Raw genomic sequence first — 72089 nt, forward strand, 5'->3', positions numbered from 1 at the left:
GGAGCTTCGCTACCCTCTAGAAGCAAACACCTGATTATTCAATGTGGACGCAGGGATGGGCGGTTCGAGTGGAGTAAGAGATACCGCTAACCTCTTAGCCAGTTTCTCATCCATGAGGTTCTGTTCCGCCCCGGAGTCCACCAGCGCGGGGCATGTAAAAGTCTGATTATTAGTCACAATGGTAACGGACAGTAACAATCGGGGTCTAGTAGTGCTTAAAGTGCTGCCCACCCGTATCCCCGGACTTACCGGTGGGCCGGGTCGTTTAGGCGGACCGGGCAAACAGCGATGCGGTCACCGGGCCTCCCACAGTACAGGCAATCCCCAGCCCGGAATCGGCGTTCCCTCTCCTCCGGAGAAAGCCGAGAGCGCCCGATTTGCATGGGTTCGGGCAGAGGAGGCGATGGAGAGCGCGTACACGCAGCCGTGGGTGGGGACGAAGAAACACGGATCCCGGGGCGCAATACGGAGCCCATAGGCTTAAGCCGCCGCTCGGCATCCCTCTCCCGTAGGCGTCTATCGATCCTGCGGGCAAGGGAAGCCAATTCTTCAAAAGATTTCGTTTCCTCGTGAAACGCTAGTTGGTCTTTCATCTGGTCGGTTAGCGACCGTAAAAATACCCCACGGAGGGCCGAATCGGGCCAACCCATGGCGACTGCTCTGGTACGAAACTCGACTAGATACTCCGCAATACTGCGCTGCCCCTGACGGAGCACCAGCAATTTCTGCGCGGCGTTGTCCTCCGAGACTGGAGGGGAGAACGTAGCCTGGAACTCCTCCAGGAAATCGTCGTAATCGCAATCACGAATGGGGTGAGAGGTTAAATAAGCCTCAGCCCATGCTAAAGCTCGTCCCCGTAACAACCCCAGTAGGAAATCTTAGTAGCATCCGTGGGGAAGGCGTGCGGCGTGCGGCTGAAGAACAAGGAGCATTGAAAAAGGAACCCCCCAGACAGGTCTAACTCCCCGTGGAAGGGCTCCAGCGGCGGAGGTGAAACGCTGCGGTGCACGGGTTTGGCGGCTTGGTTCGCAGCTGATCCTGAGTGTCACTGAGCTCTTGGTAACGGTCTTGGAGTGATTGGAGCTGCTGATCGTGGCGGCCGAGAATAGCGCCCTGTTTATTGATGGCGGAGCGGAGTGGGTCTGCTGGGTCCATACTGGCCAGTCCGTACTGTCATGAACCAAAGTTCCGCGCACAAGCTGGACCCAGAAGCAGAGCACACACACACCGGGGTATAAGAAAAAAATAAACTTTATTATAACTGAAGGTGTCCCGGGAGGGTAGAAGGGAAAAAACGCGTGGAACCAGAGAAACCGAAGGACCGGGAGGTGAGTTGCGCAGGAACGCCGAGAGCGGGACTGTGGGAGGGATGATAGCGGGGCCGAGGGAGCCGGAGGGAGGGGTGAGGGTCCGCGGGGTAACTCCAGAAAAGTCGAGGCGGCGAGTGCTGATCGTGACCCAAATTCCGGACGGGCAGGTGGACAGGCAGGTGGCTCAAAACACGCCGAGTTGTGATCGCTGAGAGACGACTACGGACTGGCGTGGAGCAGCAAGCTGGGCAGGATTAAATAGTCCACCTGGTGATCGCCTGGGATGGGATGCAGGTGTGGAGTTAGCAGCCACGCCCACGGGAGTGGGCATCCCATCAGCACCTCGGACGCCGGGCCGCGGACCATGACAGAAACATAGTACCGGAAAATGTGATTACTGTGGGGTAGAGGAAACTGTAGAACATGTCATGTTGCAGTGTCAGAGGTCTCAGGTTGAGAGTAGACATTTGATTCAAAATCTTAAAACTTAAAAATCAAACTGGATCTGGTTGATTTGTTGCGAAAGGACTCGGGAAGTAAAAGTTATCAGGCCTTATTTCAGTTTTTAAAAGAGGGGAACCTGTTTGGAAGGATTTGAGGATTTCTTTTTTTTTCTTTTTTTTGAGCGTCGTTCCAGACCATACTCCATACCAGTTGGTGGCGGTAAACCACCTTTCAGTTGTTTGCCAACTGCCAATACAACTGTAAGAAAGAAGAAGAAGAAGGCAGGGTGCAGTGGGTCATCACACAGCAAAAACCAGTCTTCAGTTCTGTGTTACTGATGACTCCCGTGTGGAGTGTGTCGTGAGAGCAGTGTTGGGAAGGTTACTTTTAAAATGTATTCCACTACAGATTACAGAATACATGCCCCAAAATGTATTTTGTAACGTATTCCATTACGTTACTCAATGAGAGTAACGTATTCTGAATACTTTGGATTACTTAATATATTATCATGCTTTTTACAACTACATGAATGTACTATTGCTGTGTGATTTATTACTATTACTGAAGGTCCGCGGCTCCGAACCGTAGTAAAGGACTTCTGGCTAATACGGTGGGTTCGAGTTGGGCTCGTAGCTGAAAACTAGCTTTACTTTGTTGTCTGGGTCAACTTTGCTAGCGAGAGACAGAGAGAGGCGTTGAAAGGCTGCTCCAACGGAACTTATTGTTTCGGAGGAAAACACGAACACGGCGTACAGTCGAGTCTTAATAGCTTACTTACAACTGGGCTCGTCAGGCACTCTTCTTGGCTGCAGTGGTTATTATTGTATTTACATGCTTCCAGCTCCCGTTTCTGCTCGATGACAGCTTGTACTTTTCCACTCTCCTTCTTCTTCCTCCTCGCACTCACAGACACATAACGTGTCGCAGTCCATTCTCCTTGCAGCACAGACTACACTGCCCACGAGGCTACATTCTTTAGGGCTATGTCTGTAGCATTCTGCCTGTTAGCTTAGCACAACAACAACAACAACAAAAAGGCCTCTCTCACCCAGGAAACACACAGTCGCAGAGAGAGCATCACCCTGTAACCACGGCAACCGTAACGCTGCCGCCCCGCCTGGAACAACGGCACATAGCTGTCAAACAAAATCCAAACAGTCCTGACCCGCAACAATATGAAGCAGGAAAATACCACAGTGTAATCCATTTATTTCAACAAAGTAACTGTATTCTAAATACCACCGTTTTAAACGGTAACTGTAACGGAATACAGTTACTCATATTTTGTATTTTAAATACGTAACGGCGGTACATGTATTCCGTTACTCCCCAACACTGCGTGAGAGCAGTGAGACCCAGCGGATTTGAACACAGGCACGAACACATCTCTAGGCCTGGCTATATTATCTTTCCTTCAACTTCTCCTCACCAAAGATAAGATTAAACTCAGAGTTTCTAAGATGAGTAAAGTTTAATTGAGTTCAATATTTTTTGTGATTTTCATTATTCGGTTTTGGTTTAGCTTTACTAAATTCCTTTAATAAAATTTCCTGCAATTAAAACCTACATTGTGGACTTTTCCACTTTTGTAAAAACAATAACGGTAAAAGTCTGGTGTTATTCTTATTGTTATTTACATCTTTTTATTGGTTTAAAAGATTCAAAAACGGGGGGGGAGTACAAGTTTAAGAGCACTAAACTTTAAGAAAAACACAATAGAATAGGTTAAGAAAAGAATAACATACAAGAATAAAATACTATATACCATCGAATAAGGTACCAACAAAATAAAATAAAATACCATGTTATAGTAACGTATTACCTATAGTAGGTATACGTCTTGATGCATTCTCAATTATCCAAGAAAGTAAATTTCCAAAAGTTGATTCTGTTCATCTTGATGTAGCGTTTTGTGAGAGAAATGTTTCGTCACTCATCCAAGTGACTTCTTCAGTCTCAGCTGACTGCAGGTTTCCCCAATCTTATAAACAGTACAATTGTATAATGACTGAAACCAGCCCACAGAGGAACAATGGGCTGGGAGGTCAGTTCCTTAATCTTAATTGTGCAATTTCTCATGACCGTTGATCAACAACCACTGACCAAAACCCACTGATCAATGGCTATGAGTACCATTCACAGAGAGTTGGGGAATGGCTGCAATCAAAAAATGAAAAAAATTGCACTCGGTATAGCACATAAATATTGCACATAATATTGCATATAAGGGAGACTGAGCGAAGGCTATTGACAGGGGATTTCTAAGAATCAAATCAAATCAAATCACTTTTATTGTCACATCACATGTGCAGGTACATTGGTACAGCACATGTGAGTGAAATTCTTGTGTGCGAGCTTCACAAGCAACAGAGTTGTGCAAAATACAATAATGTAAACAAGCAAAATACAAGAATGGCTACATCTGAAACTAATAAATATATGTACAATATATAATAGTATATGCATTTCTGGATGTGTATACTAAATATTTTTCTACGTGTGTGTGTGTGTGTGTGTGTGTGTGTGTGTGTGTACAGATATTTTACGAATTAAATAGAGTAAACAATAAATAAAATATATAAAATAAAATATACAGAGTGAGACATGTGCAAAACAGTGGCGTTACTGTGTGAAGTAGTCACACTCGAACGTCAAGGAAGGTGGTAGGGAAGCAGACTATGCAGACATTTTGGGTTTCCAAGGTGAGCAATTTATTTGCAGTGAACTTAATTTAATGTATAACTTAACAAAACTTTCCCCAAATCAATTCATTTACCAAAACTCAACATAACATGGCTCTGGTGACACAGCTCACCTCTCCTCTCTCCTGCATCTGGTAGAGACTGGCTTTAAATAGGGCCATCAATTTCCCTCCAATTGCCCAGCCAGTACCACTCACTCAACTGAGGGATCTAAAACTCTACTCAGGTTATCTAAAAACACAAAACCTCTACACACTTCTAATATGCACATTTACACAACTAAATGGCAGTATTAACAAAAGGAAAAACATTCAACAAATCCCTTTAAACATTAACACAAACAAAAGGAAGCATCTCTCTGGAAAAAGAAACCCCTCCACATGGTTTGACCTGATGATGTCATGTGTGACATGATCAGGACTTTAAAATGAGGAAATGCCAAGCGGGCGTTTCCCCACACCTGACACTCATGATGACTGAAAAGACAAACAGAGTAAGTATGAACAAATGACTTAATCTGTAACATAATAAAGTATAAAGAAACATAACTTAGTATTTGTCTTAATTTGCAGAATGTTTGATTTGCCGGCAACAAAACGCTTACACAAACAAACCCGGGATAGTGAGTGAAGCAATGTTACTTGACAAATAGCAAATCATAGCAAATACATAGAAACAGAATAATGTGTACAATGTGCAAAAAAAAGGTAAACACATATGGGACAAATGGAGAGAATTACAACTGCTTCTCCACTTTGTCACACTCCCCCCCCCCCCTTAAGGCACTCACTCCTCCATGGAACGGGACAGAAAATCGGCCACCACATTCTTGTGCCCTGGTCTATACTGGATCCTGAAGCGAAATGGCTGTAGGGACAGATACCATCTAGTGATTCTGGCATTAGAGTCTTTCATTCTGTTCATCCATTGTAATGCATGATGGTCAGTTTCCAAAACAAACTCATCACCCATTAGATAGTACTTCAATGTATCCAGAGCCCATTTTATTGCCAGTGCCTCTTTCTCAATAGTGGAATATTTCATTTCCCTAGGAAAGAGCTTACGGCTTATATACACCACTGGTCGTTTATCCTCACCCTCACCCTGCAGCAACACTGCTCCAAGTCCTTCTCCGGAAGCGTCCGTCTGCAAAGTGAATGGCTGGGTAAAATCCGGGCACTGCAAAACAGGTTCACTACACAAACAGTTTTTAAGATCAACAAAAGCTGCATCACACTCGGCAGTCCATTTAACCTTTGTGGGGCTAGATTTGCGAGTAAGGTCACTAAGGACTGCTGCTCTAGCAGAGAAGTTGGGAATGAAGCGGCGATACCACCCCGCCAGACCCAAAAACGATTTCACTTTCCGTTTGGTCGTAGGAGGTGGGTAGGCACTCAGGGCTTCAATCTTTGACACCTGAGGGCGGATGACCCCACCCCCGATGACGTAACCCAAGTACTCCACCTCAGACTTAGCAATGTGACATTTGTGTGCATTTATGACAAGCCCGGCTCTCTTAATCCGTTGAAAGACATCAGAAAGATGCTGAACATGATCCTCCCAGGTCTCGCTAAACACCACAATGTCATCAATGTATGCCGCAGCATACCCATCTGCACCTCTCAAAACCTCGTCCACCAACCTCTGAAATGTGGCTGGTGCACCGTGCAGACCAAAAGGCATTGTTCTGAAGCGATAAAGTCCACTGGGAACTCTAAAAGTTGTCAAATCTTTCGAAGACTCAGTCAAAGGTACTTGCCAGTAGCCCTTGCAAAGGTCTAATGTCGTAAGATACTTAGCGTTCCCCAAACGCTCAATCAGTTCCTCTACTCTTGGCATCGGATAAGCATCAAAAGCAGAAACAGCATTGAGTTTAGAGAAATCCACACAAAATCTCTGTTTAGGGTCATTCTTCTTCGGCACTAGAACCACTGGACTACACCACTCACCTCTAGATGGCTCAATGACCCCCATGTCAAGCATGTCTTCCACCTCTTGTTTTAATGCTGGCATCAGCTTCGCAGGAACCCGTGAGGTGGTGTCCCTAATAGGTTTTTGATTGGGACAGTGGAGACGTATCTCATGTTGGATGAGATTGGTGCAACCTGGTTTGGTGCTAAAAAGATCAGCAGGCATAATTGCTTTCACCTCTGTCTGTTGTTTGGAAGTAAGATGACTCACATCAGGAACTAGTTGTTGACCTGCTGGAGAAGGAAAGAACAGCTCCCGTGGTTCCTCCTCTTCGACCACGGCACGAGCCCAACACTCTAGTGAAGATGCTGGCCGATCACACCATTCTTTCAACAAATTGACATGAAATATCTGATGCTTCTTGCGACGCTCAGGCATGTACAGTTCATAGGTAACTGGACCCACTTTCCTACTGATCACATACGGTCCCTGCCACTTGGCAAGGAGACTGTTCTCAGATGATGGAAGAAGCAGCAAAACCTTTTGTCCCTCTTGAAAAATCCTCCTACGAGCTGCTTTGTCATAACTCTGCTTCTGACGTTGTTGGACACCAACCAGATGAGTATTGGCCAGCTCTTGGAGCTCCTCAAGCTTATCTCTCATTTTCAGTACATATGAAAGAACATTGCATTGTTTTCTGGGATTTGGAGCCTCCCAAGCTTCTTTCAACACATCAAGGGGACCCCGGACAGCGTGGCCATACAAGAGCTGGAAAGGAGAAAACCCTGTGGAAGCTTGAGGTACCTCTCTGTAGGCAAAGAGCAAGAAAGGAAGCCACTGGTCCCAATCCGCTCCTGTATCTTTCACAAACTTCCTCAACATAGCTTTAAGGGTTTTGTTGAAACGTTCAACAAGGCCATCTGTTTGTGGGTGGTAGGGAGTTGTCTTAATACCTTTGATCCCCAGCAATCTATAGACTTCTCTCATGAAGTTAGATGTAAAGTTGGACCCTTGATCAGTAATGATTTCTTTTGGGATGCCTACCCTCGAGAACATTTGTATTAAGCAGTTGGCAATCTGACGAGCTTTAACCTTTTTTAAGGGGAAAGCCTCGGGATATCTTGTAGCGTAGTCACACACTACCAAAATATACCTGTGCCCTGCACTGCTCCTCTCTAATGGGCCTATGATGTCCATCGCAACACGAGAGAACGGGGTGTCTATGACTGGCATAGGGATCAGGGGAGCCCTGTCACCTTTCCTTTCGGGTGCTGTTAACTGACACTCGGGACAAGACTTGCAAAACTGCACAGTGTCCGTAAACTGCTGTGGCCAGTAAAATCTAGTTGACATACGAGAGAAGGTTTTGGCTTGACCCAGGTGTCCTGCCCAAGGGACTGAGTGAGCTAACTGCAGTACTGTGGATCTTAAACTCTTAGGCACAACCAACTGGTCTCCAACCCTACTACGGCGATATAATAGCTCGCCCTTTAGGAAAAATAGCTCTCTGCCTCTCTCAGTGACCTCTGTTGCGTTTGTGACACTCTTTAAAAACAGGGGAGCTAGAGATGGATCCTCTCTTTGAAGCTGAGCTATTTCATCAGGTACAACTAGTAATTCATCACATTGTGGCACTGGAACTGGTTCAGTGAACTTTGTCCCCCTCAGCTTAGCCTGTCGTCTCTGGGCTCTGCTCTTTCTTATGCGACCCTGACTTAATCCTTCAAAATCAGGAACATCACTGTTAGCGAAAGGAAATTCACCCCAACCTAAACCTTCTTCCGCGTGATGCTTATATTTTGACCTGGTGACTGCTACCATAGACTCAGCTGTAACACTTGGGTTGATTTCCTCTCCCCTGGCTATCAGATCTCGCAAAATGGGAAGATCACGGCCCAACACAACCTGATATGGCAGTTTACTCATAACTCCCACGGAAAGTAAATACAGCTTGCCGTCAATCTGAATATTAATGTTGGCAATTGGGTAATCCACATCATTACCGTGAACACACCAAACTTTTACCTTGCCACAAAATGTAGCATCCCTAGGAAGACATTCCTGCCTAACCAAGGTACGGCTGCTTCCTGAATCCAGAAGAGCCACACATGGCTTTTCCTCAATAAAAACGCATGTGGTGCGCTCATGCTGAGAAGAGGGCGCTGAAGACTCAACTTCATCTTCGACACCCCTTGAAGAAAAGCACATATATGTGTTACTGACAGTCTGACTTGGACAATCTGCCCTAAAGTGACCTGTTTGACCACAGGAGTGACACACTAAAGGCCCACGTTGCTTGATTTCCCTAGCCCGACTACTAGTGGAATTATGGGGGCCCTGCCTGAAATTCCTAGTTTTTTGACTGTTACCACTCTCTGTCCTACCTGCTATTACAGGGGCTAATTGTTTGGGACTTGCATAGTTCTTTAGTGGCCGACGGGCTGCAAGAAAAGCGTCAGCCAGCTCTGCTGCTTGCTTAGACGTGGTTGGGTTATGCTCCTTTATCCACGTGCGCAGTTCGGGATTGAGAACTCTCAGGAACTGCTCTAAAACAATGACGTCACCTATTTCATCTTTGGACTTTTCTCTTGGAACTATCCACTTATCATACAGTTCTTTCAAGCGTGTCCTTAACTCTTTAGGTGTCTCGCCATCGCCCAACGTAGTGGAGCGAAATCGGAGTCTGTAAGTCTCTGCACATATTTCAAACTTTTCAAGAACAGCTTTCTTCACCTTTACATAGTCCATAATCTCATCAATGTCCATGGCTACAAAAGCAGCTCGTGCCTTACCAGTGAGAAGTGGAGCAAGATGTAATGCCCAATCTTCGTGTGGCCACTGGCACCCGCTTGCGATCCTCTCAAAGGTTGTTAGGTAATGCTCAATGTCTTCGTCCTCATTATAAGGCTGCATTTTAGGCCCTTTCCAAACTGGTGGTCTTGTTAAGGAGGCAGACTGAGATGCTGTTGCGGCCTCCATGACGTTAGATTGTAACTGAGGCATTGCTGGATGCTCCGCAGTAGGCCTCAAACGTGGCTCTGAATCTGCTGTTGCACCTTCCACCAACAGCTGATGCTCTCGACGTTCTGATTGCACTTCCTGCTGGAGCTGAGTGAACTGGTGCTGAATTTTCCGCCAGCGATCTTCCTGCCGCTGCTTCTCCAGTTCCCATTGGGCCTCTCTGTCGCTTTGTTGCCTCATAAAACCACGCAGGAGGTTTGAAAGTTCAGCAAGGTTATGCAGTTCAGTACCTTGCTCTTGCTCTGCTTCCTCTAGCTGATTGAGCACTGGAGGCTCCTCACTTGCAGAGTCCATTGGCACTTGGTGCTTTTTTGGTCTGGCCCCTTTCTGCATTGCTGCTACCTACTGGCCTGGAGCCACTGCTGCCACCATTTGTGAAGTAGTCACACTCGAACGTCAAGGAAGGTGGTAGGGAAGCAGACTATGCAGACATTTTGGGTTTCCAAGGTGAGCAATTTATTTGCAGTGAACTTAATTTAATGTATAACTTAACAAAACTTTCCCCAAATCAATTCATTTACCAAAACTCAACATAACATGGCTCTGGTGACACAGCTCACCTCTCCTCTCTCCTGCATCTGGTAGAGACTGGCTTTAAATAGGGCCATCAATTTCCCTCCAATTGCCCAGCCAGTACCACTCACTCAACTGAGGGATCTAAAACTCTACTCAGGTTATCTAAAAACACAAAACCTCTACACACTTCTAATATGCACATTTACACAACTAAATGGCAGTATTAACAAAAGGAAAAACATTCAACAAATCCCTTTAAACATTAACACAAACAAAAGGAAGCATCTCTCTGGAAAAAGAAACCCCTCCACATGGTTTGACCTGATGATGTCATGTGTGACATGATCAGGACTTTAAAATGAGGAAATGCCAAGCGGGCGTTTCCCCACACCTGACACTCATGATGACTGAAAAGACAAACAGAGTAAGTATGAACAAATGACTTAATCTGTAACATAATAAAGTATAAAGAAACATAACTTAGTATTTGTCTTAATTTGCAGAATGTTTGATTTGCCGGCAACAAAACGCTTACACAAACAAACCCGGGATAGTGAGTGAAGCAATGTTACTTGACAAATAGCAAATCATAGCAAATACATAGAAACAGAATAATGTGTACAATGTGCAAAAAAAAGGTAAACACATATGGGACAAATGGAGAGAATTACAACTGCTTCTCCACTTTGTCACATACTGTACAGTATGGAGTGCATAATGTTAAAGTTCCAGTAGTGAAGCTGAGGTGTCTATGACGTGTTCAGCAGTCTGATGGCCTGATGGAAAAAGCTGTCTCTCAGTCTGCTGGTACGGGACCGGATGCTGCAGAACCTCCTTCCTGATGGAAGTAGTCTGAACAGTTTATGGCTGGGGTGACTGGAGTCCTTGATGATCCTCCCCGCTTTCCTCAGGCACCGCTTCCTGTAGATGTCTTGGAGGGAGGGAAGCTCAGCTCCAATTATCCGTTAAGAGCACCGCACTACTCGCTGGAGAGCGAGTAGTGCTGGAGAGCGAGTAGTGCAATTCTTCAGCTAAGACACCTGAGTTAGAAAACACAAACACTGCAGTTGTCTTTACTCACGAGGGCGGCCACAGAGCGCTCGTCCTCGCAGGAGGCACTCATGGACTCGTGCTCTGTCACTGTCTGCGTTCTTTATTTATACAAGCTTGTGTGTGTACAAATATAACAAAGTTATTCTAAGAACTCAGAGTTGAGGTTCCCCTTTTCTAAATCTGTATGTTCTTAGAAAAGAGGAAGCTGTTAGTTGCTAAATAAGTTTATCACACAAGAGTTTATGTGAAAAGTCACGTAGACATGTGGATTGCTTAGTGATCCATAAAAAGACACATTTCATGTAGCTGATCACACTATGTACAATTCTCTTTTGACAGCTATCATGGTGTATTGGATGTTTGTGTGTGTCTGTCTGCACATGTGTGGTCATCTACAGAGACCATGTTTTAGAGTCTGACAGCGGTTGGAACGAAACACCTGTGAAACCTCTAGGTCCCACATCATGAGTGCTGCAGCCTGCCACTGAAGGAGCTACTTACTGCTGTCAGAGTCTCCTGCATGGGGTGGGAGATGTTGTCCAACATGGATGACAGCTTAGCCATCATTCTCACCACCTGCACTGGGTCAAGAGGGCCAGTCTCTGCAGCAGGTACAGCCTGCTCTGCCCTTTTCTGTAGAGGGCATCTGAATTGTGAGTCTAGTCCAGTTTGTTGTTCAGATGAACACCAAAGTACCTGTACCAGGTGCCAGGTTACCTGTAGCCATCCACAGCCTCAATGTCCATATCTTCGATGCTTAGTGGTTGCATTGGAGGATGTTTGTGCCTGTGGAAGTCTACCACCAGCTTCTTGGTTTTACTAGTGTTGATCTGTAGGTAGTTCTGCTGGTACCAGAAATTGATTGGGTCAGTTCACTGTACTCCCTCTCATCCCCATCAGTGATGAGGCCGACTATTGCAGAGTAATCAGAGAACTTCTGCAGGAAGCACTGGGTGGAGTTGTGGGAGAAGTCTGCAATGTAGATGGTGAAGAGGAACGGAGCCAGAAAACTCCAGTGCCAGGTTGGTAGGCAAACTGAAGCGGGTCCACTGATGTGAAGCTGTGCCAGGTCGAAGCTTGCCGGTATCTTCATCAGGTGGGATGTCAGAACCACTGGCCTGTAGCTGTTGAGGTCCTCAGGATGTGGAGTCTTTGGCACTGGTACAACATAAGAAGTTCTCCAGAGCTGTGGAGCTCTCCCCAGCCTCAAGCTCAGGTTGAAGATGTGCTCCATCATCCCACACATACGATCTTGTGCAGGACTTGATAACCATTGAGCCGATGCCATCTGGACCCGCTGCCTTCCTGGCTCTGATCCTCCTCAGTTCCCTCCTAACTTGGATGGTCGAAAGAGACGTGTGCTGGATGCTGTGGTTGGGGGGTGGGGAGTAGTGAGCAGGGTGAGTAGAGGAGGTGTGAAGTGACTGAGGTGTCAGAGGGGGAACAGCTGCAGTGGGTGAGTGTTCAGCCAATGTTGAAGACTGTCTCCTGGTTTAATCAAATCTGTTAAAAAAGTGATTCAGTTCATTTGCCCACCTCATATCCCCCAGTGGCAGAGAGTTTTGATCTGTGTGGCCAATGATGGTTCTAAGGCCTCTCCAGACTTCACTAACATTATTCTGTTGAAACTGGTTTTCCATCTTCTGCCTGTAGCTGTCCTTCCCATTCCTGATCAGACCTCTCAGCTCTCTCTGCACCATTTTCAGCTCCTTCTTGTCTCCAGCTTTGAAGGCCCTCCTCTTCTGCTTGAGGACAGCTTTAATTTCTGGGGTAATGCAAGGTTTGTTGTTGGAGAAACACTGCATGGTCCTGGTGGGTATGATGTTATCCACACAGAAGTTAATGTAGCCCATAAGGCAGGTCACAAGGCTGATGTCTTCCCCGTGGTTATCACAAAGCACCTCCCACACAGTAGACTCAAAACAGTCCTTAAAAGCCTCCTCGCTCTCCTCCGACCATCTCTGCACTGTGCAAGGCCAGTCCAGACAGCATACCAACTTTGGCCAGGGTAGGACCCTGGTATGCTGTGACCTTCGGCTCTGGCTGTGCGGGTCCCTTACGCGCCCGACCATCTCTGCACTGTGCGGGCGATTGGTCGCTCCCTGCGTACTAAAGGCTCATATACAGGAACAAGGTGCACCATGTTGTGATCAGATCTTCCTGGGGGAGGGAGAGTTATAGCTCTTGCATCTTATTAGGGAGTGATCTCACATTTCCCATGATCAACAAAGGGAGAGATGTCTGTAACGTCTCCGATGCGACAACGCTCCCTCCAGGCACGACACCCCCTTCTCTTCCTCCTCACCTCACTGGGGATGTCAGGTCTGTCCGCCAGTAGCACAACTGCAGCTGCAGGGCGCAGTGCTAACAGCTGATCCCTAATATAAACAAAGGAGCCATGTGCCGGGTCTCCAAACACAGGTAAAAATGACCAGAACTCGCACGAAATGGTAGTGCATGATGGTGATGAAGTATGAAGCGTCTTGAAAGTAGCGTGATGAATACTATTGCATTTTCATTGTGTCTGCGGTGGTATGTTTACAGTGAAGATACGACGGCAGACCCGATAACTGTTTCTTGCTAGATGGGAAATCTATATGGACCGGGCCATACCATATTTCAATTACTTGATAGCCTTATTGTGGGGTGAATGAGACACGGCGGGTCCAAAAATCGTTGATCAGAGCGTCACCACACAACCCCATCGCCCGATTGAGGCTGGGGAACGATCTGGCCGAACCTACTGCCCCCAGCTAGCTTCCAACATGGCGACAGGGCCGTGTCCCTTCCGTAGGCTGCCCACGCCTCCAGCAGTGACGGCAATGCTGGTCCGGAGGCCACCTGGCGAGCCGGCACGACCCTGCAGGGATAGTCGTAAGCCCACGCTCAGGTGGCTGGGCCGGCATCTGTCACTCTGGAGCAGCTCGTGCCTAGACCTCGGACCCAGGTCGAGCAGGCTCCCCTGACACTGGGACCTATGTCTTCCCACACAGTTCCTCCACCGCTCCCAGCTGGAGAGGACTCTCGTGTGTCTCCTCCATCTCCAGCTGTGGCAGCTCCCCCACCTCCAGCGGGCACGGACCCAGCTCCGGAAATCGTTAATCAGAGCCATCTTCAGTCATTCTGACTGCAGCTCACAAGCTGCCAGCCGCACATAACGTCACACCACAACTCTCTCAACCCCTGCTTCCCCTTGGTTTTAAACACGGCGGGCGTGATAGCAGATGCTGTGCAGGTGCATTCGCACGACAACGCCAACCATGCCACCACACTCATTTATTTCTGATGGCGTAATGTCATTCTTCAATTTGGATTTATCCAAATAAGAGTGTGCATAGCCAAATTACAAAAAAATCTTCCACTAAGGCTGCATTACAGGCTTCAGAAGTATACAAATTTTCATAAAATGACTGAACTGAATATTAATATAATTTGGGGTGGTAAGTATGTTTCCACATTCATCCTTTATTGCTGTAACAATGAGGATTATTTTTTATTAGTGCAAAAAGCTCACACAGGTTACCCTTCCTTCAAAGCTACTAAAATTATACCAGAAATAACAAGTGCCATGTTAAATAAGCTACTCATGTTACGTCTTGTCAGGGTTATTATGGAAAACACCTGGCTGATTTTAAGGTAGCCAGTACTGGGCGAGTCCCCTCACCCACATCAGCATCAGAATCCTGCATTGTCCACTGGGCAAGACTCATAGGATCAGGGATTAGGACCTTTTTTTTTTTTTTTTAAATCAGCGAGCTGTATAGGGGTTTTGTGGGCCTACCGATTGACAAGTTGAGTAAATTAAAAAACTGAGACTTCCATTTCTGACCTAGAATGAACAGAGAGAGAGAGATTAGGACACAACAAAAAAACAAAACAAAACACAAGTACAACATATCCAAAAGGAATTTAGAAAAGAGAGAGAGGCAGGCCTACAGGAAGAAAATAGTGAAGCTTTTGGCCAAGACAAAGGGAAGGGGGAAATCAATGTCCAATAAAAACTGAAAGAAAGAGGAGGGGAGGAGTTTAGAGAACGTGGTGTTGGGATCAGTTATATTACTAATTCTAGTCATAACTCAGCCAGAGCTGGAGCTCTCTGCAGGTCTGTGGAGATGGATACTCAGGATGGAGCAGAGCTCTGCTTTCCACAACTCTTCAACATCTCCTGCAAGAAACCTACAACTCCTCTGTCTCAAGTTTTGCTCCTTTATATTGTTGTGTCCTCAATGTCTCTGCTGACTGTGACTCTCAACCTGCTCGTCATCATTGCAGTCTCCCACTTCAGGCAGAGTTTCATATTTTTTACCTGCTGCTGTGGCTTTACAAGTGTATACCTGATTTGTTATATCTGTTTGAATACTTTCTTTCTGTTGACTTTTTTTTTAAATTATATTTTCCTATCTTTCTAGGCAGCTCCACACACCCACTAACATCCTGCTCCTTTCTCTGGCTGTCACTGACTTTCTCGTTGGTCTTCTGTTTATGCCTGGAGAAATCCTGCGAAATACAGCGTGTTGGTTTCTTGGTCAGCTCACATGTTCTCTGTATAATTATGTATCCTACATCATTACCTCTGCCTCAGTGGGCAACATGGTGCTGATATCAGTCGACCGCTATGTGGCTATTTGTGACCCTCTGCATTACCCCACCAGAATCACAGAGAGAAGAGTGAAACTTTGTGTTTGTCTGTGTTGGCTCTGCTCTGTTTTCTACTGTTATGTGATTTTAATAGATGATCTAAGTCAACCAGGCAAGCATAAATCTTGCTATGGAAGATGTATAATTATCATTGAATTTATTGCAGGATTTGTTGACCTTGTTTTATCCTTTATTATTCCACTTACTGTCATCATTGTTCTGTATATGAGAGTGTTTGTGGTGGCTGTGTCTCAGGCCCGTGCCATGCGCTCTCAGGTTACAGCTGTCACACTGCAGCTCTCAGTGACTCTAACAGCAAAGAAATCAGAGTTAAAAGCAGCCAGGACTCTGGGTGTTCTTGTTCTTGTGTTTCTATTATGTTTCTGTTCATATTACTTTATTTCACTTTTTGGAAACGAGTTGCTCAATAGCTCATCTGCATCGATTGTGATCTATCTGTACTATTTTAACTCCTGTCTAAACCCTTTGATTTATGCTATGTTCTACCCCTGGTTTAGAAAAGCTGTGAAACTAATTGTGACTCTACAGATACTGCAGCCTGGCTCCTGTGAGGTCAGCATACTGTAGAAAAAAGAAATCTTTCCTTAATCTACCAAATGGTATACCAAATTACTTTCTCTATCAATAATGTACTATATTAATTTTACGACATTTAACAAGTAATATGCCATACATTACATTTCTTGAGTAATAACCCCAACACTGGTTGTCAAATAGTGCTGGTTTCAATTATAAAGGCCTAGAAAAGGGTTAACAACCCACTGGCAACCTCCTGTCACTAGCAACAAAATGTGCATTCTGATACTGTTTGCCGAGTGGTTGCTGGCTATCACTGGGTCAGACTGGTTGAAAACAGTGTCACAAAAAACCTCGACATGATTGTTTTAATCACCAAAATGTTGCTGTGGCTACTCAGAGGGAAGATTCCAGGTTTTCAAGTTTGCCTTGTTACCAGGCAGCTGCAAACCAGTCTTTAGTGTGATGACTCCTGTGTGGAGTGTATCTTGAGACCTGGGGTAGAAAGAGATTGCAATGCCCCCCTGGGTACCCTTACATCACAGCTAACAGATGCTAAAAAAGTCTTAATATCCAGCTTTATGTGACTGAAAATTATCAGAGTGTGTGTGTGGGTGTATGTGTGTGCGGTCAAAGCAACACTCTGATTGCGGGGATTGCGTTACAATAAATGTTCAAGTGAAAATGTGCTACACACAAAGTTAATTCAAGTAGAATTACACAAACTGAATGAAGCTTGATGTGAATACCCAAAACCTTATATTCGAAAACAGGGGAAAACTCCTGAAAAAACCCTTAGTCTTTTTTCTTCAAACCAGCCCTCTATTAGCTCCGTCTCAAATTCAGCAAAGTCTAAGTTCTCCTTTCGCTCTCACTCGAACCGGACCGCAGCCAGCGCATAATTTTTCCTTCTTGTTTGCTCCCCGGCTCAGCTCCCCAATGTTGCTTACCTAGTTTGAAAATTTGTGCCGGAGACCAACTCCGCCCCGCTGCCAATCACATAACAAGTGGGCGGCTCCCCTCGCACCCTGGTTAGCCAATCGGATACAGGTCCGATTTATCTTCACTGGGATAGGTTTATTCTCTCGCTGGCATTCAGGATAAATAATCTAACATTTCAGCTTAAATTCAATTGTTTTTTTTTCTCTCAGAAAAAACAAACAACTTTTCTCTCTTTTTCACAAACAACATGGAAGCCAGACCTGCCAATCTCACTGTGGTCTCTCAGACCCCAGTAAAAAGCTACAGAGCCTCCGCCACGCCAGCAGAACTCACACGAATGCATCTTTGCAGGGTTCAGCTAACATCCACTATCCCATTAGATGAGAGATTCCGTCTCAGCACTGGTGGGTTTTGGGGCTATGCTTTCAGCCTCCCCAAGAGCGAAATCTATTTCTACCACCTAAAAGCGGGTGAAAGTTTTGGCCCGCTAACACCGCTGATCGCTTTTACTTGCTCTGACTGGGCTGTTTTGACCCTCATCACTACCCCTGAAATCCAGAAGAGCCTGCGGGAAACGAGCTCGCAGCAACCACAAACCAGGGACCAGCAGACTCATCCGGTTTTCAAAGAGGCCCACGCGTTTCCACCATTCAACCAACAACCCCATTGACACCGGCCTTTAAACATGGTGAGAAAGACCGTCACATACACCCAGTGGGAGACCAAGAGCACGCCATTTTGCAGGTGGATCTGCAGAGCTAGTTGTCAAACAACCGATGATGCTCACACAGATGATTTTGTGTTGGACCTTTCAAACACCCAGTCCGGTGTTTTCAACACCATGCTTCGAATTCCCACTCAGGACTGGGTGAAGATGGTGGGTGAAAAGACTGGGAGAATATTAGAGCTTTTTAAGCTAAGTAAAACCACAATTGAGTTGGTCCTGGTTGGAAATAACCCGCAGCGCTCTACATAGCCCTGCCCCTCATCCAGTCCCCCTTACCCCTGCGTCCTCCTCACTCTGTCCTTCTAAAAACCACAACGGCTGTGTCCTCCACATCACACATCAAAGATCACACATCTGCCATGTGTGATCTTTGAAGTTATGTTTAACTATGGTTTTATTTCATGATCGAGCATTACACTTTGATTCTAGTAAAACAATATAATGAGTTTGATTCTTGCAATGCTTTTCCAAGAAAGCTTTATTTGATGTAAGATTTTTCCAAAACAATTTTATTTGTTGTAATTAAAAACATAACATCTGAACGAGTAAAAACAAATAACGAGTTTGATTCTTGCAATGCTTTTCCAAGAAAGTTTTATTTGCTGTAATGAAAAAACAAACAAACAATACATTTAAAATGGGTAAAAACAACTCCAAAAAACAAAAAGAGAAAAAAAACAACAAAGCTAAAAAAACAAGAAAAACAAAACATTTGAGAAAAATAACAGGGAAGAGAAGAAAAATGATTACTAGGAGAGCCAGAGTGAGTAATTCTCGCCTAGTACTTTATGAATCACTGTCCTGGTCACCCCCGTGATGCTGGCGTCAATTTCTTGCAGCGCGGCCTCTATATCGCAGACATCTCTGAGTTCAAACAGATATGCCTGGGCAACGCCTCTGACTTGAGCCGCTGGTGGTGAAAAACCCTCTAACCGTAAAAATGGTAATAATGTGTTGGTGAAATGTCCATTCCATAGTCTTTTGCAGAGTTCATCATAGTATCTGAAAAAGTACTATTTTTCCAGCGGGAAAAGACAAGAATGTCGTCTCTGCAAGGGGTCGGAGACCTCACATCCTTGACACACATCTTAACGGTGCTTAAGGATTAAACGGTTAATTTTGTGAGTTCCATAACAGCCGTGGGGAGTAGAGTCGCCGCCTCATCGCTGTCCACAGCCGAAGGCTGACTGCGGCTCTCGTGGGGGTGGGGATCAATGTCTTTGGGCTCTCGGAAAAGGGCCCGGCATACAGGGTCGCCCAAAGCCCAAAGCGAGGCACCGGAGACTGAAGTGTTTGCGGGGGTCTGGTCCGGTGATTGCCAACCGAGTTGAGGGTGGCTTGGCGAGTTCCATCCTTGAGGTGATGAGGGCGGGGGCGGAGTATCTGGAAGCATAGCGGCCGGAGACACTGAGGCCTGATGCGGGCTCTGAGGTGGGGTATCCAGGGCCATCGGCGGATGCAAGTAAAAGCGATCCAAAACTTTCACCCGCTTTTAGGTGGTAGAAATAGATTTCGCTCTTGGGGAGGCTGAAAGCATAGCCCCAAAACCCACCAGTGCTGAGACGGAATCTCTCCTCCAATGGGATAGCGGATGTTGGCTGAACCCTACAAAGATGCATTCGTGTGAGTTCTGCTGGCGTGGCTGAGGCTCTGTAGCTAGTTACTGGGGTCTGAGAGACCACAGTGAGGTTGGCAGGTCTGGCTTCCATGTTGAAAAGAGAGAAAAGTTGTTTGTTTTTTCTGAGAGAAAAAAAACCAATTAAATTTAAGCTGAAATGTTAGATTATTTATCCTGAATGCCAGCGAGAGAATAAACCTATCCCGGTGAAGGTAAATCGGACCTGTATCCGATTGGCTAACCGGGGTGCGAGGGGAGCCGCCCACTTGTTATGTGTTTGGCTGCGGGGCGAAGTTAGGCGGAGTTGGTCTCCAGCTCAAATTTTCAAACTAGGTAAGCAGCATTTGGGAGCTGAGCCGGGGAGCAAGCAAGAAGGAAAAATTATGCGCTGGCTGCGGTCCGGTTCGAGTGAGAGCGAAAGGAGAACTTAGACTTTGCTGAATTTGAGACGGAGCTAGTAGAGGGCTGGTTTGAAGAAAAAAGACTAAGGGTTTTTTCAGGAGTTTTCCCCTGTTTACGAATATAAGATTTTGCGTATAGAGGGTTCCCTAAGTTATTCTAGGGGTTTTTTTTTTGCTGCGCGTATTTGGATAAAATACGGAGGGTCTTTCAGGAGGTTTCCTGCTTATTTGCCTAAGGGTTGGGTGGGAACAGAGAAAGTTTGATCAAATTATTCTAGGATTTTTTGTTGTTGTGCGTTTTTGGAGAAAATAGTTTTTTTCAGGAAGTTTTTTATGTTGGGAGCCGCGGTGCGTTTATGCTCGGGGGGATCGCGAGAGTTTTTTGAGACTCTGACTTTGATTCTAAATCTCCTTGTTCGGATTAAACAAATGCAAATAAAATGAAATAAAGTCTTTCCCCAAGACATGCAACCTGCATGTCTCGCCATACTGTATGTTAAAAATGCACAAGTTTAACTAAGCACTTTTACTTTTAGGGCGATCGTGGCTCAAGAGTTGGGCGTTCGCCTTGTAATCGGAAGGTTGCCGGTTCGAGGCCCGGCTCGGACAGTCTCAGTTGTTGTGTCGTTGGGCAAGACACTTCACCTACCGCCTACTGGTGTTGGCCAGAAGGTCCGATGGTGCGATATGGCAGCCTCACTTCTGTCAGTCTGCCCCAGGGCAGCTGTGGCTACAACTGTAGCTTGCCTCCACCAGTGTTTGAATGGGTGGATGACTGGGTGTGTAAAGCGCTTTGGGGTCCCTAGGGGGGACTAGTAAAAGCGCTATACAAATACAGGCCATTTACTCTGGTTGAACACATTTTCACACACACAAGCACAGTCCCAGAGACACAAGCACAGACCCCAAGACACAAACACAGTCCCAGACGCACGAGCGCGCTGACCCACCACCAGATGGCGTTTTTTAAGCATAAAAGGTAAAAACTTTTTTTAATGGCTTAAAAATAAAATAATGCTATTAGATATAGAAACTTTTTAAAAATAATCAATTAGTTCTTTTTTGGGGGGTGGGGGGGAGGGGGAAACAATGAGCTATGAACTAGCATATTTTGGATGAATATCATATTTTTTGATGACTATCATAATTTTACTGATATCATATTTTTTATGAATATCATATTTTTGTTACTTCCTTTATTACTTCCTAGGGTCACAAATTATTTTATTGGGGCCACAAATCACTCTGTTTGACATAAGGGGCCTAATATCGCTCCTACTGTCAACAACTTGAATGCCCAGCTGAGTGTCTCTCTAGGCCTGGCTGTGCTCATCCCTCCTTCAATCTCTCCTCCCCAAAAATAAAAATAAACTTAGAGATTCTTAGTTAGATTAGTAAAGTATAATTGATTTCAATATTTTTTGTGATTTTCATTATTTTATTATGCTATTGTGTTGCTGAATTCCATTAATAAAATTTCCTGCAATTCAAGCCTAAATTGTGGACATTCACTTTTTGACCTTTAGTGAAGCAGTAAAGGTAGAAATCCAGGATTATTTTTATTAGTGCAAATACCTCTCACAGGTTACCCCGTCTTCCAAGCTACTAAAATAATACCAGAAATAACAAGTGCCATGTTAAATAACAGGTTAACAGGTGAGACTGATGGGCTACTCAGGTTACGTCTTATCAGGGTTAGTATGAAAAACACCTGGCTGATTTAGAGGTAGTCAGTACTGGGTGAGTCCCCTCAACCACATCAGTGCCAGAATCCTACATTATCCACTGGGAAAGACTCATAGGATCAGGGATTAGGACTTTTTTTTTAAATTTAGCGAGCTGAAATCAACTTCCAGTATAGGGGTTTTGTGGACCTACCGATTGACAAGTTGAGTCAATTAAATAACTGAGACTTCCATTTCTGACCTAGAATGGTCACTCCTCCACCGCTCCAGAAATCGTTAATCAGAGCCATCGTTAGTCCTTCCGACTGCAGCTCACAAGCTGCCAATCGCACATAACGTCACACCACAACTCTCTCAACCCCTGCTTCCCCGTGGTTTTAAACACGGTGGGCGTGATAGCAGATGCTGTGCAGGTGCGTCCGCACGACAACGCCGACCATGCCTCCCCACACTCATTTATTTCTGATGGCGTAATGTCATTCTTCAATTTGGATTTATCCAAATAAGAGTGTGCATAGCCAAATTACAAAAAAATCTTCCACTAAGGCTGCATTACAAGCTTCAGAAGTATACAAATTTTCATAAAATGACTGAACTGAATATTAATATAATTTGGGGGTGGTAAGTATGTTTCCACATTCATCCTTTATTGCTGTAACAATGAGGATTATTTTTTATTAGTGCAAAAAGCTCACACAGGTTACCCTTCCTTCAAAGCTACTAAAATTATACCAGAAATAACAAGTGCCATGTTAAATAAGCTACTCAGGTTACGTCTTGTCAGGGTTATTATGGAAAACACCTGGCTGATTTTGAGGTAGCCAGTACTGGGTGAGTCCCCTCACCCACATCAGCATCAGAATCCTGCATTGTCCACTGGGCAAGACTCATAGGATCAGGGATTAGGACCTTTTTTTTAAATTTTTTTTATCAGCGAGCTGAAATCGACATCCTGTATAGGGGTTTTGTGGGCGTACCGATTGACAAGTTGAGTAAATTAAAAAACTGAGACTTCCATTTCTGACCTAGAATGAACAGAGAGAGAGAGATTAGGACACAATTAAAAAAAACGCAAGTACAACATATCCAAAAGGAATTTAGAAAAGAGAGAGAGGCAGGCCTACAAGAAGAAAGTAGTGAAGCTTTTGGCCAAGACGAAGGGAAGGGGGAAATCAATGTCCAATAAAAACTGAAAGAAAGAAGAGGGGAGGAGTTGAGAGGATGTGGTGTTGGGATCAGTTATATTACTAATTGTAGTCATAACTCAGCCAGAGCTGGAGCTCTCTGCAGGTCTGTGGAGATGGATACTCAGGATGGAGCAGAGCTCTGCTTTCCACAACTCTTCAACATCTCCTGCAAGAAACCTACAACTCCTCTGTCTCAAGTTTTGCTCCTTTATATTGTTGTGTCCTCAATGTCTCTGCTGACTGTGACTCTCAACCTGCTCGTCATCATTGCAGTCTCCCACTTCAGGCAGAGTTTCATATTTTTTACCTGCTGCTGTGGCTTTACAAGTGTATACCTGATTTGTTATATCTGTTTGAATACTTTCTTTCTGTTGACTTTTTTTTTAAATTATATTTTCCTATCTTTCTAGGCAGCTCCACACACCCACTAACATCCTGCTCCTTTCTCTGGCTGTCACTGACTTTCTCGTTGGTCTTCTGTTTATGCCTGGAGAAATCCTGCGAAATACAGCGTGTTGGTTTCTTGGTCAGCTCACATGTTCTCTGTATAATTATGTATCGTACATCATTGCCTCTGCCTCAGTGGGCAACATGGTGCTGATATCAGTCGACCGCTATGTGGCTATTTGTGACCCTCTGCATTACCCCACCAGAATCACAGAGAGAAGAGTGAAACTTTGTGTTTGTCTGTGTTGGCTCTGCTCTGTTTTCTACAGCTATGTGATTTTAATAGATGATCTAAGTCAACCAGGCAAGCATAATTCTTGCTATGGAAGATGTATAATTTTCATTGAATTCATTGCAGGATTTGTTGACCTTTTTATATCCTTTATTATTCCACTTACTGTCATCATAGTTCTGTACATGAGAGTGTTTGTGGTGGCTGTGTCTCAGGCCCGTGCCATGCGCTCTCAGGTTACAGCTGTCACACTGCAGCTCTCAGTGACTCTAACAGCAAAGAAATCAGAGTTAAAAGCAGCCAGGACTCTGGGTGTTCTTGTTCTTGTGTTTCTATTATGTTTCTGCTCATATTTCATTGTTTCACTTTTTGGAAACGAGTTGCTCAATAGCTCATCTGCATCGATTGCGATCTATATGTACTATTTTAACTCCTGTCTAAACCCTTTGATTTATGCTATGTTCTACCCCTGGTTTAGAAAAGCAGTGAAACTAATTGTGACTCTACAGATACTGCAGCCTGGCTCCTGTGAGATCAGCATACTGTAGAAAAAAGAAATCTTTCCTTAATGTACCAAATGGTATACCAAATTACTTTCTCTATCAATAATGTACTATATTAATTTTACGACATTTAACAAGTAATATGCCATACATTACATTTCTTGAGTAATAACCCCAACACTGGTTGTCAAATAGTGCTGGTTTCAATTATAGAGGCCTAGAAAAGGGTTAACAACCCACTGGCAACCTCCTGTCACTAGCAACAAAATGTGCATTCTGATACTGTTTGCCGAGTGGTTGCTGGCTATCACTGGGTCAGACTGGTTGAAAACAGTGTCACAAAAAACCTCGACATGATTGTTTTAATCACCAAAATGTTGCTGTGGCTACTCAGAGGGAAGATTCCAGGTTTTCAAGTTTGCCTTGTTACCAGGCAGCTGCAAACCAGTCTTTAGTGTGATGACTCCTGTGTGGAGTGTATCTTGTGACCTGGGGTAGAAAGAGATTGCAATGCCCCCCTGGGTACCTTTACATCACAGCTAACAGATGCTAAAAAAGTCTTAATATCCAGCTTTATGTGACTGAAAATTATCAGAGTGTGTGTGTGGGTGTATGTGTGTGCGGTTGAAGCAACACTCTGAAGACACTAATTTGAGAGTCTGAGTTACAAAATGTGTGATTTAATAAAATAAGTTTCATAAAAGAAATAAATGGTGATTGACAGCAGAGTTTTTAAAAAGTAACAGAAACTCTTAATATGAATTTTAATTATTGAGGGATTGCGTTACAATAAATGTTCAAGTGAAAATGTGCTACACACAAAGTTAATTCAAGTAGAATTACACAAACTGAAAAACGGAGGGAGAGGTAAGTGACGGAAGTGATGGACAAGGTAAGTGACTCATGCTGTAACTGACGTCAGACGCCAGAGACTTTGGCGGAAAATTAAAGCGAATGGTAGTTTAGAATTGAACAAAGTTTCTTTAAGCTTCAGTATTACCAGATATACTAATCAATTGTCATATAACTAACAACATTTGTCCTATCATCTCTAATACCCTGGAGAACATCGGGGAGAGTTTAGACGTTCTCCAAGATTACATTGACCGCTGTTTCCAAGATTTAGTCATGAAGAAGGCTCAGAGTGCATCTTCCCCGGCCAAAATTGAGACATCGTCATCAAAGAGATGTCGCCCGGCAGACTCCCCCGGCACAACATCATTTTCAAAGACATTGCAGACATCCTGGAGTCAATCGACAAGCGATTGTCCAGTTTCGATGCTAGGCTGTCTCTGGGGGAGATTTTACACCGGGAATTTAAGGCTATGTCCACACGTACACGGGTATTTTTGAAAACGCAGATTCTCCGTTTTCATTTTAAAAAATAATCCCGTCCACACGTAAAGGCAGAAATGAAGGAAAACGCTGCTAGGAACATGCCAAAGCAGCAGGTGGCGCTATATTCCTAACTGTGTAGAAATGTTAGCCAATCAGAAGTCTAGAAGCCTCGGTGGGAAAAAGTAAACAAAGCTGGGGCATTGAAGCAGAACCGAGTCGTATATGTGGAGGGAGAGTAACTGTGTGTGTATATGTAAGCATTTAAACACTGCAGAGAGTAGAATTAACAGTAACAGTATTGTAGAAATTCATTTCACCGAAACAATAACGTGACGCACACTGTGACGTCAAAAAAGGCGCACATCTTTGACGCTGCGTTTTCTGTGTTTTTCTCGTCCACACATAAATGCAAAAACGGAGTTTTAGAAAATATCAACCCTGGCCGGAGTTTTTAAAAATCTCCATTTTCAGTGACCAAAAACGCCGTTTACGTGTGGACAAAAGGTGCAAACGCATAGAAAAATCTGCGTTTTCAAAAATACCCGGGTACGTGTGGACATAGCCTAAATCTCTGCGAGAATCCCTGGAGTTCAGCCAGCAGCAGGTGGAAACGTTCGCCGCTGCAAATGCCACGCTACGGGAGTCGGTCAAATCTCTCACTGATAACGTGACCCAGCTAAACATAGAAAATAAAAAAATAAAAGAGTCCGTTATCGATCTACAAGCCCGTAGCATGAGAGACAACCCTGTGTTTTCTGGTATTCCAGAATCTGCCGGAGAGGACGCGGAGGCAACGGTGAAAAGCTTCATTAAAATCCACCTGAAGCTGCCAGAGGACACCGTAAAGAACATCGCCTTGATAGAGTGCATGGCTTGTGGGCCATGAGGTCGCCGGCCGGGAGACCACATCCTATTGTGGCCAAATTCAGCCACTTCAAACAAAAGTAACAGTAGCCGCGGCAGGGAATTAAAAGGAACGGATTTCAGCGTGAACGGCCAGTTCCCCAAAGAGATCTTGGAACGACGCAGGGTCCTCTTCCCAATCCGACACGGCCTCATCCAGAAGGGCTCCCGCGCTGTTATCGCTGTGGGCCGGCTGTACGTGGACGGACAGCTTTACCGCGACCCCGGCATCACTCCGTGGCTGTATTAACTTCACACCAGATAAGAATCCGCTACACCCTTTCCCTATCCACTTACACTAACTTGCATTAACTTAACATTAACATCTGTTTAACTTACTAGTATCAAATCACATCTTAAGTGTGATATCATAGCAGAATTAACACCGTCACTCTCCGTCAACGGTTTAATTGGAAAGTTTCCGGGGGTTTTTTGTTTGTTTATTTTTTCCTTCTCGTTTTTTCTCTCTCTTTTCCCTCTCTTGTTTTTATGCTGCTCACCCGTGCCCTTGGTTTCTTTCTTTCTTTATTTCACTGCTTCGATCACCTGCTTCCACACTCATCCACAAACAACATCCTTTATTTCGACACATACGCACAGCACGATCACGCACAATCATGCGCTCAACGGCAGCACATTTACATCAGTCAGACAGCGTACGCAGTCATATAGGATACACACACTTAAGCCAAGCGTACTCATATTAGTAAATATGCACACACATAGTCGGACTCAGGGAGCATCTCGCCACACATTTTTTCTCTCTCTCCTTCTCTTTATTCATGAACAAGTGATGTATTCTCTCCACCTGTCTAGGCGACACACACAGCGTACACCCCTAGTTATACACAGACATCTATGGGGCCACTGAGGTTTGTTACATGGAATATGAATGAAGCTGGCTCCAGAGAAAAGAGGTTAAAAATATTTAACCAACTCAAAAAACTACAGGCAGATGTTGTCCTTTTACAAGAGACCCACAGACCTCTTAGAGGTTCGAATGAACTTAAAACACCTGAGTTTCCTAATGTGTTCTCAGCTTGTTATAATTCTAGACAAAGGGGAGCAGCAATTTTAATACATAAAAATATTAAATTTCACAGTACTCGATACAGTTATAGATCCAGAGGGCAGATTCTTAATCATTAAACTATCTATACTTGATAAAAAAGCTATGTATTGTAAGTGTATATGGTCCAAATGTTGATGATCCCTCATTCTTTCACGGTTTTTTCAGTGCACTCTCTGAACACTTAGATGGCACACTTGTTCTTGGAGGCGACCTCAACCTTGGACTAAATGAAGAAATGGATAGGCTCAATACAGCAGGAACTCAGCGCAATTGGCAGTCCACAAATATAATCAAACAGTATATGAGCGACCTTGGTCTTTGCGATGCATGGCGCTCCCTTCTCCCCACCAGTAAGGAATGTACTTTTTTCTCACATGTCCATCACTCCTACTCTCGTCTGGATTATTTTTTGGTCAGCAGCTCACTGCTGAACGGCATTTCAGACACTGAGATTCACCCTATAGCTGTCAGCAATCATGCTCCTGTATCTTTAACACTAATGAACAAGAATAATACTACGCCAAGTAAAAACTGGAGATTTAATACATCCCTGCTTAAAGATGAAGACTTTATTAAATATTTTAAAAAAGAGTGGACTTCATATTTAGACTATAATGACACTCCCGGAACATCAGCTTCTGTTCTATGGGAAGCAGGGAAAGCTGTGATGAGAGGTAAAATAATTTCTTTCTTGTCACATAAAAAGAAAGAAAACAAAAATATTCAGGAATTAGAAAAAAACATCAAATCCCTAGAAGAAGCCTACGCGTCCCACCAAGATCAGGAAACATTGAACAAAATACACAAAACAAAACTAGAATTAAATGAGATAATTGATTAAAAAAAATAAAAAATTCTTAGTACAAAGACTAGCTTACAAAATTATGAACATGGTAATAAATCCGGTCAATTTCTAGCAAACCAGCTAAAAACAAATAAAGAAAAAACAACTATAGGTGCTGTTCAAGATCCATCTGGGAACACAATATATGACCCGAAACAAATAAACAACATTTTCAGGGATTTCTATAAAAGATTGTATTCACCACAAATAAACCCATCTAAAAAGGAAATTGATCAGTTTTTAGACAACATAACTCTTCCAAAATTATTAGACACTCAAGCAATGGCACTGGATTCACCACTGACGCCAGGTGAACTCCAGGAAGCCTGATAAGCATGGCCCATAATAAGGCTCCAGGTCCAGATGGCTTTCCTGCTGAATTCTACAAAGAATTCTGGACGATTCTAGCGCCAGTTTTTTACAGAACGTTGTTAGGAATCAAAGAAAAGGGCAGACTTCCATCAAATATGAAATCTGCAAACATTAATCTCCTGCTAAAACCAGGCAAAGACCCTGTATATCCCTCAAGCTATCGTCCAATATCCCTTATAAATGTAGACCTTAAAATAATCTGCAAAGCTCTCGCAAAGAGACTAGAGAAAATAACCCCCTCGTAATTCATCCTGACCAAACTGGTTTAATAAAAGGTAGGCACTCATCAACAAATACACGCAGATTACTTAATTTGATAGACTACTCATACAGTAAAAACCTTGAAACTACAATATTTTCTTTAGATGCAGAAAATGCATTTGACAGAGTTAACTGGAAATTTCTATTTGCAACTTTACACAAATTTGGTTTTGGATCCTCTTTCATTAACTGGTTAAAAATACTATATAACTCCCCAACAGCTTGTGTCAAAACAAATGACCAAAAATCCTCCAGCTTCTGTCTCCTGAGGGGCACCATGCAGGGATGCCCACTCTCCCCTTCACTTTTTGCAATTTTTATTGAACCACTAGCAGCAGCAATTAGACAGAATTCAGTAATTAAGGGCATAAAATGCAAGAACATGGAACATAAGATCAGCCTTTATGCAGATGATGTGTTACTCTTTCTTCAAAATTCACAAACCAATATCTCTGGGGTGATGGAATTGATAAACACTTTTGCAAGAATATCAGACTACTCAATTAACTGGTCAAAATCTGCAGTCCTTCCAATAATCGCTCCTTCCATAATTCTTCTTCTACACCACTGCAATCGGGAAATATAAAATATTTAGGTATTAATGTTTCTCCCAAGCTTGCAGATCTAACTAAATTAAAACAATATCCCACTTTTAAAGAAGGTAGAAGGCGATCTGGCTAGGTGGAAATGTCTACCCATATCACTCATGGGAAGAGTTGCCGCTATAAAAATGATGGTCTTACCAAAAATAAATTATTTATTCTCAATGATCTCAACTAAACCGCCACAAGATTGGTTCAGATCTCTAGATTCATACATGTCCAAGTTCCTTTGGAAAAATAAACCCCCACGTATAAGCTTAAAAACACTACAAAAGACCAAGGATAAAGGAGGATTAGAACTACCTAACTTTCAGCACTACTTCTTAGCCACCAGGCTTCAGTTTATCTCAGGATGGCTAAAACATACCCTCTTAGATGAACCTTGGCTAGATGTAGAACAAGCACTTTGCATAATCTAGAGATTTCAGATCTATCCATTTATCAGCTCAAACATCCAACGACATGAATGCTTCAAAAGCGTCACCATCAGCTCTTCTCTGACAGCATGGTGGGAGTTTCTAAAATTGACGGAGTCTTCATTAATCCCATGCAAACGTACACCTATCTGGAACAACCCAGACATATTACTATACAATAATATGATAAACTTTTCAGATTGGAGTGGTAAAGGAATCAAATACTTAGAACATATATTAGAAAGAATAGAATTTATTTCATTTGACAGACTAGTTACACAGTATGGGATCAACAAGAAAAGCTTTTTAGAATATCAACAAATTAAATCCATAGTAAAAAAGAAAATCAAACCGGGTCAAGTTGAAGTACAAACACCACCAAGTGTGGTTCAATTTCTTACTCTTAAAACCCCCAAATTACTTTCCAAAATTTACAGAATGCTTTCTAAAACAGATGAATCAATATCACTTCCTATTGCAAAATGGGAAGCGGATTTATCTGAGACCAAAACTTCTGGTCTCAGATTTGCTTAAAAACCTTTCATCTAATTAGAAATTCCAGTCTTCAATTAATTCAATACAAAATACTACATAGAGTGCACTATACAGGTCATCGGATGTTCAAGATGGGTTATACGTCTACCAACAATTGCTCACACTGCCAAACCAATTCACCGGACAATTATATCCACGCTCTTTGGTTTTGTCCACCAGTTCTGAAGTTTTGGCGCGAGATATGTGAGGACTTATCAAAGTGTCTGAAATGTAACATTCCAACTTCCCCCTTAGTGCTACAGATAAGAATCTAACCCAAGTGGTTTTCACTGCCCTATGCATAGCCAAGAAAACAGTCCTCATGAACTGGAAAAATAAAAATAATCTTAATTCTAACCAATATAGAAATCTATTACATTAGTCTTGATACAGCCTACATCAAATCAATTGCTCTGGGCTCCTTTGATCAGCTTCATCACCTAGTGGGGGTGGGGTGGGGGGTCATAGTTTGGTCCCATCTTCGCAGTTGTGATTGGTGTGGGGGTAGGGACAGGCTTAGGGCATCGGGGGGTTCCCCAGGAGCATCTTCCTTGGAGGGCTCAACCCGGGGTAGCAGTCATGGCCTATTAAGGGCTCTGTTGTCTCTTAGGTGACGGTTTCCTCGTGGCTGCGTGCAGCGGGGCTAGGGGAGGGTCTGTGCTGACGGACGTGGGTTACTGACCTGGTAGCCTGGCTGCCCCGGGGTGGGTCCGCGACGGACATGGGGTTGTGGGGGTGCTCCGTCTCCGGGCTGGGGCCCTGGCTGGGACTCGGGGGCTTGTGTCCTGGTTGGTGTGTTGCCGGGGTTGTGGGCGGGTGGGTGTATGGGGGCCCAGCCCTGGCACAGGGTGCCGCCAGTGCATCGAGCCACCTGGGGGGCTCTTCGACTGGTGGGGGAGGTTGTTACATCTTGCAGGAGCTCTCCTCTCTTCAGGAACTCACTCTGCAGCAGGGGGGGATACAGGAGAGGTGGAGGAAGATCTCAGCCTGGGCGTCTATTGCCTCATGCAGTCTGGAAGATGAGTAGATGACGGGGTGGGTGCAGTTTTCTCTGTGGTGGGGTCGGGTGGGCTGTCCCGGGCTCTGTGGGGCCGGGCAGCGCTGCTGTACTGGGCCCCGGTCCGGATGGGCCTGGGCCCCCTTTCCCTGGCGAGTTGCAGAGTATGGGGGTGCCTACTGGGGTCAGCGGGGGAGCTGGCCTTGAGGTAAAGGTGTGTCACCAGGGTGCAGGGGAGGCACCCCCCCCCCCCCCCCCCCTCTGTCCCCTTCTGGCTGCCTGTGCCTCAATTTTATCTCACAACTTTGACATTCACATTACTCACACTCTCATAACACATACATATAGGGTCTTGGGGGTGGGCACGCTACACGGACTCCAAATTACCATCAGGGTGTACAACCCTGGCGTCGTTGCCCACCTCTCAATTTTAAATACACGTAGACATTGAGGGCTATCAGGAGGGGCTATGCGCTTACCTGCTGCTCTCTGGCAGGTAGCTTCATCTCCTCCTGGGTTTTAAATGTACCTTAGAACACACATGCATCAACACTACATATGAGCGGGCGGAGTGAAGTTTGGAGTCTTCTCACACCCCCGTTCTCTGCGGCCTGCTGGAGCGGGGGGGCTAGGAGGAGGAGTTGGCCATCCGATTGCGGTCTGGAAAGTGGGGCCTCCCTGCTGCTGCGGACTCGTGGCAGTCTGCATCTCCCCACCGCAGGGAAAAGGGTAACACCACCTGGGTCTGGATGCAGTTTCCCCCTCCAGGGGCAAGGGTACCTAGACCCGGGGCTTAGAGTACGCTTGGGGAGTGTGATTGTGTGTACAGTGTCTCTTTATGTCTGTCTCCATGTTGGGTGAGTGTTAAGTAATTGCATATGAGAGCATGAGGGTGGGAACGGATGTTTGTGTCTGTGTGTGCCTGTATGTCTGTGTCTATATGTCAAGTCGGGTAGCAGACGCCACCTCTCTGGGGACATCTCAGGCCCTCTAAGGTATGGAGGCCTATCTCCCCCGACCACTTCCCCTGCCATTGCCAGACGCCCTCAAACATCGGTGCATTGGTGGGTCTTTGTGTCCGGGGATGGGCGTCCAGGTACCCACCGGCTCACTTCTTGGCGGCTGCTTATCGGGGCCTGGAGCCTGGAGCCTGGGGCTCGCTCGGGCCACTCCGGGGGTGGGGTGCCCTTGGCCTCTCGGCCTGGGGCTCGGTGACTCTGGCGCAGCTGGCTGCCGGCGGAGCTCCCGGCGGAGCTCCCGGGTTAGTCACTGCAACCCCCCCTGGCTTATGCTCCGCGGCTGCTGAGTGACCCCTCATCTGGGACTCTCCTCAGCTCTTTCTGGGACAGTGGCGCGGCTGCCCCTCTGTTGGTCTTCCTTGGCCTCTTGTGTTCTGAGGGCCTCTGGATGTCTGGAGCTTTGATCTCCTCCATACCTGCTTCATACCCTGGTGGATGGGGCTGTGACTCCCCCACACCCTCTAGCAGATCATTACATGTAGGAACCTTTTAAAAACAAGCGCGTTCATGCTCACAGATGTACACACGGGTGCTCACACACACAATCTACACCCTTTTTTGGCTCCTACTTTAAAGCACACTGTGTGCTGTCAATCTTGCTGCACAATAATGTTTAACACTTAGTATTTACTGTTACATTCCCATAGATCATCATGATGTTGTTTATCCCTTGTTAAATGCTTGTTTTCTTTTTTCTTTCTCAACAGGTGATGCAGATGATCGATATATGTATTTCTGTCAGTTTATTTTGTTGGTTTTTGTTTGTTGCCGTTTATCCCCGACCCCAGTGGCGGTCCTAGCCCGTTTGGTGCCCTGGGCGAACACTCCCTCTGCCCCCCCCTCCCCCCCCCACACACACACACACAGACAAAACATATTAAGGATTGTACATTAACATAAAGCTGTTGTACACATACACACATATGAAGAGAGAGAGAGTATGCATAGTATGAAACGGCTACCAAACAGCCATCATAATTCGTCATACAATGAGAACAGGACAAATCAACAATTGACAATGACTAATTAATATTAAAATCTGTAACATAATGTATTATTTGGAGTTTAGTCTGTTACTGTTACTATTTTTACCATTTCTTCTTGGAGCAACTGTAATGCACATAATTTCCTTAGGGATTAATAAAGTATTCTGATTCTGATTGTTTCAGGATGACCTGCCATTATCCAATGACGCATCTGCTTACCTGCATCTTTTGCTCGTTTCTCTTCCTCTTCCTTTCTCTTTTTTCTAAACTGAGGACCTGATGGCTTTGAACTTTTCTTGTCCAAGCCGACAGCTCGCTGATTCTGATGTTTCCGCGGGTCCGCGTTTTGTGTTTACGCCCTTTTTGCGTTGATTCTAAAGCTGTTAGTTTTATCTCTCTCCAAACAATATTAACTCAACCAGCAGCAAAAGAAGATCCAAACTACGCTTCACATAAACATCGTCATGAATTCACTCTGACTTTTGCTGTTTTGCTTCCACCACACTTCATGCACAGCTCTCTCTGTCTCTCTGTCTCTCTCTCTCTGTACTTCAGGAACAGTTTCCCCGTCTAAAAATCTGTTTTCTGCATTATTCGCTTGCTTGTTACGCACAACTCTACAGTTATTTACAGCGCTGTCGGCCGCTGTTTTTTTTCCTTTTACTTACTTCCGAAAAGAAAATCTCATTTCTGCTGTTCAACAGGCTTCTGAACAAATGTAAACTTTTTAAAATTATACAAAATGCAAAACGCTTAGCCGTGTCTCTAATAAAACCGCTGTAACTTCAGAGGTAATGTTCATGTGTTGATTAATGGTTTTCTTTCGTTTTTGATGTACTGCAGAATATTTTTATAAAATCCCAGGCCATATAAAAATAGAAGCAACGTTGCCTGTGGTAGAACGTATACAATGCATGGAAAAATCTTTACTGCAAATGCTAATTTGACTAATTTAATAATACTAATTTTGTGTTGTAAGATTTACGAGTTTCATGCTTTCATAGTGGTACTTAGAGCTTGATATTTTTTATCAGGTGGTACACACTAAAAAGTTTGAGAAACACTGATAAGTGTATGTGTGCTTTTGGAAAACATTTAAAGCTGCTGTACAGAATCTTTGAAACAAGCTTAAAACATTTTTAGAATATAAACAGAGCATCTGCTTCTCTTTACAGCTCCTCACGTACGTACTGCGGCAGTCATACAGACAACTGGACGGTCCAAAAGTTGGCCTACCTATCACTGGCTGAGGTTTTAGTAAAGTTGTGGCTGAACTACATGAAAATATATAATTAATTTTAATCTCCCCAATCCATTATAATGTTATGTTGGAATGTTGTTAAAGAGGGTCAAAAATGTTTCAACCCAGTTTGTTTTGCAGATTCTGTATAGCAGCTTTAATATAGGGAGAACACAACTGCCAGATTGTGTGAGTAAAATCAGGTTTTTTCTCTTTGTCAGTTTAATAGTTTCTGTTGTGCCTGTCACTGTTCCCTGTCTGTTTTCTTAACTGGTTCTTCCTGACCTTGTACTTTCTCCTCACGTTTCCCTCTTTCCTTTCTCCCTCTTTGGACAGACAATCATACACAAATAGATGGTATTCAATTAGATGAAAAATTACATTAATATGAAAAAAATACTATTAAGATCACTAACAAAAAGTCCCCTCTCAGTGTACTTTCAACCAAAAGGCAGATAACCAAACCATATGAACATCTAATAAAAGATATAAATATTGAAACACTGATCCAACATTATCCTTTATTGATCATTTGATTTTACACTTTTACCTGAATGTGGCTCCTTTTCTTGAAAAAACTTCCTCATATCCATTATGAACCTGGCTGTCTCTCTGTACACACACACACACACACACACACACACACACACACACACAACAGGAGTTATAAGATTAATGGGCATCCAGTCAGTTAGCTAGTTAGTATCTGTAACGTTTGTCCTGTAAAGCATCTACCGGACACAGGTGTGAGGACAGCAATACTTTTATTAATACTGTGGTTTTCCGTTCACTGGGACACAGTCAATCCCGCTCTCTGCTGTCATGTCCGCTCTTCCGTCTCCGACTGTCACTGTCAACATATAAAGAGTGACAATCACTGTGGAATAGACTAGGCACCAGCACACACACACGCAGGTCTGTATTGCCAAGTTCCACATTTATTGACACTTCACAGCTGATATTTTGTCGCACAGACTGACAGCTGTCGATCCCAGCTGATGTGTGTCTCTTTTTCCTCCCCTCCCGCTCCTCTCCGTCTCACTATAACACAGGGGAGGGAAACCATCATCAGTCCACAATCGCCATCAGCTGTTCTTACCGGCTTCACCCGCACCGCCCCGTTGAGCCCACTGCCCCACTCCTCCCCTGCAACCGCGCCCGGGGCCACGCCTCCGCCACAATCACCTTCACTTCTCAGCACACCTGTTCACCCCGCCCCTGTGCCACCCCGGTAGCTCACTGCGTCACCCCTCCTCTGCAGCCAGCCAGAGACCACACCCACGCCACAGTATCTATTTCAAACAGGACAGCGGTAACAGCACCAGGCTACGGACAATTTTAAGTTTTAGATTTCAAATAGGTTATATAAATTTCAATGGGAGCAGCAGGACGGTCAAATGTCCCTGATTTTACTACAGAGCAGGACGGATTGTAGGGTAGCAAACATCGTCGTTTTCAACACTGCAGGTTACCTGGGTGTAATGTTTTTCAGCTAAAAGAAACATGTTCTGACTCCTACCTAACTATATAAAGAGTAACTGAAGGTTAAATGCAGCTAATATGTCCTGTTTTAAGTCAGGCACTTACACCTCCGCTCTGCTGAGTCTCAGCCACCATTGCTGTAGTGTTACAGGCCCCACTATGATGGGCGCGTAGCCAGATTACGATCCTGTAAAACAGGAGAGAAAGTGAACACAGGAGACACGCTGCTGTTCGCTGGTCAGTCTTGCCAGAATTTATTCATACAACACAAGCATATCTGCTCCACTCTTTTGTTAACTCAATTTCACAATAACTGCTCATTCCCTCACATGGCTTGTTTTCCACCAGTACATTTCAATATTAGTCCACACTACTGGCATAAAACAACAAAGGGTTTAAATGAATGAAACAAATGACAACTACACCTCTTTTCCCATAAATGAGATAAACAAAATAATTCATATCATCATGGTAGTGTCTTATCATAGAAAGGAAACTCTACTTTCAACATTACTGCACTACTTTCCTTGCCAGCATTTTTGTTGGCCGTACTCTTATTAGCGCTCTCGCTTCATATGTCTTTTTCAGACCAGTTAGATTCTAACACTGAAACAGCAAGTTTACACATGACTTCAGGCGGGCTCAGAACACTTTACACACACGTTATACAAAACATTTGTCATGAACACAAAGCTACAAGTTTATCAGGAACTGTAAACCCAACTGGGTTGGTGCTTCTTATTATTATATGGAGTATTATACGCAGTTGCAACAGCTTGCTAGCGTTACCCAGGCATGCAGCCTAGCTATAACATCCTACAGAGCTAAAGTAGCTCACATAGCGACAGTATAATACATCACATATCACAGACCCGTCTTATGTCATGAAAGTTTAAGTATCACAGTGTCCAACTGTGTATTTCTTTATGTTTTTGACCACATTACTGACCTGTAAAACAGGAGAGAAAGTGAACACAGGAGACACGCTGCCGTTCGCCTGGTCAGTCTTGCCAGAATGGAAAACTTATGCACCCGACTCAGTTCCCAAAGCACGCTGCGGCCCCCTACTGTCCAAAGTGTTATACACTCTCCTGGCAACAGGGAACTTACATGACATTGTGGCTTTAAATTACACCAATAAACCAGCAAAATAATACATGCATAATAATCTCTATATATCACTACACTTAACTCACAATTGTGACCACATTTCTGTGTGGATCACATGCTCCCAAACAAAAAAAGATGGCTCCAGACATTTCAAGAAAATACACAGAAAGTTCACACTTCTTAACACTTTAACTCGCTCACCTAGAAACAGTTCTTGAACTTCGTATTTCAGAGCGAATGTATTTTGTCAGTGTGTGTATCAATATGGGTTTGTGTATGGCATGACAGTGCAGGGGAATGGTTGGTATGGGATGTAGTGTGGCACAGCGAGGGGTGGCATTCCCCAGACTGGCAGGGCCTGTACTGTACAAAGTCCAGCGGGGTTAAGTGACCCGTGTGCTCGGTAAGATGGCTGGCCCAGGGACTCGTATGTGAGAACCCGAGGGGGTTTCCTGCCCCTGGCGGATCTCCTCACTGTGGCTTCCTGAGGAGTCAGCGGTCGAGCCTCATCACCCTCAGTCATTGTCTCTGGACACTCCTCCACATCAAGGTGTTCTGGATCAGCAACAGAGCAGTCTGCAGTTTGGTTTTCACCCTGCTCTTGTTCAACTTCTCTTTCAGGAGAAGTGCCTCTGGGTTGCTCTGCCATATCACCTCCTGACCGTGGCATGTATATTTGTTTTCCAGGGACATTCTGGGCTCCTTCAATATTTCTCTGGGACTGACGCATTGGTCTCAGATTCTTTGTTTGGCGTTGAGCCTGTGGTGATACTCTGAGCCAGTACTGCACTCTGGGTGCTTCACTGTCTGAGTTTTCAGAGTTGCTGCTTTCGGGCGTCTCCATCCCGTCATGTCCCACAGCAAGGTCACTCCTTTTCCTTCGAGCCCCTCTGGATGGCAATGGCCCCCTCTGCAGGTCAGGTAAGTCCACAGGTAGATTATTTACAAGGTGTAGGAGGTTCTCATTCATAGAGACCCCAAGGAGTGATGAATGCTGTCATGTGTCTGGATCTCTCTGCCATGTAGCCCTGGTGATAGGCTTTGCCTTGATCCAGGATGGTGAACCAGCTGTGGCCTCCTATTGTGTCTATGAGGTCCTGAATGCGAGGCAGTGGGTGGCGGTCTGGTACAGTCTTTTGATTTAAAAGCCTGTAATCGATACAAAATCTCAATGTTCCATCTTTTTTTCTGACACACACGACAGGTGCTGCGTACGGTGACTTTGACTTAACTATCCACCCTTTGGCAAGCAGATCTTGGATGTATTCTTTAAGAATAGAATAGAATAGCCTTTATTGTCATTGTACAGAGTACAACGAAATTGGAGTGCCACTCCCTTGGTGCAAGTTTCAATAATAAATATAAATGTAAAATATAAAAAGTACAAAAAAAACCAATCGTAAGTACTCAAACAATAGTATGTACAATATATACAGGATAGCAGCATTAATATAATGACAGTATGAATAGCAGCATAATATAATGACAGTGACGGTATGGAATAGGTTCAGTTGTTTTTGTGCTTATTTACTACGGTGATAGCTCTGGGAAAGAAGCTATCCCTGAATCTGTTTGTCCTGGTTTTATGTGACCTGTACCGTCGGCCTGACGGTAATAGTTCAAACAGTTGGTTGCTGGGGTGAGAGTGGTCCTTGATGATATTGCCAGCTCTGCTGAGGTACCGAGAGTTTGCAGTGACCTCCAGGCTGGGCAGAGAGCAGCCAGTGATCTTCTGGGCTGTGTTGATGACCCTCTGCAGTACTTTCCTGTCTGCAGCTGAGCACCCTGCATACCATGTTGTTATGCCGTACGTTAGGATGCTCTCTATGGTGGCTCTGTAAAATGTCACCAGCAGCCTCTCCTCCAGGTTGTTCCTCCTGAGCACTCTCAGAAAGTGGAGACGCTGCTGGGCCTTTTTAACCACCGCTGTAGTATTTGCAGTCCAGGAGAGGTCATCAGATATCTGCACGCCCAGAAACCTCATGGAGTGTGTTGTGATATTTTGATACCATGGTAGCATTTACAGGATATTGTTTTATTGTGATATTATACAGAAAAGAGTTACTCAATAAGGCCCATTTAATAGTTGTTTTTCTCTTTCTCTCTGACCCAAGAATTAATGTGTAAGACTCACAGGCTGGTACCCCAAGGTCGAAAACACCACAGAGACGAGACCACTTCCTTACTCCCATCCTCCCTTCTTTATCTCTTAGAAAAAGGCTCGTTAAAGGCTAGGTGGTTTGTTTCAGAATTCACTAATGAAAGAACTCTGTATTTTATGTCTAGGAGTGTATTTTGCTGGGATGATCATAAATTGTAGCTGAACTGATAAACTACACACAGGATACTTCTTTGCTCACAAGGCAGGAAGACGTTTCCTTATTTGGTCTGTACCGGTTTGAACTGGGAAAGCTGACACACGAACCTTTTTTTCCTCTATATAAGCTGTTATGTACTAAATAAACCTTTGAGTCGATTTGGGAAGACAACCTGAAGCAGTCTGTGTTTCCTTGTTCTCCCAAGCTGCTCCCGACGTCGTAACTAACCCAGCTGAATGGCATACCTGAGTGTTACTTTAAATAATTAGGAATCTTATAAGGAAAGGACAAAACTCTGCTTATCGCTCGTGCCTTGGAGGGAAAACCGGGATGGACATTTTTTCCTTCAATTTGGTGTCAGAAGTGGGATAGACTGACAGAAGGTAAATATGCGTCTTTCATATTTATATAAAGACCGTATTATACCTCTCTCAGTGATCGATCCATAAAAAAACGGGATATGCTGACGAAGTTTCACTTAGTGATCCAGAGAGATACACTGACGACTTCCTCAGTCCCCGAATAAAGTAAATTAACCCTTGTGTGGTGTTGGTGGACACAGGAAGTTGCCTGTTGTCTTGAAACGTACGTTAAAAAGTGAGAAGTTGCTCACTCAGAAAAAGTGACACAGGAAGTTGCCTGTTGTCTTGAATATTTCTCGTTAAGTGAGAAGTTGCTCACCAAAAAGTGACACAGGAAGTTGCCTGTTGTCTTGAAACGCACGTTAAAAAGTGAGAAGTTGCTCACTCAGAGAAAGCTAGTAAATAATTAAATTTAATTTTGTTAAAAAAAAAAAAAAAAAAAAAAAAACGAAAGAAAACTGAAAACGGGTCTCACAGACCCGATTACCATACAAGGGTTAAAAGCAGTAAATTAAAAGCAGAAAGACACAGGGAGTTGCCTGTTGTTTTACGAGAAGTTGCTCGTTAAGCGAGAAGTTGCTCGCTAAGTGAGAGTTGCTCACCCAAACAAAAATTGCTAGCAATAAATTTAAAGTAACCTCAGCTGTGCCGCAGCGAAAATACTAACCTAAATCCTCCTAGCGTGTAAACCCCTCTGGAAATCACTGAACATGGGTCAGAATAATTCAAAGACCACAGACAGGTCCGATAAAAAATCTAAAGTACCTGTAAAACCAAAAATTAATAAAATACAAAATAAAGTCTCAAATAACGGTTCAGTACAACTCCCATTTCCGGTTACGTGTAACCTACGTCCGCGAATCGGTGAAGACGTCCATGATCACGTATCCAGAACATGCGGAAGTGCTTATGTGACTGACTTTGTTTACAACTTACGGACTGTAAGTTCAATGCATTCTAATTTATTTCTGGAGCCTTATCCCGAACGATTATCGCCAGAAAACAGGTCAGTAGAAATGTTGAATATCATTTGTGATAAGAAAAGTAGTCTGCTTAAAAAGTCCTGTAGAAAATATATGACAGAATGCCACGACGTGATACATCAAATGTTACCACTATGGAAAAAGGGACCGGAACCAGGTGTAGATGCTTTAACATCAAATAAAACTAGTGCAGGCTCTAGCAAAGAACATAAACCTACCGCAGGAAAAGCTAGTCTTGCATGTTCAGCCGTTCAGCCTACAGCCCCACACCCTTACGATGAGACCGAATTAATAGTCGCTGTAGCAGCTGCACGTAAACAATGTCAGCATTCTGATCCAACCAGCTCAAAAGAAAGCGACGAAAAATCTGAATCACATGCAACGGATCTTAGCCATCTCTTTAAACAGGATCAGGAAAAACAATATATACGCCGCAAGGAAGAATTAGCAGAACATAGAAAAAGAGAAAAACTTTTGAAAGAAGAATGTGAGGAACTTATGAGAAAAAATTCAGACGACTATGAAGAAAAACTTTTGCATCAGGCAGTGTCCACGATAGACACCCACATGAAACGCCACGATATCGTAGCTAGAGGTTTAGAGGTAGCTAAAGAAATACCTGTTACCCGAACTTTAATAAAGACTTATCTAAAAGGAAAAAAGGAAAAACAAAGCCGGAATGACAAAGGTCCTCACGCCAACACTCGCGGTAGTAAACAAACAGAACCAAAATCTAGTGACGTCAATGACGCTTACCCCTTTATGATAATAGGAGATCAGTGTTGTATTCAGCCCCCTAAAATCTCAGAATTAGTGACAACTATTAAAGAGCTTCCCGATCCTCTTAAAAATCCTACAGCCTTTGTCTCTGCACTACAGAGAAGTACCAGATATCACCATTTGGGTGGTCCGGATTACAGGTACATATTGTGTCAATGCATTCCTGGAGTAACCGAGTCACAACTCATAAGAGAGATAGGTGAATTAGACCCAAAGCATGATAAAGCATCCACAACTGCAGAGTTTTTGTGGGTAAATAATGACAAAATCACCGATTTCTTTAAGAATCTAAAGAAATTCCTGCTCACAATGTCCAGAGACAAAATTGACTTAAATGCAGTAACTATGTGTAAACAGAAGCCTGATGAATCTATCCTAGTATTCATAAAACGCTTTATGCACTGTTGGACAAGCTAGAGGTGCAAATTTAGCTCAGTTTTCCAGCAGCCGCAGACACCCAGAGCAAAAATGAATTTGTGTATTTCATTTAACATAAAGGGTGAAATGTTTGCTGACACTGATAACAGCTTATGTTTTCTCTGCCCTATGTACCGACATGATGGAGAAGGAACATCCTCTGTGTCAGCTGGACCCTCAGCAGAGAATGAACTCAACATCCTTTTTGTCCGGTACTCTATGTCACACACTGTGCCAAAAAAAAACGTGTACAGACGCCACTACCAGGTAATCCCATGACTGGGAGCCACACTTTTGTTTCTCTAAGGTCAAACAGTGATTTTGTCACATAACTCAGACATAGTTTATGACATAACTACACCATGTCGTCACATAGATCTAACCTACCCTATCCACTGTACTATTTCTGCACTTACGTTGCCAGCTGAATACCAGAATATGACATTGTGGTCAAAAAGTGAGAATGATATAGGATTTATTGACTGTACACTTTATCACGTACACCTATTAAAACACAACAAGCCAGTATATGTCAAGCAATGTCCCCTTTCCACGGAAAAAGGCGCAGCTCTAGATGTCATGATAGGAGATTTATTGACTACAGGAGTAATAAAGCCCACACTCCTGTCAATCCTGTGCCAAAGCCTAACAAACCTGGCGTATGGCGTTTCATACAAGACTTAAGGCAAATTAATGCAGTCAACATTCCTCTGCCACCTCTCGTTTCAGATGTTCACAGCATATTGACATGCATTGCATACACATTTTACCGTGGTGGATTTATGCTCCGCTCCTTTTTCTCAGTACCTGTGCATGAAGACACACAGCCGTTATTTGCATTCACACATAGAAATAAGCAGTACACTTGGACTCGTTTGCCCCAAGGCATGATAGACAGCTCTGCTGCTTTCTCAATGGTGCTTCACTCCTCCAGGGCTGCACCCTGATCCACATGTGGATGACCTCCTCCTCTGTGCTGAAAGTGAAAAACTATGTCAAACTGCTACACACATGCTTCTCCAGCACCTCCAAAAGACTGGCCACAAAGCATCTGCAAAGAAAATGCAGTACTGTCAGACTTCTGTTCAATATTTGGGATTCACACTGTCTCACGGAAAACGTTCCATGACTGCAGACAGGGTCAAAGCTGTGACCTCCGTCCCTCGTCCCACTACACAGAAGGAAATGTTGTCCTTCCTGGGCATGGTGAACTATTGCAGACAGTGGATACCAGACTGTTCTTTTCATGACCACATTCTGCGTGACTGTTGTAAAAAAGAGAAGCCTCCTCGAATACTGTGATCCACAGAAATGACTGCCTCTTTCAATGCATTACAGGGAGTGCTGATCTCCGCCACTCAAAGGTGCTGCCTGAATTGTTCAGGGAATGCCGGCCTGCCTGAGGGCAGTAGCAGCTTGCTCTATCATGATAAGGGACTGCGAGAAGCTCACACTCTCACATGACACTATTCTACACACCAATCACCAGGTCACGACCATTCTAGCAAACATAACTACACAACATATGCAAATCTCACTATAAAAGCGAGCAGCACACCTGATTCGCCAGCACATTTATTGATCCTATGCTGTGTTCTTCTGACCGACAGGATGGCTCAGACAGGCTTGACGATCATGACTGCATGACACGTATACAGGAATCCACAGCACCACGTCCAGATTTAGAGCAAACACCTATCCCAGACTCAGCCACGGTTTATGTGGACGGGTACTGTTCAAGGCCGAATGACAACTCATTTCTTTGTGGCTATTCAGTGGTAACAGTGCCTGACATCATACTAGAGGCTCACTCATTACCATTTCACTCAGCACAAAAAGCAGAGCTCATGGCTTTAATACGCGCCTGTGAGCTACATTTGGATAAGCATGTGACAATTTACGCAGACAGCCGCTATGCATTTGGCGTTGTGCATGACTTTGGCACATTGTGGAGACAGAGAGGATTTAGATCTGCTGATGGAAAATAAATTGCTAAATTCTGATTTTGTTCAAAGACTTTTTCAGGCTATACAGCTACCATCGGCCATTGCAGTTGTAAAAACGAAAGGACACAGTACAGCTGACACAGACGAAGCAACAGGTAATGCCTTAGCAGACGTGACAGCCAAGGCTGCAGCTCCCACCGCCGCAGGAAGTATTATCTGTGCCCCTACAGCTGCCACTTGTTACACTCCCAGACTATTTAGAAACAAATGTTGATTTAAAATTCATACAAGAGCAAGCCTCTGCATGTGATTACACCTATTGGGAGAATAATGACTGTACCTTAGATGACAGAGATGGCTTATACAAAATCTTAAGGGTTTGATTGCCCTCCCATATTCCCTGATGCCAGTCCTTGCCCGACATTTTCACTGTGTGAGTCATGTCGGACAAAGAGGGGTAATAGGGGCAATAAAATCAAGATTTGTAATTGAGAAAACATCACATGCAGTAAAAAGCATATTAGCAACCTGTCTAACATGTGCACGAACTAATGTAGGAAAATCAAAAGCGAAACATCAGCATTTACCACAACCAGATTTTCCATTTCATACATTACAAATTGATTTTACACATATGCCAGCGCAAGGAAGCATCAAGTACTTACTGGTAATAGTGGATCAATTTAGTAAATGAGTAGAAGCTTATCCAACCTCAAAAGAAACTGCAGAAGTAGTCTATCAAAAGTTGAGCAATGAAATAATACCCAGATTCGGAATACCTCACCAGATTAACAGTGATAGAGGATCTTCATTCACATTAGAAGTAATTCAAAAGTGTGCTAAAACTTTAATGACCTGGGTCAAATTACTTCCTCAAGTCCTCTGTGAGATTAGAATGACTCCATCCGCAGTAACCAAATTATCTCCATTTGAAATAAGACTATTTCCAACACCATGGTCAGCTTCCAGAGGGGCACCGCTAGTAGAAGGTGATGTATATTGCATTGTCCACTGATGTTCACAACCTGATAGAAAAACTGAATAATAACTATCAGAAAGTTTGTCTCTCTCAGCCTTTCCCCTCCACAGTTCCACCAGTGGAGACAAGGAGATGCATGTTGGAGAAGCCACTAAAACCAAGGACACTCTGGGAGGCCGCGCGTGTTCCAGCCCCAGACTGTACTGGCAGTGACGAAGAACCAGCATCCTCACAGACGGACAACCTCAGTGGATTCATGCCAGCAGGGTTAAGACCAGCCCAATCGGACCATCTCAGGCGTCGGATCAAGCAGATGACATCTCCGGCGGGCCAACGCCCGGAACCAGAGCAAATAAACACACGGGTAGACGACATCTCCGGCGAGCCAGCGCCTGGATCCAATGTACATACACACACGCAATCACTGATTAACACACAACGTCTGAAAGAGCCACAGCAAGGTACTCAAACATCCAGCAGGAATAGAAAGCCAAAAGTACCACATGATGTCTAACCTGATAAAGCTAGACTCACTCCATCCTGATAATGGAGAAAATGAAATGCCCATTGTCATCACACGACGCTTATTCTGTGTCTCTCGAACCTGGGACCAGGCCAGGAGACGACTGAAGAACTGTTTTTCTTATATATTTAGGTTATTTATCATATCTATCGCATTAACCTTAGGATTTTTCTTTGCTATTTTGTATTGTAAACTGCAACCATGTTCACATTTCTGCAGGTCATATTTTGCTGACTATACCTCATGCTCTATTTTGCAAGACACCTACTTAATGCACTCATTACGTTCCCTAAAATCAGTAAATAGCAACATAGACGCCACTAATAAACCATTTTATGCACCCTCTAGAGCAGGAGCTAACGCCTGGTATGAGAATGCCAGAACAGCCACTCGTGATTTAGGAAACAGTAACTGTTATGTCTGTTCAAAGGCTAATCCAGAACAGGTAATAGTAGGATACCCCATATCCGGTTTCCCCCTCACTGAGGGACTAGAGAAAATCGGCGGAGATAATGCTCTCTTTAAAGACGCTTTACAGTTGACTCTGAGCCCTCTCGACTGCCTACTTAGACACACACACACACCAACTAACCCTGAGACTCCATTAGGCGAATTATTGAAGTTATCTAATGACACCGCAGGGACCTGCGCCCCAATGAAACGCCCCAAGAATAGGTTAAAACCCTCACTGCCCTTAGGACAGATCCCTCTCCATTTTAATACTAGTATGATATGTCTGCGCAGACTAAAGTTAACTGGCCCAGACACACACATAGATTATACAAAGGATAACTACACATTTTTCTCTGACTCCCCAGGTGCACGCTGTAATGAGACATGGCTAGCTGTCTCTATGGCTGAAGTTGTATCATATCTGGAGGAACACACACACAGTTCAAGTTCGAGCAGAGAATCGATCATTGTTCCCCCAGAGGGTGTCTTAAATGATACTGACTGGGGGGAGTTAGTTAAATCACATATGGTCACGCGCCTGACCAGACCAATCCCACATGCTTATTGGATGTGCAATAATACCCTTAGATTAGCTTTACCTGTTAATTGGACCGGTACCTGTGGTCTAGTAACCGTTGATGTATGCTGTACTTTCATTCCCAATAATACCGCTCCTAACGGTTCATTCACACAAGCCATGAATAGACTTGAAGCATTGCAGATAGAACTAATTGCCGATACAGGCCACGGTCAGTGGCTACATAAGTGGCTGCAGGACACGTTTGGAAGATGGAAGGAACTAATTGTAGCCTTTGTAACCGTTGCAGCATGTTTTCGATGATTATTGTCTGTTGTGTGATACCATGTATACGCTCTCAGAATTTTTGATATTAAGCTTGCTCGAAGGACCAGTTACATTTATGATTTGTTTTATGTTTATGATTTGTCTTTATATTATGTTATTACATTCTGTCTTTATACTATGTTATCATTTCATGATAAAAGGAGAGAACTGTTGTGATATTTTGATACCATGGTAGCATTTACAGGATATTGTTTTATTGTGATATTATACAGAAAAGAGTTACTCAATAAGGCCCATTTAATAGTTGTTTTTCTCTTTCTCTCTGACCCAAGAATTAATGTGTAAGACTCACAGGCTGGTACCCCAAGGTCGAAAACACCACAGAGACGAGACCACTTCCTTACTCCCATCCTCCCTTCTTTATCTCTTAGAAAAAGGCTCGTTAAAGGCTAGGTGGTTTGTTTCAGAATTCACTAATGAAAGAACTCTGTATTTTATGTCTAGGAGTGTATTTTGCTGGGATGATCATAAATTGTAGCTGAACTGATAAACTACACACAGGATACTTCTTTGCTCACAAGGCAGGAAGACGTTTCCTTATTTGGTCTGTACCGGTTTGAACTGGGAAAGCTGACACACGAACCTTTTTTTCCTCTATATAAGCTGTTATGTACTAAATAAACCTTTGAGTCGATTTGGGAAGACAACCTGAAGCAGTCTGTGTTTCCTTGTTCTCCCAAGCTGCTCCCGACGTCGTAACTAACCCAGCTGAATGGCATACCTGAGTGTTACTTTAAATAATTAGGAATCTTATAAGGAAAGGACAAAACTCTGCTTATCGCTCGTGCCTTGGAGGGAAAACCGGGATGGACATTTTTTCCTTCAGAGTGTACCCTCTCCACACAGCTCCCGTGAATGTAAAGTGGGGCCGGGTCTGCTCTGCCCTTCCTGAAGTCCAAGATAAGTTCTTTAGTTTTCGTGGTGTTCAGTTGGAGGTTGTTAACTGAACACCACTCAGTCAGTCTGTTGACCTCATCTCTGTAGTCCGACTCATCCCCCCTTGAGATGAGTCCAACCACTGTGGTGTCATCCGCGAACTTTATGATGGTGTTTGAGAGATGGGTAGGGGAGCAGTCGGATGTGTAGAGCGTAAACAGGAGGGGACTCAAAACACATCCTTGTGGAGACCCGGTGCTGAGTGTGATGGTGCTGGACCGGTGGGGGCCGAGTCTGACAGACTGTGGTCTATTTGTCAGGAAGTCCTTGATCCAGAGGCAGATGGGGGTGGAGAGTCCCAGGTGAGACAGTTTCTGGACCAGGATCTCCGGGATGATATGATTGAATGCTGAGCTGAAGTCCAGAAAGAGCATTCTCACATAGCTTCCTCGGTGCTCCAGGTGACTCAGCGCAGTGTGGAGTGCTATGGTGATGGCGTCCTCGGTGGAACGATTTGTCCTGTAGGCAAATTGGTGGGGGTCCAGAGTGGGAGGCAGACCGGCCCTGATGTGCTGACAGACCAGTCTCTCAAGCACTTCATCACTACAGGCGTAAGTGCAACAGGCCTGTAGTCATTTGGGCTGGCCACAGCTGTCTTCTTGGCGATGGGGATGATGGTGGAGGTTTTGAGGCAGGGCGGGACGGTGTTTGATGACAAGCAAAGGTTGAAGATTTTAGTGAAGACTCCGGTCAGTTCGTCAGCACATGCTCTGAGAACCTTTCCATGTATTCCATCAGGACCTGCCGCCTTCCTGGGATTCACTGACCTTAGAACACAAAACCTCCTTGTAGAGGGGTTTGGGCACTGCAGCATAGGTTCGCTGTACTGGGATGTTGTCCTTTAAATTTACTGTATGGACATTTGCAGGCTTGGAATACACCCTATGTCTTCGTCATCACAAGCAAAAGCTCCTGACTCCTTGTATAGCATTTGTTTCACCTTTCTCTGTTGCTCATCACTTAGGTGACTAACATCCACTGGCAGGTGCCACAGTGTAGTAGGGGGCAGGTCACTCATGGAGCTTGGTGGCGGGTCAGTGTTGCCCCGGGCTTGACTGTGCTCGCCGCTTGGGTTGCCTGTTCCTATTACTCCATCAATAGCTTCAATGGTGCCTAGGACCTTGGAGCTGGGCAGGACCACCGTCTCAGTAGAGTGGTTGGAAACTGGTACCTTCACGAAGGGTCTCTCATCCTGCTGGATTGCCAATAGCCCTTCACCTATACTCAGTGGCAACAGTGGTGTGTCATCTAGGTTAGGTTCAAACAGCACGAGTGGGCTAGAGTCACTAATGTCTAAAGATACTCCACACCTAATATACGCTACTTGACCAGGATTAATAGTGGCACCTTTCCTGCCCACCTCTACAGTCGCATTCTGTTCTACTTTTGGTTTGGTCTGTATGAAGCTTACAATAGCCTCTACCTTTGCACTGTTGATCTCTAGGGCACCAGTCAGCAGGTTGACGAGGATGGACATGATTTTGGGTCTGCTCTCGTTACTCTTGATGAGTTCTTGGATGACATTAAAACCAACCAATGGTCTTTCTAAATCTAGCCGACTAACTTGAAAAGGTACTCTAATGGATAGATCTGGATCGTTGTTGCCTTGCAGGTTTACCACCACTTCCATCCACCCATCATATGGCACTGCCTCCCCCGTGACAGCAGTTACACTGAGTTCCTCCTCCATTAGTTCACTCAGTGGGCGGATCTCTTTTTCAGGTAGGTACTTGTTCTTCCAGGCGTGGTCTATGATGCTCACATTTGCCCCGTTGTCCTCCATCGTGGTCTGGATAACCTGTCTTAAGAGAGCTTCATCAGAAACAGTGGGGTCAGCCAGGAGCGGCTTCAGGTCCCGCCTGAGGTCCTCGTGCCTTTCTCCCATGCCTTGATAAACTGCGTTCAGGAACACGCCCTGGAGTGTGGAGGCATCATACTTTATGACTGAACTTGCCTGCTTGGATGTGAACGTTATTCTTTGTTTCAGTCCGATCATGCGATACAGGAATTGCTGTGGAGATTCGTTCTCGTGTTGTTTATCACACATCAGTTCCTGAAAGAGCTTGGTGCTGGTTTTCTCTCTCAAATGGGACTGTAGGAAAATTTTCAGTTCTGTAACTGTCAGGTCTTCCTTGTTCACAAGCATGTCTTTAAAGTTTCCACCCTTGATTACGCGTAGGACTCCTCTAATTATGTCGTCATCTTTGTGTTGTTCCCTGCGTGTTACGGCCGAGAGGGCCAGGCTGTGGGTGTGGACTCAAATGCAGACACAGAGGGAGGCAAAACGGGCGTGAACACAGTGCTTTATTTACAAGTGCCTAGTGAACTTACAAAACAGGAAACTATGAATGCTATGAACTATGAATGCTATGAACTGTGAACTGTGAGGCCAAACTGTGAACATGAAACTCTGAGTGCTATGGCTAGGTGCTAGATTTCACGGATGGATCCGGGGAAAGGAAAAAAGGGGCAGCGGCTTGGATGGAGGTACGCAGTCCCTATAATGAGAGGAGACAAGTAGTCAGTGGCAGTCTAGTGAGTCACAGCTGCAGGATTAGGCTATGGAGGTTAGGGCTTACGCGTTGCAGGTTTAAAGTGTCATGCGAGGAGGGGGTGTCCAGGGGGTTCCGGGTGAGGAGTGTCCAGAGAGGATCCAGAATATGCTTGGAGTGAGGGACTTGGCAGGGAGGCAGGCAGGTGTAGTCCGATGATGGAAAGGAAGAAACCAGATGACAGAACCAGCGTCCAGGCGGAAATGTGAGTAGTTTGGGAAATGTGTCACACAGTGGAAAATTGTGTTTTTGTATTTTGTTTTGGACTAGACTGTGTTGGTACATAGTGTCGATTTTATTTGCATGATTTTATTGTAATAGTGATATTGCATGTTTGTTTATTGATATTCCTATTGCATGATTTTATCCCCATATTTATAGTGTGTGTTTAGTGTTGATTGAACAATATGCTTTTTTTATTCCACTGTGGATTAAGCGGACAATTGTAGGCACCTGTGAGGTGGGGGCGTTCCCCGATGTGGCCTATCAGCCGCCAAACTGACTTAAGGGAGATAGTGAGCGCAAAGACTGAAAGAGAGACACACAAAAAGTGAAGAGCTGGAAACAAAACGTGTGCAAGCCAGCACATGAACAGAAGGACCTCCGGCCTGACTGTGGGGCGCCACGAGACATTCAGCGATCGGCCAGCATAACCCGGCGATCCAGTCCGAACGGACAGAATAGCGACGCGTGAAATCCACAGTAGGGCAGGGGTACGCCTCTGCCTGCATCTGTGAGTATCGCTTTCCCACTGTTGGGCGCTAGGAGTAGCTTTGCCGGGGAAGGGTAACAGCGGCTGCGCCGACAACATTGCTGGCCCGTGTCTGTTGTTTCAGGGCGGAGCTACGAGGGAGGCCGTGCGCGGGTGTGGAGAGTGGCTGGACTGCACGATCGCGCACCGTCAGGAGGAGATAGGAGCCTCCTCCCTGGTCTTCTGCTGGCGAGATTCCCCATCCCGGAAGAGGAGTTCCTCTCCTGTCTCTTGCAGCTCAGGAGAATTTGCCCGTGTGTTGCTGGACTGTGAGAATTAGGACCCTGTGGGGAGTTTTTAGCATAGGGAAAAACATTCATTCAGCTTTGTGTTTTTAGTGTTTAAATCATTCCGGCCGGCCGGGTTTTTAGCGGGTTGCAAACACTATTTTTATTGTATACGGGGATTTTAGCTTGTATTTGTGACCCTGGCTGTGTTTTTTATGGAAAATAAATGGTGTGTTTGAAGCCAGCTAAGTTTCTGTGCTCTGAGCGCTGACCCACTCACTCCCCTTTCTGCTTGTATGTATACAGACGTGGTGGTAAAGATTTAGGTCCACCAGTTTAGCAGCTACAAACGCGACTGCCAGGTGGGTCCTATGACAAAGAAAACACGGTGAGGAGAAAAGCAGTAGTTGAGGGTTCTCACAAGGGCTTGGCGGCCTAGCACTAACATGAGTTAGCAGAAGATCTGGCAGAGGTCTGTTGTGAATGCTGGTCTTATATGCTGGTGACTTGATTGGAACCAGGTGTGGAAGCTGATTGGAGTCTCTGCCTGAAGGTGGAGCCCAGCGGAGTAGAAAAACCCTGTACCCACCCAGACCATGACAGTACCCCCTCCTCAAGGATCGCCCCCCGGCGACTGAGCCGACCCGGACACGCGACGAGACCTGTAAAAAGCAGAAACAAGCGCCGGGTCCAAGATCAGAGACGGAGACACCCATGAACGCTCCTAAGGCCCGTACCCCTCCCAGTCCACCAAAAACTGCCGGCCCCTGCCCCTCCACCGCACGTCCAAGATACGCCGCACCGAGTAGGCAGGATGACCATCGACAAACCGGGCGGGAGGAGGGGGGTTGGAAGGAGGGCACAGAGGACTAGACAACACTGGCTTGACCTGCGAAACATGGAACACTGGATGGATCCGCAACGATGCAGGTAACGTGAGCCTGACTGCCGCAGGGCCGATTAGCCTGTCAATCTTGAAAGGCCCAATATAGCGCGGAGACAGTTTGCGAGAGGTTCCCTGGAGCGGGATGTCCTTAGCCGCCAGCCATACCGTCTGCCCCAGAGTGTAAGTAGGTGCTGCCGTGCGCCGCTGGTTGGCGTAGTGGCATTGGCGAGACACAGCGCGCAACAGCGCCTCACGAGTCCGCGTCCAGGCCCGGCGGCAACGCTGCAGATGATGCTGGACAGAAGGCACAGCAAGCTCAGCTTCTTGCTCAGGGAACAGAGGTGGCTGGTAACCTAAGGATGCTTCAAAAGGTGAAAGACCTGTGGCCGAGGTGGTGAGTGTGTTATGTGCATATTCAACCCACGGTAAGAATGTGGACCAAGAGGCTGGATTATGGGCAGTAACGCAGCGAAGAGTGGTCTCGAGTTCTTGGTTTAGGCGCTCAGTTTGGCCATTGGTCTGTGGATGGTAGCCGGAGCTCAAACAGGGCTTGGCCCCCAGGGCCGTACAAAAGGCTCCCCAGGCCTGAGAAGCAAACTGGGGACCCCTGTCAGACACTATTTCCATTGGGATCCCATGGAGTCTGAAAACATGTTCAACCAACAGTTTAGCTGTTTCTGAAGCAGTGGGCAGTTTATCTAGAGCTATGAAATGTGCTGCCTTTCCCGCTGAGTCTGGGAGTCCTGTAACAAAATCCAATGCAATATGTGACCATGGCCGGTGTGGAGTGGTTAGTGGTTGAAGCAGTCCGTCAGGGCGGCGATTTCTGGACTTATTACGAGCACAAACTGTGCAAGCAGCTACGTATTCCCGTACATCCCTATCCAACATCTCCCACCAAAAGTGTCTCTTCAGTAGCGTAGCTGTCCTACCTCGGCCCGGGTGACCTGTGAACTTGGCCGTGTGAACCCATTCCAAAACCTTGGAGCGGGCTGCTGTGGGTACACAGCGCTTGTTAGCTGGACCGGTGCCAGGATCAGGTTCTGCTTGTAGAGCCCGCTGAATGACGGAGTCTACTTCCCATGTGACAGCCCCGACACGACAGCTGGCAGGGAGTATAGAGGGTACTTCTGACTGCTCCGAGGCAGATTCGAACTGGCGGGAGAGAGCATCTGGCTTAACATTCCGGGTACCTGGGCGATATGAGATAGAAAAGTTGAAACGGGCAAAAAACAGTGACCAACGGGCTTGGGGTGTATTTAGTCTCTTTGCATTCCGTAGGTATGTTAAGTTTTTATGGTCTGTCCAGACTATGAATGGGTGCTCAGCCCCCTCCAGCAGCTGATGCCACTCCTCCAATGGCAGTTTCACAGCAAGCAGCTCACGGTCCCCAACATCGTAATTTCTCTCTGCCGGAGACAAGCGACGAGAGAAGAAAGCGCAGGGTTGTAACTTTGCTGATGGACTAGTATGTTGAGACAACACTGCCCCCACTCCAACATCTGATGCGTCTACCTCTACAATGAAGGGCTTGCTGGTGTTGGACTGAATTAGCACAGGAGCTGTTGCAAACAGTTGTTTTAGCTTGTTGAAAGCTTTGTCGGCTTCGGCAGACCATGTGAATGGGTGCTTGGTAGACGTGAGGCGTGTTAGAGGTGCAGCTACCTGACTGTAGTTCCTGACGAATCGCCTGTAGAAGTTGGCAAAGCCCAGGAACCTTTGGAGAAGCTTACGGGATGTGGGTACCGGCCACTCTGTGACTGCCTTGACCTTTGCTGGATCAGTCTTCAGCTGCCCCCCTGCTAAGATATAACCAAGAAAAGAAACTGACGATGCATGAAACTCACACTTTTCTGCTTTCCTGTACAGTTTGTTCTCCAATAAGCGCTGGATGACAGCACGGACATGAGCGTGATGTTCCTGGAGTGATCTGGAAAAGACGAGTATGTCATCCAGATATACGAACACAAATCTGTTCAGAAAGTCCCTGAGAATATCATTCACCAACGCTTGAATTACGGCTGGGCGTTCGTTAGTCCAAAGGGCATGACCAAGTACTCGAAGTGGCCCAGTTAAAGGCCGTCTTCCACTCATCTCCTTGCCTAATGCGTACCAAATGATAAGCATTACGAATATCCAGCTTTGTGAAGATAGTGGCGCCTTGCAGGGACTCTGACACAGAACTGATGAGTGGCAATGGGTATTTATTCTTTATAGTTATGTCATTGAGGCCACGGAAATCAATACATGGTCATAGCGACCCGCCCTTCTTACCCACAAAGAAGAATCCAGCTGCAACAGGTGAAGACGACGGTCGAATTATTCCAGCAGCAAGTGACTCTCTGATGTACTTCTCCATAGCAACATGTTCTGGTTTAGATATGTTGTATAATCGCCTGGAGGGCAAAGGAGCACCGGGGAGAAGGTCTATGGCACAGTCATAGGGTCTGTGAGGCGGCAAAGATTGTGCCTTACTCTTACTAAAAATCTCTTTGAAATCGTGATATTCAATGGGCACACCAGTGAGATCGGGGGTTGTTTCTTCCAACGCATAGGGCTCCTCAGGGCCCGGGGGACACGCCGACATCAAACAATTAGAATGGCAGAATACACTCCAGCTTATTATCTTCTGTCCAGACCAATCCAAGTGTGGATTGTGTAGCTTTAACCAAGGCTAGCCGAATGTGAGGGGAGTGTCAGGCGATGAGAGGGCAAAGAAAGTGAGCTCCTCCCTATGATTTCCTGAAGTGATTACAGTCACTGGCTCTGTGTGGTGAGTTATTTGTGCAAAAACCTGGTTATCAAGTGCTCTCGCTGAAATAGGCGGGTCTAAAGGCACAAGGTGCAATCCTAACCGTGTGGCGTGGTCAAAACTGATTAGGTTTTGCTCTGAACCGGAGTCGACCAGGGCCTGAAAGGAGTGCGTGGCACGGCTGATAACTAAACTGACTGTGAGAAGCAAACGGGGTTTATCATCACTATGAGAACCGCCCACCCGTATCCCCGAATCTACTGGCGGGCTGGCCCTTTTCCTCTCTTAGGACATGCTGCGATTAAATGTTCTGTTGACCTGCAATAAAAACACGCGCATGCACGAAAGCGACGCTCTCTCTCTTCCGGCGGCAGCGACCGTCATCAATCTGTTTGCAGATACTGTTAAAACTAATGTCCGATGCAGTATCAGTTATTTGCCCACCATGTATTTTGAATTCCTTCCTCTGTAACAGGGGCAGGTCGCGAAGGGCAATCACACTCTCGTGGGCTGGGGCAGGCAGTGCTCCCGCAGCCATGTGGTGTTGCTGGGGAATCAGTGGATGTCTGATGTCAGTTGGTGGTGAGTTAGTGGCACGAGGCCCGCTGATGTGACCGCAGCTACCCGTCCTACACTGTGGTCCCTCTGGGTCAGGTGCGTTGATGCTGTGTCTGTGAGATTTGTTCTGCCCCTCCCCTGAATCTGTGAGCAGTTGGTGTATGTCAAAGTTGGGGGTTGCCACTTCGGGAGCGTAGCCACCCATGGGAGATATATGTTTGCCATTAATGTTATCACTGGCTGGTGGCATCACAGGCGTCCCTTCACCACAAGCCAGATCTTTGGGGGGTGGTCTACCCTTATCCCGGTTAGTAATAACCAAGTCAATAGTGTCTTGTAAACATAACAACATGACCAAGCCCTCATCCTCTAGCTGTAGGAGTGTGGAGCTGTTCATATAAGCAGTGATGTACTCAATGCAACCTTCCTCATCGTCCTTGTTTAGCCTTTCTGAGTCCAGTTCAGCCACCGGGTCAAGGTGAGTTGCAATGTCGTATGCTTCATCAGCCGTTAGCCCCCAGAAATCTGTTACAGGCCCCACTATGATGGGCGCGTAGCCAGATTACGATCCTGTAAAACAGGAGAGAAAGTGAACACAGGAGACACGCTGCTGTTCGCCTGGTCAGTCTTGCCAGAATTTATTCATACAACACAAGCATATCTGCTCCACTCTTTTGTTAACTCAATTTCACAATAACTGCTCATTCCCTCACATGGCTTGTTTTCTACCAGTACATTTCAATATTAGTCCACACTACTGGCATAAAACAACAAAGGGTTTAAATGAATGAAACTGTCACGATCTGGTACAGGGATTCAAACGCAGAGCGGTAAGGTATCTCCAAGGTGTAGTTTATTTACAGTGCCAGTGCAATATATGTACAGTGAAGGGATCCAAAACTCCGGGGGAATCACAGGGTAACAGTGCCAGTGCAATATATGTACAGTGAAGGGATCCAAAACTCCGGGGGAATCACAGGGTAACTCGCTCACGTCTTCTTCGCTCACACTCACACACGTTCCCGCAGCAGGGAGGTCGCAGGTCCGGGGGGGGGAAGATCTGAGGCAGACGAGAAGGCAGGTCACCAACTAATCACAAATCACGAATATGAAGCACAAGAGCTGTGAGAACACTAACGTTAGGGGTACAATCATCCAGCGACGAGAGGATCTGTGTTCCAGCCTCAAATAGTGCTCCCGGTGATGATGGGTGAGTGTTGTCAGGTGTGTGTGTGGGCCAAGGGCGGGAGCCCACAGTGAGCTCCGCCCAGGCAGAGAGGGAGAGAACAGAAACAGCAATTGTAGCCTTGTGGGGCCGACCAGGCAGGCACGGAGACCATGACAGAAACAAATGGCAACTACACCTCTTTTCCCATAAATGAGATAAACAATATAATTCACATCATCATGGTAGTGTCTTATCATAGAAAGGAAACTCTACTTTCAACATTACTGCACTACTTTCCTTGCCAGCATTTTTGTTGGCCGTACTCTTATTAGCGCTCTCGCTTCATATGTCTTTTTCAGACCAGTTAGATTCTAACACTGAAACAGCAAGTTTACACATGACTTCAGGCGGGCTCAGAACACTTTACACACACACGTTATACAAAACATTTGTCATGAACACAAAGCTACAAGTTTATCAGGAACTGTAAACCCAACTGGGTTGGTGCTTCTTATTATTATATGGAGTATTATACGCAGTTGCAACAGCTTGCTAGCGTTACCCAGGCATGCAGCCTAGCTATAACATCCTACAGAGCTAAAGTAGCTCACATAGCGACAGTATAATACATCACATATCACAGACCCGTCTTATGTCATGAAAGTTTATGTCATGGATTGCCGGGGCAAGCCGTGTGGAATGTAGAAAAGGACCCAAAAGGCAGCAGCTCTGGTGCAGGTGAGTGTTTATTTACAGGGGTGTAAGTACAAACAGTGGTGGCGACAAAACATGAAACCGGAAACCTAAACTGGGTAAACTAATAAGACAAACCAGAATGAGGATGCAGGGAGGTCCGGAGAAATACATGCAGGGAGGTCCGGAGAAATACATACGGGGAGACCGAGGGGAAACAACACAGACGAACCAGCGATTACTAAGACAGAAAATACAACTTAAATACACTCAGAACACAGGGAGATTACACACAGGTGGGAGACACAGCTGGGAGTGATTAACATGACGAGACCAGGGAGGCAAACTGAAAACACTCACATAAGACGCAGACCTTCACAATAAAACAGGAACACACGGGGGGGAACAGGGTAAACACCAATTAGAGGAGAACAGAACCAAAATCGCGAAGAGAAAACACAAAACGCTGGGTCAAAAGGACCCAGGATCATGACAGTATCACAGTGTCCAACTGTGTATTTCTTTGTGTTTTTGACCACATTACTGACCTGTAAAACAGGAGAGAAAGTGAACACAGGAGACACGCTGCCGTTCGCCTGGTCAGTCTTGCCAGAATGGAAAACTTATGCACCCGACTCAGTTCCCAAAGCACGCTGCGGCCCCCTACTGTCCAAAGTGTTATACACTCTCCTGGCAACAGGGAACTTACATGACATTGTGGCTTTAAATTACACCAATAAACCAGCAAAATAATACATGCATAATAATCTCTATATATCACGACACTTAACTCACAATTGTGACCACATTTCTGTGTGGATCACAGTAGCAGCAAGAGTGCTAGAGCCAGAGCTGGGGAGAGGCGAGCTGGAACAAACCATTTTGGGAAGGGGGTATCTATACTTTTGTTGTTGAAATGTTACGTTTCAACCAAGTACTGTAATCTTTTTATAATTTTAGTAGTGTGTCACACAAACAGCAAATATTGTGAAAAAAAAGCAAGAAATCTTTGGGGGTGCGTTGATTCATTTTGGGGGTGCTTCAGCACCCCCAAAAATGGGCTAAAATCGCCCCTGCATAATGGGCTTGGATTTACAACATTATAAATGAAATGTGCTCTATGTGCCCTTACTCCCAAGAAATGGGAGTAAGGGCGATAGAGAACTGATTGGTGCCTATGCCATTCCCAATATGTGCTGGCTGACGTCGGGGCAGCATGAGTACGAGCATTTTTTATTTTTTTTTGCCGATGCCCGTGATGCCGCCCCCCACCACGATGCCGCCCGTATCTAAAACCTCATTCAAGTCTGTCCCGTATCTAGCAAGTGAAAATAAAAATAATAAAATAAACAATAAAAGGTGAATCAAATAGACCATTACGGCAAGGCCTGGATGGTCCATTTGGTAAAGTAAATCCGTTGGGCATCTTTCTTCGCCTTTAGACACTAATTCTGATGGCAAAAGAGCCAAACGGGAAAGGCAAAAAACACACACAAAAAAACAAAAAAAAACAAAAGAATTACACAGACTGAATGAAGCTTGATGTGAATTTTATCTATACGTGAGTGAACGTTTAAATGTGATTTAAATGTGAACTCTTAATGTTAAGAGTAACAAATGTAGTGTAAAGAACTGATTTTAAAGTTTAAAAGGTTAAACCTGTTTTAAATCATGTAAGTCAGGTAGATAGACAGAGATAAGGTGTGAGTGGACATCGGATGATTAAATGTCAACAACTTGAATGCCCAGCTGAGTGTCTCTCTAGGCCTGGCTGTGCTCATCCCTCCTTCAACCTCTCCTCCCCAAAAATAAAAATAAACTTACAGATTCTTAGTTAGATTAGTAAAGTATAATTGATTTCAATATTTTTTGTGATTTTCATTATTTTATTATGCTATTGTGTTGCTGAATTCCATTAATAAAATTTCCTGCAATTCAAGCCTAAATTGTGGACATTCACTTTTTGACCTTTAGTGAAGCAGTAAAGGTAGAAATCCAGGATTATTTTTATTAGTGCAAATACCTCTCACAGGTTACCCCGTCTTCCAAGCTACTAAAATAATACCAGAAATAACAAGTGCCATGTTAAATAACAGGTTAACAGGTGAGACTGATGGGCTACTCAGGTTACGTCTTATCAGGGTTAGCATGAAAAACACCTGGCTGATTTAGAGGTAGTCAGTACTGGGCGAGTCCCCTCAACCACATCAGTGCCAGAATCCTACATTATCCACTGGGGAAGACTCATAGGATCAGGGATTAGGACTTTTTTTTTTTAAATCACCAAGCTGAAATCAACTTCCTGTATAGGGGTTTTGTGGGCCTACAGATTGACAAGTTGAGTCAATTAAATAACTGAGACTTCCATTTCTGACCTAGAATGGTCACTCCTCCACCGCTCCAGAAATGTCATGAATCGCTGTGCGGCAGGCAGGAGTTGGACCCAAAATGCAGGACTCACAGACTCGGGGAGGTGAACTCAAAACACAGCTTTATTTGCTGGTAGAACAAACATACAAACTAGACTAAACTGGGAAACCATAAACTAAGAACTCACAGGGAGACACAGGGAGATCCACACACAGCATGAGGGACGACGTCACGCCGAACAGAGGGAGACGCAGACAGAAATACACAGAGGGTTAACGAGGAAAGTGGGAACACACGGGGAACACAGGTGACACTGATAATCATAACGAGACAGGGCGGGGTGAACTGAACATGACACGTACGGGCGTGAGAGTCACAAAGTAAACAGGAAGTGCACAGAGGTTCAGACAGGAGGAGAGAGAGCACGGGGAAAACACAGACATAACGGGCTGGGGAAACATGAAACAACCACAAAGGGAGACGAGGGCTCATAAATACACAGGGCACACAGGGGGGGGAGAGAGAGCACGGGGAGAACTTGGACATAATGGGCAGGGGAAACATGGAATAAAACATAAGGAGAGACGAGGGCTCACAGATACACAGAGGGGCACACAGGGGGTAAAAGCCATGAAGGGAAAACACTTAGGGAACAACACAACAGGGCAACTCAGAAAACATGGCCTAAATAAGGAACAAAATACAAACATACAAGAAAACTAAGAACACTGGGCCAACATGGCCCAGGACCATGACAAGAAATCGTTAATCAGAGCCATTGTTAGTCATTTCGACTGCAGCAGACAAGCTGCCAATCGAACATAACGTCACACCACAACTCTCTCATAGCGGATGCTGTGCAGGTGCGTCCGCACGACACCGCTGACCATGCCTCACCACACTCATTTATTTCTGATGGCATAATGTCATTCTTCAATTTGGATTTATCCAAATAAGAGTGTGCATAGCCAAATTACAAAAAAAAAAAAATCTTCCACTAAGGCTGCATTACAAGCTTCAGAAGTATACAAATTTTCATAAAATGACTGAACTGAATATTAATATAATTTGGGGTGGTAAGTATGTTTCCACATTCATCCTTTATTGCTGTAACAATGAGGATTATTTTTTATTAGTGCAAATAGCTCACACAGGTTACCCTTCCTTCAAAGCTACTAAAATTATACCAGAAATAATAAGCTACTCAGGTTACGTCTTGTCAGGGTTATTATGGAAAACACCTGGCTGATTTTGAGGTAGCCAGTACTGGGTGAGTCCCCTCACCCACATCAGCATCAGAATCCTGCATTGTCCACTGGGCAAGACTCATAGGATCAGGGATTAGGACCTTTTTTTTTTTTAAATCAGCGAGCTGAAATCAACATCCTGTATAGGGGTTTTGTGGGCCTACTGATTGACAAGTTGAGTGAATTCAATAATTGAGACTTCCATTTCTGACCTAGAATGAACAGAGAGAGAGAGATTAGGATACAGTAAAAGAATCCCAAGTACAACATATCCAAAAGGAATTTAGAAAAGAGAGAGAGGCAGGCCTACAAGAAGAAAATAGTGAAGCTTTAGGCCAAGACGAAGGGAAGGGGGAAATCAATGTCCAATAAAAACTGAAAGAAAGAAGAGGGGAGGAGTTGAGAGGATGTGGTGTTGGGATCAGTTATATTACTAATTGTAGTCATAACTCTGCCAGAGCTGGAGCTCTCTGCAGGTCTGTGGAGATGGATACTCAGGATGGAGCAGAGCTCTGCTTTCCACAACTCTTCAACATCTCCTGCAAGAAACCTACAACTCCTCTGTCTCAAGTTTTGCTCCTTTATATTGTTGTGTCCTCAATGTCTCTGCTGACTGTGACTCTCAACCTGCTCGTCATCATTGCAGTCTCCCACTTCAGGCAGAGTTTCATATTTTTTACCTGCTGCTGTGGCTTTACAAGTGTATACCTGATTTGTTATATCTGTTTGAATACTTTCTTTCTGTTGACTTTTTTTTTTAAATTATATTTTCCTATCTTTCTAGGCAGCTCCACACACCCACTAACATCCTGCTCCTTTCTCTGGCTGTCACTGACTTTCTCGTTGGTCTTCTGTTTATGCCTGGAGAAATCCTGCGAAATACAGCGTGTTGGTTTCTTGGTCAGCTCACATGTTCATTGTATAATTATGTATCCTACATCGTTGCCTCTGCCTCAGTGGGCAACATGGTGCTGATATCAGTCGACCGCTATGTGGCTATTTGTGACCCTCTGCATTACCCCACCAGAATCACAGAGGGAAGAGTGAAACTCTGTGTCTGTCTGTGTTGGCTCTGCTCTGTTTTCTACAGCTATGTGATTTTAATAGATGATCTAAGTCAACCAGGCAAGCATAAATCTTGCTATGGAAGATGTATAATTTTCATTGAATTTATTGCAGGATTTGTTGACCTTGTTTTAGCCTTTATTATTCCACTTACTGTCATCATTGTTCTGTATATGAGAGTGTTTGTGGTGGCTGTGTCTCAGGCCCGTGCCATGCGCTCTCAGGTTACAGCTGTCACACTGCAGCTCTCAGTGACTCTAACAGCAACTAAATCAGAGTTAAAAGCAGCCAGGACTCTGGGTGTTCTTGTTCTTGTGTTTCTATTATGTTTCTGCTCATATTACATTATTTCACTTTTTGGAAACGAGTTGCTCAATAGCTCATCTGCATCGATTGTGATCTATATGTACTATTTTAACTCCTGTCTAAACCCTTTGATTTATGCTATGTTCTACCCCTGGTTTAGAAAAGCAGTGAAACTAATTGTGACTCTACAGATACTGCAGCCTGGCTCCTGTGAGGTCAGCATACTGTAGAAAAAAGAAATCATTCCTTAATGTACCAAATGGTATATCAAATTACTTTCTCTATCAATAATGTACTATATTAATTTTAAGACATTTAACAAGTAACATGCCATACATTACATTTCTTGAGTAATAACCCCAACACTGGTTGTCAAATAGTGCTGGTTTCAATTATAGAGGCCTAGAAAAGGGTTAACAACCCACTGGCAACCTCCTGTCACTAGCAACAAAATGTGCATTCTGATACTGTTTGCCGAGTGGTTGCTGGCTATCACTGGGTCAGACTGGTTGAAAACAGTGTCACAAAAAACCTCGACATGATTGTTTTAATCACCAAAATGTTGCTGTGGCTACTCAGAGGGAAGATTCCAGGTTTTCAAGTTTGCCTTGTTACCAGGCAGCTGCAAACCAGTCTTTAGTGTGATGAATCCTGTGTGGAGTGTATCTTGAGACCTGGGGTAGAAAGAGATTGCAATGCCCCCCTGGGTACCTTTACATCACAGCTAACAGATGCTAAAAAAGTCTTAATATCCAGCTTTATGTGACTGAAAATTATCAGAGTGTGTGTGTGGGTGTATGTGTGTGCGGTTGAAGCAACACTCTGAAGACACTAATTTGAGAGTCTGAGTTACAAAATGTGTGATTTAATAAAATAAGTTTCATAAAAGAAATAAATTGTGATTGACAGCAGAGTTTTTAAAAAGTAACAGAAACTCTTAATATGAATTTGAATTATTAAGGGATTGCGTTACAATAAATGTTCAAGTGAAAATGTGCTACACACAAATTAATTCATGTAGAATTACACAAACTGAAAAAACGGAGGGAGAGGTAAGTGACGGAAGTGATGGACAAGGTAAGCGACTCATGCTGTAACTGACGTCAGACGCCAGAGACTTTGGCGGAAAATTAAAGCGAATGGTAGTTTAGAATTGAACAAAGTTTCTTTAAGCTTCAGTATTACCAGATATACTAATCAATTGTCATATAACTAACAACATCTGTCCTATCATCTCTAATACCCTGGAGAACATCGGGGAGAGTTTAGACGTTCTCCAAGATTACATCGACCGCTGTTTCCAAGATTTAGTCATGAAGAAGGCTCAGAGTGTGTAGAACATCTCACTAATATTGTTCATTAATGCTGCTTTAATATACCTGTTCCGTGTAGTACGCTGCGCACGCACAAAGTGAGACAGCGCAAAAGTGAGACCCGCCCCCCCCCGGGAGTGAGGTGGCTTACGTGTAATGTCTGCTCAGTTACACAGTAAACAAAGCTTGCTAGTAATCACGAATCCAGATTCTTTACTGAACATCAAACATGGTGTCAGAAGTTGTGGTTTGGTCGTGTGCTACAGCCCTGCCGACGGAGTAGTAAGGCTAAAGTTTTCCCAGCACTTTGCGGACGAAGCAAGCAAGTAACCAGCTAGCGTTGCTCGGCTATCGTAGCAAAGGCTATTGAGCATCAACGACCATGTCAGACGGATTCCATAGACCAGAACCATTGGTGTTCAGTGGAAACATCATCGAGAAGTGGCGTGTATTCGAGCAGGAATACGACATATTTATAGCCGCTGCTCATTCCGATAAGGATGCTCGAACTAGAGCGTTCATCCTGCTAAACCTGGCCGGCTCTGAAGCCATCGAGCGGGAGCGCGCCTTCATTTATGCACCCGCGGTGCACGCGGGGGAAGGAGAACACAGACGATTGGTGACCGAAGCAGAATTGAGAGAAGACCCGGAATGTCTAAAGCGCAAATTTCGGGAACTGTGTAATCCCCAAACAAACATAACAATGGAAAGGCACAAGTTTAACACCAGAAACCAAAGGCCAGATGAAACAAGTGAGTCTTACGTGAAAAATAAGGCAGGCAGTTGCAGATTTGACCAGCTTAAAGACGAGCTCATCAGAGATAGACTTGTTTGTGGCATAAATAGTGACAGCATGAGAAAGCAACTGCTGCGCGACAGTGACTTAACTTTGAGCAAAGCAATTGAAATGTGCCAGATATTCGAGCAGACAGATCAACATACGAAAGCTCTAGCAGCTCCAAAACAAATGGCAACAAAGGTGGATACCTTGCATCACACAATAAAGAAAAAACATCCACACAAAGTCAAGACAAAGACAGGCAATGAGTGGCGTGCAACACATCCAGAACAGAGGCTCGCTCACGCAATCACAAACTGCAACAACTGCGGGGACAGCCACGAGGCAAAAAGAGACAAATGCCCAGCATATGGCCAGCAATGCCATAAGTGCCAAAAATGGAATCATTTCCAGAAATGTGGCAAGTCATCACAAACACGGCAATTCAAAAAGAGACCTGTTAACCACATTGAGATGCAAGCGCCTAGCAGCGATGAGGAAATGTTCTATGTGAATGGAATTAATATAGACACTATAAATCCCTGCTTTCCATACAAGAATGACATTTTCACCACGGTGCATATTAATGGAAAACGCTTAGAGCTCAAGGTGGACACTGGCGCCAAATGTAATGTCATGCCAGCTGACCTTTTTGAACAACTGAGACAAGATGAAAAACTCCTGCCATCACAGAAAACTAAACTGGTGGCATATGGAGGTGAGGAAATCCAAACAGCTGGCACAGCAACACTCCCATGCCACTCTGCAGGCAAGGAATACCCTCTGCAGTTCTTCGTAGTGAAACGAGACGTACAACCCCTACTTGGCTTACCAGACTCACTCCACTTACAATTAATCACATTGAACAAAGAAGTCCACCATGTAGCCAAGGATGTGGAAAGCACCTTTTCAGAACAGATCTTCTTAGAGTATTCAGACCTCTTCGAAGATAAACTTGGTAAACTTCCGGTTACCTATTCCATGAAAATAAACCCAGAAGTCACAACAGTAGTAAAGCCTGCACGCAAAATACCAGTTCCAATGCAAGACAAGGTTAAAGCAGAATTAACCCGCATGGTCGAGTTGGGTGTGATCACCCCTGTCACCGAGCCAACAGGTGTCGTCTATGGTGGCGACCCACAAGAAAAATTCAGATGACATCAGACTCTGCATCGATCCAAGAGATCTAAACAAAGCGCTAAAACGCCCACATCACCCTATGCGTACTATAGAGGAGGTAGCCGCCCAAATGCCTAACTCCAAAGTCTTTTCTGTCCTGGATGCGAAATGCTCCTTTTGGCAGATAACGCTTGACCACAAATCATCCATGCTCACGACTTTCAGCTCGCCGTTTTGCAGATTCCGCTTTCTCAGAATGCTGTATGGAATAAACTCAGCCAGCGAGGTGTTCCAGCGTGCAATGGAGCAGATCTTTGCTGGAAAACCCTGTGCTGTCATCGTCGACGACATAATCATTGGCGGAAGAGATATGAAAGAGCATGAACACAATCTCAGAAAGGTACTCGACCGTGCAAGGGAAGTCAAACTGAGACTCAACCCCCTGAAGTGCAAATTCAGTCTCAAAGAAGTCTGCTATGTTGGTCATGTCTTCCCAAGCAAGGGCTTAAAGCCTGACCCAGCAAAGACTAAAGCAATTAAGGAGATGCCCACACCTGAAAACGTCACAGCTCTCCAATGCTTCTTAGGGATGATTAATTACCTAGGAAAGTTCATTCCTGATTTCAGTGAGCTCTCAGCCCCACTTCGGGAGCTAACGTGCAAAGACATTCAGTGGTGCTGGCTGAAGCAGCATCAAGATGCATTCGATGCTTTAAAACAGAGCCTAACCAGTCCTCCCATCCTCAGCTACTACGACATCCAGAAACCCGTCACGCTAACGTGTGATGCATCGCAGTATAGACTCGGGGCTGCATGCCTCCAGGAAGGCGCCCCGATTGCCTACTCCTCTTGTACTCTGACGCAGACAGAAATGCGCTATGCACAGATCGAGAAGGAGCTTCTTGCAGTTGTATTCGGTTGTTCCAAGTTCAATGATTACATCTATGGAAAGCAAATCCAAATCGAAACTGATCACCAGCCGTTAGTCACTATCTTAAACAAGCCAATACATTCAGCTCCAGCCAGACTGCAACGCATGATGCTAAGACTGCAGAAGTACAACTTTCAGATGGTGTACAAAAAAGGCTTGCAGATGTACCTCGCCGACACTTTGTCCCGTGCTCCCACAAACTCGACAGATCAGTACAGTGATGAAACAACTGACTACGAGATCATGTCGATCCAACAAATCTCTTCTTCCAGGCTGACACAGCTAAAGGAGCACACTGCCTCTGATCCAGAGCTACAGAAACTGAGCAGTGTCATAATGAGAGGCTGGCCTTGCAGACAAAATCAGCTGCCCACAGAACTTCGTCAATACCACCCATATCGAGGTGAACTCACCCTAGAAGATGGCATTGTCACGAAAGGCCCGAAAACAGTGATCCCCAAGTCTTTGCAAAAGGATTATATTGCCAGGCACCCAGGCACGGAAGCTACTAAATGCAGGGCCCGTGGTATCGTGTTTTGGCCCACAATGACTGAAGATATAGAGCAAGAAACAGCTGCATGTCCAGTGTGCAACAGCACCAGGCCACATCAACAGAAAGAGCCACTGAAGCTACATCCAGTGCCGGACTTACCCTGGTCAACCGTCGCCATTGACATCTTTGAGTGGAATGGTCAACATCACCTGGTTGTCGTCGACTCTTACTCAGGTTGGTTCGAGGTAGACTTGCTTCGTGACCTAACCGCCAACACTGTCATTAAAAAGCTTAAAAGACACTTTTCCGTCCATGGCTGCCCGCACAAAGTAATATCAGTCAACGGCACCCAATTCACTAGCCAACGCTTTGCAGACTTTGCTTCAGCCTGGGACTTTGTTCATGTGACAAGTAGCCCCATTAACACTAATGAACAAGAATAATACTACGCCAAGTAAAAACTGGAGATTTAATACATCCCTGCTTAAAGATGAAGACTTTATTAAATATTTTAAAAAAGAGTGGACTTCATATTTAGACTATAATGACACTCCCGGAACATCAGCTTCTGTTCTATGGGAAGCAGGGAAAGCTGTGATGAGAGGTAAAATAATTTCTTTCTTGTCACATAAAAAGAAAGAAAACAAAAATATTCAGGAATTAGAAAAAAACATCAAATCACTAGAAGAAGCCTACGCGTCCCACCAAGATCAGGAAACATTGAACAAAATACACAAAACAAAACTAGAATTAAATGAGATAATTGATTAAAAAAAAAAAAATCTTAGTACAAAAACTACGCTTACAAAATTATGAACATGGTGATAAATCCGGTCAATTTCTAGCAAACCAGCTAAAAACAAATAAAGAAAAAACAACTATAGGTGCTGTTCAAGATCCATCTGGGAACACAATATATGACCCGAAACAAATAAACAACATTTTCAGGGATTTCTATAAAAGATTGTATTCACCACAAATAAACCCATCTAAAAAGGAAATTGATCAGTTTTTAGACAACATAACTCTTCCAAAATTATTAGACACTCAAGCAATGGCACTGGATTCACCACTGACAGCAGGTGAACTCCAGGAAGCCTGATAAGCATGCCCCATAATAAGGCCCCAGGTCCAGACGGCTTTCCTGCTGAATTCTACAAAGAATTCTGGACGATTCTAGCACCAGTTTTTTACAGAACGTTGTTAGGAATCAAAGAAAAGGGCAGACTTCCATCAAATATGAAATCTGCAAACATTAATCTCCTGCTAAAACCAGGCAAAGACCCTGTATATCCCTCAAGCTATCGTCCAATATCCCTTATAAATGTAGACCTTAAAATAATCTGCAAAGCTCTCTCAAAGAGACTGGAGAAAATAACCCCCCTCTTAATTCATCCTGACCAAATTGGTTTAATAAAAGGTAGGCACTCATCAACAAATACACGCAGATTACTTAATTTGATAGACTACTCATACAGTAAAAACCTAGAAACTACAATATTCTCTTTAGATGCAGAAAAAGCATTTGACAGAGTTAACTGGAAATTTCTATTTGCAACTTTACACAAATTCGGTTTTGGATCCTCTTTCATTAACTGGTTAAAAATATTATACAATTCCCCAACAGCTTGTGACAAAACAAATGACCAAAAATCCTCCAGCTTCTGTCTCCTGAGGGGCACCATGCAGGGATGCCCACTCTCCCCTTCAATCAATCAATCAATCAATCAATCAATCAATCAATCAATCAATCAATCTTTATTTATAAAGCAGTTTTCATACAAAAAAAATGTAGCACAAAGTGCTTTACATAGTTAAAAGCAGCCCACCCCACCCTCCAACTCACTCCCCACACTCTCATTAACATAAATGATGTGAATACACACATATCCCCCCCCCCCCCACACACACACACACATACACACACGCGCACACTTAAAGAGTAAAAATTGGGCTGGGCTCGCATGAGCCAAGTGAGGAAACACTATAACAGGGAGCCGTCTGCACCGGGAGCCACAGACCGCAGCCTCCAGGCTGGGCACACAGCAGGAGGGAGGCCAAGGAGCCCCCCAGCCAGGCTGAGAGGACCCCCAGAAACCCAGCAGCCACAGTTGATCACAGCCCCGGTGCAGAGAGCGCCCTCCGAGGAAACACTGGAGATATGACACAATAGGATATATACAGGGTAAAATGATTAAATAAATAAGAACAGGATAAAATATAAATATAAATATAAATATAAATATAAATATAAATAGAGTAAGAAGATTAAAAAATGAATAAGAATAAAATCAATAATTATTAGGTAAAGTCTAAATTAATAATAGAATAACAGGATAGAATAAATAAGCATAAAATAAATAAACGTTAGGTGAAAGCTAAATTAAAAAGGTGGGTCTTGAGCCTGTTCTTAAAAACATGTACGTTCTCTGCGGCCCTGAGCTCCCCCGGCAGGCTGTTCCACAGACGAGGACCATACCACTGAAAAGCTGCCTCTCCGTGAGTATGTGTCCTGACTTTAGGGACAATCAAAAGGCCAGTACCAGAGGACCTCAGGGTCCGCGAGGGTTCGTATGGTAAAAGCAGATCTGAGAGATAAGAAGGCCCAAGACCATTAAGACATTTAAAAACCAATAAAAGAACTTTAAAATCGATCCTGAAACACACGGGGAGCCAGTGCAGCGATTCTAAAACCAGTGTAATGTGGGCCCGCCCTCTGGTCCTCGTCAGCACACGAGCTGCCGAGTTTTGCAAAAGTTGTAAAGTTGAAATATTCTTCTTCGGAAGACCAGAGAGCAGGGCATTACAGTAATCAATGCGACTGGTAATAAAAGCATGCATCAGCATCTCCGTGTTGGCCTGAGAGAGAATAGGGCGAACTCTGGCTATATTTTTTAGATGATAAAATCCAATTTTGGTTACATGTTTAACATGTGGGATAAAACCAAGCTCAGAGTCAAAAATAACATCCAGGTTTTTCACTTGTAGCGAAGGACATAGTGAAAATGCCTCTAATTTAGACAAGAGTTTCTCTCTCTGAGCCTTCACTGTTTGCAATTTTTATTGAACCACTAGCAGCAGCAATTAGACAGAATTCAGTAATTAAGGGCATAAAATGCAAGAACGTGGAACATAAGATCAGCCTTTATGCAGATGATGTGTTACTTTTTCTCCAAAATTCACAAACCAATATCTCTGGGGTGATAGAATTGTTAAACTCTTTTGCAAGAATATCAGATTACTAGGGGTGCAACGATACACAAAATTCACGGTTCGGTTCGGTTCGATCCTTTGGTGTCACGGTTCGATATTTTTTCGATACAAAAAAATGTTCATGCCTTTTTAATTTGTCATTTATTAAAATTATAAATATATATTTTAACTCAAAAGTACAGTTTTTAAATTTAACCCTAACCCTTGTGCGTGTTTTTTATTTTGACAGTGAATGCGCACCTGCGGACCACTTATGTGCAGCCCTAGTTATTTAGCTCGTCATATTGCAGCCACAGAAATTCTTTTGTCCATGAAACCATAAAGCTGCACTTGCCTCATAGTCTGATTTGTCATAACTTCTCCGTTTTGTGGTAAGCTTTTCTTTGGCTGTCACTTCTTCACCCTGACCTGTCTTATTTGGCTCAGCAGAACTAAAATATATATACTGCTGCTTTTACACACGCACTCACATAAGCTCAGCGATTCTCTGCGCGATCAACCTCTCACATGTGTAAGCTGCGGGAGATTTCACTTGTCATGTTTGCATAGTAAGCTAACGATTAATAAGACGATGTCAGAGGAATTGGTGCACAAATTATCATCACTCACAGATCAGTGCTGTCGCTCTCTATACACAGTTCGCACGATTGCAAAGTGAAAGCAAAAAAACAAGCGCAAATTCAAACACGATTTCAATATGTCACATATTGACAGTGGCTCACCCAATGACATAATTACCCAGCTACATTTCTGAAAGAATGCAAAAGCATTGACATATATTTTTCCTTCCTACAATAGCCCAACGGGCAGGGAAGAGATAGATTTTGGTAGCCCGACTGAAAAAATCGCTAGCTCCGGGACGTCGGGCTAGCGATATTGCAAGCCCTGTATCTGATTGAGGAATCATGCATCTTTGGAAAAGAGAGTTTATTACAGAGAAATGTCTCTTTCCAAAATAAAAGCTATACTATCCGCTTCTTCTGGGCTATATTCTCAGCAGCATAAGGAGAATCATGTGCTAACAGCTGTCTAAATGACTCGGCTAAAGTTAGTAGCATGCTTGTTGTTTTTGTCTTTGCACTAGGATGATGTCGGCGTAAATGTGCAGTCATATTCGTTGTGTTCCCACTAGTGCTTTCAGGTTAATCTCGTTGAAATGACCTTAACACCACAACACGGCAAATCTCCGTTAACGAGCTACCGCCGATCGCCCCGTGCATGGGGCTAGACGGCCAACACGTTAACGAGCTAACTGCGCTAACACACTAGTTCCCACCCATGTAATTGAGCATTGCATGGCACATCCAACATACTGTTTTACTTTAGTCCATGACTCGCTTACCTTCAGGGTCATACGTCACATGAAAACCAAAATAATTCCAAACGCCAGATCTGAATGAGGGTGGGGGAGGTGCCCTGCGCTCTTCCTTCTGACTATGCTGTCTGTGTGGAGCGCTCAGTGGATCTGCGCTCGACAGTGCAGCCTAGGCGGAGTAGTCGAACGCAGATTCACTGAGCGCTCAACACAGACAGCATCGTCAGAAGGAAAGTTGATAAAATAAATTACAAATGTTGTATTGTTCGATACATATGCGTACCGAACCGAAAGCACTGTATCGAACGGTTCAATATCGATACGAATATCGTTGCACCCCTACAGATTACTCAATTAACTGGTCAAAATCTACAGTCCTTCCAATAATCGCTCCTTCCATAATTCTTCTTCTACACCACTGCAATCGGGAAATATAAAATATTTAGGTATTAATGTTTCTCCCAAGCTTGCAGATCTAACTAAATTAAACCATATCCCACTTTTAAAGAAAGTAGAAGGTGATCTGGCTAGATGGAAATGTCTACCCATATCACTCATGGGAAGGGTTGCCGCTATAAAAATGATGGTCTTGCTAAAAACGGACGTGGGTTACTGACCTGTAAGCCTGGCTGCCCCGGGGTGGGTCCGCGACGGACATGGGGTTGTGGGGGTGCTCCGGCTGGGGCCCTGGCTGGGACTCGGGGGCTTGTGTCCTGGTTGGTGTGTTGCCGGAGTTG

At 44.6% G+C, this 72089-nt stretch overlaps 3 protein-coding genes across 4 annotated transcripts; all 3 read left to right on the plus strand.

The window, feature by feature from the left end:
- The first annotated feature begins 10748 nt into the window (after positions 1 to 10748).
- LOC146690394 (trace amine-associated receptor 13c-like) lies at positions 10749 to 16186 on the plus strand. 2 transcript variants are annotated; one of them, XM_085434954.1, is made up of 3 exons: positions 10749 to 10757; positions 15085 to 15245; positions 15370 to 16186. In XM_085434954.1, exons 1-3 carry the CDS (start codon positions 10749 to 10751, stop codon positions 16184 to 16186), a joined length of 987 nt encoding a protein of 328 aa, XP_085291080.1. The 2 variants fall into 2 exon arrangements, with proteins under 2 accessions (XP_085291080.1, XP_085291081.1); XM_085434955.1 differs by lacking the exon at positions 10749 to 10757 and adding an exon at positions 12665 to 12687 and having other exon boundaries at positions 15063 to 15245.
- A 6619-nt stretch (positions 16187 to 22805) lies between these two features.
- LOC146690395 (trace amine-associated receptor 13c-like) lies at positions 22806 to 23922 on the plus strand. Its single transcript, XM_085434956.1, has 2 exons — positions 22806 to 22981; positions 23106 to 23922. The coding sequence occupies exons 1-2, from the start codon at positions 22809 to 22811 to the stop codon at positions 23920 to 23922; spliced, it is 990 nt and encodes a 329-aa protein (XP_085291082.1). The 5' UTR covers positions 22806 to 22808.
- A 37380-nt stretch (positions 23923 to 61302) lies between these two features.
- On the plus strand, positions 61303 to 62420 carry LOC146690396 (trace amine-associated receptor 13c-like). The gene is made up of 2 exons (XM_085434957.1): positions 61303 to 61478; positions 61604 to 62420. Exons 1-2 carry the CDS (start codon positions 61306 to 61308, stop codon positions 62418 to 62420), a joined length of 990 nt encoding a protein of 329 aa, XP_085291083.1. The 5' UTR covers positions 61303 to 61305.
- Positions 62421 to 72089: the final 9669 nt, after the last annotated feature.

This window comes from Copadichromis virginalis, linkage group LG16 (assembly GCF_057382275.1).
Source record: "Copadichromis virginalis isolate Kocher_CV1m ecotype Utaka linkage group LG16, C_Virginalis_male_GT1.1, whole genome shotgun sequence".
Taxonomy (NCBI): domain Eukaryota; kingdom Metazoa; phylum Chordata; class Actinopteri; order Cichliformes; family Cichlidae; genus Copadichromis; species Copadichromis virginalis.

Bases quoted from the DNA above. Each gene is read 5' to 3' on its own strand.
- LOC146690394 (XM_085434955.1), top strand. From the start codon at position 15,073: ATGGATACTCAGGATGGAGCAGAGCTCTGCTTTCCACAACTCTTCAAC. The intron at 15,246-15,369 runs GCAGAGTTTCAT...CTATCTTTCTAG, and splicing joins ATTGCAGTCTCCCACTTCAG to GCAGCTCCACACACCCACTA.
- LOC146690395 (XM_085434956.1), top strand. From the start codon at position 22,809: ATGGATACTCAGGATGGAGCAGAGCTCTGCTTTCCACAACTCTTCAAC. The intron at 22,982-23,105 runs GCAGAGTTTCAT...CTATCTTTCTAG, and splicing joins ATTGCAGTCTCCCACTTCAG to GCAGCTCCACACACCCACTA.
- LOC146690396 (XM_085434957.1), top strand. From the start codon at position 61,306: ATGGATACTCAGGATGGAGCAGAGCTCTGCTTTCCACAACTCTTCAAC. The intron at 61,479-61,603 runs GCAGAGTTTCAT...CTATCTTTCTAG, and splicing joins ATTGCAGTCTCCCACTTCAG to GCAGCTCCACACACCCACTA.